Source organism: Canis lupus, chromosome 16 (assembly GCF_048164855.1).
Source record: "Canis lupus baileyi chromosome 16, mCanLup2.hap1, whole genome shotgun sequence".
In the NCBI taxonomy this organism is placed as follows: domain Eukaryota; kingdom Metazoa; phylum Chordata; class Mammalia; order Carnivora; family Canidae; genus Canis; species Canis lupus.
This window is the reverse complement of record NC_132853.1, coordinates 57,325,048-57,385,995: the sequence shown is the minus strand read 5'-3', so window position 1 is coordinate 57,385,995 and position 60,948 is coordinate 57,325,048. Positions and strand designations below refer to the sequence as shown.

Sequence of the window (60,948 nt, the reverse complement as noted above, 5' to 3'; positions counted from 1 at the left end):
GGGGACAAGGCGGCCCAAGTTCCTAAGGTCTACACGTGCCCTCTTTTTTTTTCTGAAGCCATAGGATTCAAGGATCTGTTTTGTTACTGAAGAAACAGTGCCTCGGGCACCAATGCCACAAGTCGTGTCTGACCTCAGAGTCCAAGGCACCTGAGCAGGTCTTCTTGTGGCTGTGAGGGAACCTGTGGGCACCGGGTCTCTGCTGCATGTCAGCCGCTTGCAGCTGCGATGTGTCTGCAGGACAGCCCGTTCCTGCACAGTGGCTCCCAAACTTCTAGAATCCCGGCGCTCGGGCTCCAGATGTGTCTGGCTCCAACTTCTAAAATCTCCTAAGGATGTCAAACTCTCCAAGGGAGGCTGCTGCTCCACATTTCACAGGAAGAAAGAGACGTTCTCTTTTTTAAACAGTTCACATTTATTATTGGTAACAGTAAAAAAATCTTTTAAAGACTATCAGTATTGTATTACCAAGAGTGAGGTAATATGTTTACAAAACATTTACAGAATTTGATATGCAAATAATGAATTTAGGAAGAAAAGTGAGTTAAGACACTAGTAATAGAGGGGAGACCAAAAGAACCCTTAGTGCAGAAGAAAGGCGGAGTGTGAGAAGTCAGGGCATGGACAGTAGGGGCAGAGTCCAGGTCCGTGTGCCCGCGGCCCCTCAAGGAGAACCAGAGAACCAGGCGCCGTGTCACTCAGGAGGAACCCTGCAGGCGTCTGCGCAGTGATGTGCTTTGAACTCTTAGAGACGCGTTCGACTCTCTGGGAACAAGACAGTGCCACTTCTGAGGCAACTTAAAACGAACACGTCTTCAGACTGGGGGAGGGGGGAGTGGCTGCAACTCAAAGAGTTCTACAAACACCCTGGGCTGAGGTGGACTGTGGAGGGAAGCGTTTTCTTGGCAGCTGTCAGCAAAATCGCCATCTGAGACACAGAGAAAGAGAGAAGAAAGAGAAGAAAGGGACCATTTTCAGGTCCTTATAATTTAGAAGCAGGAAGCACTGATCGGAAGCAGCCCAGATGCACTAACCAACCCTACTGAGCTTTCTGGAAACAAGGCTTTAGGGGCCAGTGGTGAGTGTTTCTTTTCAAAGGAGACACAGGGCTGTGCCCCAGGAAGGCGGCAAGCACGGAGAGGCCCAGTCTCCGGTGTGCAGGCAGCCTGGGGGCCTCACTGACCGGGCGTTCCTCCCGAGCCCTCCAGGGCTCGCCCGCGGAGCACACACGCCCTCCACACATTGTCCACTCGGCGGCCACCCACCTCCGGCCTGGAGAGCAGATGGGAAGCCACGTAGCCCCGGGCTTCCGTGCCTCTCTCACATGCCAATAACAGCCACGTGGGTTTTGGCACATATCTGTAAAAACACAGCCTCTTCCAACACACGACATCACACATCACACCCTTATCACAAACGCGAACCCAATGCAACATCCAGACAGATCTGCAAATAACTTGCTTTTCCCATAAAAAGCAGAAAAAACGCGAGCCAATCCAAGAATGCCATGCTTTGTAATTGGGAATCAAAAACAAAAGACAAAAGGCAAACCAAGCTCACATTCTGATTTGCTTCTAAGAAGAATCTCTGACAACTTCATCTCACTTTCTATTTGCCCTGTTTCTCACCAACACCCCACAACCCCCGCAGTGCCTCACTCACCTGCATGTGCCCCCACTGCCACTCACGTATGTGCCCTATGTACTGCCACACACACACTCCCATTTGCTCCCACTGCCACACTCACACACTGCCATACTCACACACTGTGACACACACACGCACCCCCCCCCAACTGCCACATTCACATCCACTGCCACAGCCACCCCACATGCCTGCACAGGCAAACACACCCCCACAATCTGCAATTTCCTTCTATGAAGGAGCGGGACTCCCGTAAGCCTCATGCTCTCCTGGAGTGACCACACGGCAAGAACACTGGTCAGCTCAAATGAACACTGGACAATTTCAAAATGGCAAGTGTGACTGAGTCTTCAAAAGAACCTTCTAGTGACCTCAAGGACCACGTGGGTTCTGATGCTATCAAGCTATGAGGAGGCACCGGGAATATAAGTCTACATTGAGTTTAGAGCTAGCATGTGCAGGTAAGAACATACTAGAAGAAAAAGGGAAAGAATCCTTTCCGCGCAAGTTCACATACAGAAAAATCCTGCTCTGAAAGTATCAAAAAGATATGGAAAGGAGGAAAGAGAAGCTGTTTAATGGTGGCGGTACTCTCCTGGCGCTGTGGGGGATCCTCGAGAGCCCCCGGGCCCACCCGCACCCACTGCAGAACACCCGGTCCACCTGCCAGCAGGGCCCGAGCCGGGTGCCGCAGGCTGCCTCCAAGTCCTCCCCACAGAAGCAGTGCTGCTCAGAGGACACATGCCTAGCAGGTAGCCCCTCAATCCACGGGCCGTGCCGGCTACCAGCAGAGGGTGACACTGTGACGTGGTGTGGGGACGAGCTGGCAGTTCCTGCTCCGTGTAGGAAGGCTGGGTCACCTCTGAAGGATGATGTAGGAATTCATCCGCTAATGGACAGAGTGTGAAGGTTGCTGGAAACATTTTTTGCATCAACGTTTGAGACAAAGTCAACCTCTTGATTGTATATAAACTACTTTTCTTTCAAGAGAGCCCTTGTGCTCTGGTTTGATTTTGTGCACACTGTATACAAAATCTATGGCTATGGAGTTGGAGTTAAAACTACCTGCTGAGATAGTCTGGGATCAAGGACTACGTCTGCCGTCTGGAGAGCTATCTGCTACCTAGAGGGTGAGGAGTCTGCACAGTGTGGCCGCCGAGCGGGTGGTGGAGCGCGGCGGGCTGTCCGAGGAGGCGCGCCGTCCCCTCCACGGCCCAGGCACGGGCGCTGCAGCACTACCTGGAGATCATAGAGCTGGCCTGAGACTGGCTGGAGGAGGTGGTGGCGGCGCTCAGCTGGGAGAACCCGCTGTGGCTGGACTCCAGGCTGGTCATAGAGCCTCTGCGGACAGCACAGGGAGCAAGGAGGTGAGGTGTGAGGACCCCGCTGCGGGCCACCCCCCAGCCCGCATCACCCGCCAGACTTCCTGGCAGCCTCTGCTCCCTGTTGCCCACTCGGTCCACCTGGCACTCACAGAGCAGGCTCTCCCAGAACTGCGGTCCACTACGGCCCTGGCCCATGATGACAGCTGGCAGCAACGAACGGCCCAGAGGCCACCCCCGCCCATACCCAAGCCCACAGCAGTGGTGCTGTGATGGCCCCAGTGGGAGGGGAGCCATACCGGAAATCCTCGGAGCCGATCACTTCGGTGTAGTACATCACTTTGCACTTGTGAGACGACACTTGCAGGGAGGCCAGCACATCGTCCACCCGGGGCAGGTTGGTGGCGGCGCACGCTGGCATGCTGTGGAATCTCCACTGCAGGATGTAGAAGCCCGGCCATCTCGTCACGTGTGAGCCCTAGAATGAGTCAGGCAGTGCCAGCTAAGAACTGACTTCCAAGTCCCTACCCTCCACTGGCCCAGGAGGATGTACCGGCAACCTTCCCCGAGTCCACTCGGATTGGGTGGTGACAGCCAACCGACCATTCCAGTGCGTGGAGGACCTACTACTCGCTACCAGAGCCAGTCCCACACGGGCTCTGCCTGCCTGCCTGCCGGCCCTCACCCAGGGGCTGGGCAGGCCTTGGGGAGGGGCTCTCCCCCTCTGCCCGTCCCTAGGACTTGCAGCCTCAGGAGGAGGCCACAAGAGAAGCAGGTGCCTGGTGGGGTGGGAAGAGCTTGGGGGCCCTTCATTCAGCCTTAGGGGGTCAAAACAGATCCTCTGACCAGGTGGCACCCTCTTGGACACGCTCCCAATGATCTTACTAGAGTACTCTGGTTAAAAGCCTGACAATCTAAAGGAGAATGTCAACCTATGAAAATTACTTTCTCCATTAATTCTGGAGCTTACACTATCCGTTATTTATAAAATTGAATTAAATACTCTCTTTTATTCTGTTTCTCGGATCACCGAACACTGAGAGGCTTATCCCCGAACACTGTAAAGGCAGCAAAACCATACATCTATGATGCCAGCCAGAAGCACCTAAGAACTTCTGTTCTGGGAACAAGCACTCAAAGTAGCTGGCCAGATTTTTAAAAACTGAACCAACAGAGCATTTGTAAATGAATGAGAACGCTCTGTGATGAGAGTCAATGGTTTCCTCAGCACACTTGCTCATCTCCCTGCTATTGAGGGTGACTGTCCTCTCCGTGGAAGTCTGGATCCCAGCTGGTCACGCACACAGAATGCCTTCCCCTTCCTTCCACGTTGCTTTTGTGAAGCTAACTTCTGAAGAAAACTCATGCACTTAGATAAAAGTCATGGATTCAGTCCAAAACCACTGCTCAGGTCTGAGTTCCTTGCCTTCAGAGTCTCACTCGGCTCCCTGGGTCCTTCTGACAGTAACTAAAACTGCACACACCCGCCGACTCTCCTGCAGACAGTGCCAGCCACATAGGACAGCAATGAACCACAGGACCCTTCCTTTTGAAGACAAAATACCCAAGCTGTAGAGGATCAGAGATGGCTCTACCTGCACGCTTTCTCCTTCTTTGCAGATCAGAGGTGACTCCACCATGCTATAGTCACGGCCCAGCTGCCATACTCTGTCTATAAGCTGCACGTTGTTCCCTCCCGGGGAAGTAATGCTGTGCGCCCCCAATGAGTCCTTTTTGGGAGGCTGGGGCGACCTCTTGGAGTGGTAGATGTTGAAGACGATGTCCCCTTTGCACACGTCAAAATCCCAAGTGATCACTGAAGAGGCATCCACAATCTGAATGAGGATCTGGAAAAAGAGATTACACTAAGCAATCATGGTAAGCATGAGTACCCCATCCCTGTGCCAACACTGTGGCAGCTTCGTCCCTGGAAGAGCTTCTGGGCCCAGTCATGCGTGTTTTGGAGGGAGGGAGACATGTCATGTCAGCCGTCTCTTGACCTGCATCCACTGTTCAGCTGCCCAGCTTTTCCTGTCTTCCCTCCTCCCAACCAATGGCTCCTGCTCCGTGTCACGTGCCAAGCTCCGTGCTCTCCCTTAGCTATACCTACAGCCGAGATTCCCCACCGCACCATCCTTAGCATTCTGGCACACTGGGTACTGGCTGTAAAAACGCGTTAACAACACAGAACAGAAGTGACTCAAGGTATAGAAGTGGTTCCGTGGATCACTCTAGGCTGGCAAGCACAAGGAAGGTCCCAGAGAAGGTGTGAGCTAAATAAAGAGCATATGGAGGAATGGAAGGAAGCGTTCCAGGCAAGGGAGGGGACATAGACTCACAAGAACGGTGGCAGCCAACACAAGGTGGGGAGAAAAGAACCAGGGGCTGGGCAGGGCAGGGGCCCCGGGGACTGAGTGCCAACCTCAAACCCAAACTTCCTAACGGCGCCCATATAAAGTTTCCCAGCAGGGAATGATCAAAGTCATATAGTTTAAAACATTACTGTGGGAGGGATGTGAGAATTGAAACCAGCTGTAAAAGGCTGTGTACTCGCTCAGAAATTTCAGCCGAAGCCAGGGCCGGTGCCCCCCTCTTCTCGTAAGACCCATCTGTTTGCTCTTCAGCACTCTGCTTGTCGTCAGGCAGACTCGTTTCAATTCCACCACTGCTGCTTCTCACCACAGAAATACCACTCTGGAATTTCCCTAAAGAGCAGATTCCATGGAGCACAAGAGTCCTGTCTGGGAACAGCAACTATCCCGCAGCAAAATGGCTCCCCAGGGGCTGAGCTGTCCCCAGACGCAGCCCCCCTGTGCTGCGTGACAGGCACCCTGCTTCCTGCACTCACAACAGGGACTCCGACTTCAGCCTTCGTTTCAGGGGCATCATGTCCTTGATTTGTGTTTTACTTAACCCCCAAAGCAAGTTTTAGTGTTCTGACGTAGAAAACTTTCATAAACACCCTGTGACTCACAAAAAACGTCATACACCATGCGGTTCTCTACCAGACAAGAGCGAGTTACCTGAGAGAAATAAGAACTGCATCTCCTCAAGCCTGGTCTCCAAGAAAGGAATTCATACAAATAATCCCCAAGACACAGTCATGAAAATCTGAGCTTTCCCCTACAGAATCTATGAATGAGGCAAAGCAAATCTGTCTCTACTTATTCAAACCCAGCAACAGTACCCACCTGCCCCACAAGCGATGGGCTGGCCATGGGGGGACACACACCAGTAAGGACAAAGGCTATGGCAGTAAGGGGCGGGCTCCAGCCACCACCATCGGCCTGAGCCCCCAGCCCCTAGTGCATTGAACACTGGCTCAGAGCCCAGTGCCACCACCACCCTCAGCGACAGCCCGAGGCACAAACAAGCTGCCCAGAGCTCAGGAAGGGAGACATGGCTGTGAGCCCTCACAGCTCAGACCACTCATGATGTCACAGGACACACAGCGTTTGCAAAACACAGGAATACTCTAGCCTCCACACCAATTGTGACAGAAAGAAGGGAAAACAGAGATGTGCTACTTTTTCCTCACTCCATTTGACTTACAAAAATGGGCAAATTCCTTAAAAATATAATCGAAGCCCACTCATGAAAAAAACCAGAAAATGAACCCAGCCCTATATGATCATTAAATAAACTAAATTTAAAGTCAACACTCAGGCAGCCCCAGGGGCTCAGCGGTTTAGCGTCGCCTTCAGCCCGGAGCAGGATCCTGGAGATCCAGGATCAAGTTCCACGTCAGGTTCCCTGCATGGAGCCTGCTTCTCCCTCTGCCTGTGTCTCTGCCTCTCTCTCTATGTCTCTCATGAATAAATGAATAAAAATCTTAAAAAAAAAAAAAGAATTAAAAAAAAAATAAAGTCAACAGTCTTCCACAGGAAAGACCTTCCACATGCCACTCATCCCTGTGCTCGGGGCTCTCTGGTAAAGCCCAGGGCAGGAGGCCTTATCTCCTTCAATGAAGAATTTTACCTCAACTAAAGATTAAAAAAAAAAAAAAAATCAACAAAAATCTAAATACAGAGACCAGAAAAAGCATTTGATTCTTCTAACGTAAATCCTACTGGGGAGCCCCGTGGGGAGGAGGGTCCCCACCCGCCACCCCGCCGGGCCCTGAGTGCAGACGGCGCAGGCGCACCTCGTGCGGGGCTCCTTTGAAGACGCTGGCCGACTGGTAGATGGTCTCGGTCCAGAGCCTGAGGTCTTCGTTCTCCAGCTCCTCCGCAGTCCTGTACAGAGACTTGGGCACCAGCCCGCCCTCGGGCACTTCACACTGGGAACACAAACACGGCAGTGAAAGCCATGCACACAAGAGGGGCCCTCTGAAAACCAACACCCCGGCAGGCACCGCGCCCCCGGCCACTCGGGGAATGGCACCCACTGGCAATGTCGTCACAGCTTCTGCAGGACTTGGCAATGTACATTTTTAAAACTTCTGAAATATCCATGTCTTTCTTTAACTAAATGACAAAGCTGATTTCCCACAGAATTTACACTACTACGTATGAGGTATGAGGTACTGGACTCCCTCACTACTGCTGCTTCGTGGAAAAACCACAAGCAGTTACTGTGCTGTAGAGAGAAAACATGTTAGGAAAAGTCTGATTCTCAGGCGACTACAGGCATGCGTTTATTGTAAGCAATTACAGTTAATCTATATATAACCAACAAAGAAAGCTTTGTGTCTATGCCGAGTCAGAAGGTCAGTCCACTACACCAGACAAAAAATAACAACGGAGAGCCTCTTCTGAATCGTGAAATGGGCTAGGTCGAATTAGAATCTGAACACTTCATAAATTTCTGAATTGACCCTGACCTAGTGACTCAATCCTGAAGTCCAAAGAATCCCAGCACCCCGTGCACCGTGGGCTCTGGGAGACGGTGGACAGAGCACACATGCACTACCACAGTCTCCAGCTAGCAGTGCAGCACGACGTCCCACTAGAAGACCCCACACTCACACGGTGCATGAACACAGGAGCAAGGAGGGCGGGGAGGAGCCTCAGCGCCGGAGCCTGGACCCGTGTGGACAAGTGAGGAGGACTCTCCCCACGGGGAGCACATAATGGGGGTCAGTGCCTGATAAACGCGGTCCGGTTTGCCACAACTCAGGTCTCCCTCTGCTCCAGCTCACTACTGGGAGGACCAACCACTTGGGACCATTTGTAACATGAGTTTGTGGGTCGCTGCACAGCTGACCTCACAGTTTAACCTCATGGCCTTCGGTAAGGGAGGGTCCCGTGACCCTCACACTGCGTCATGATGACGCCTGCAACAGCAGGATCAAGGCCCTGGAAGCTGAATCCAAATGCCATTCAAAGTCCTCTAACCAACCCAAGAGACCTGAAAGCCCAGTCCGTTAGCTAAATACATGCATTGAATCCAGTGTGGACACATCTCAAAGGACTTTATTACGAGGATGACAGAAGTCCTCTAAGGAGAACCAGACTCCTCTCTGCATTCAGCTGTCACTACAGGAAGCCAGCTGGGCCGCTAGCAGTGTCTGTCTCCTTCACCCTCATGTCAGCCCATCATGTCCCGGGGCCCGTAAGGACCTCAAGGACCCTTCATCACAGCTCAGGGCCCTGATGTGGAGGTGGCTGCCTGATAACCTAGCAACGCCATGGATACAAACCCCAAATTATAGAAGGGAAGTAATTCCCTTAATGTGCCCCTTTCAAGATGTTATCCTTATTTATTGTCAAGGGGGAGATCTTGCAGAATCATTTTAAGTCTTTTAAGTGTTTTCATAAAATGCACAGCTCCTCCAAACAGTTACAAGAACGTGATCCGCACAACACTGAGTGAATAAAGCAAGCTGCAATCCTATCAGGTTCTAAAACAAATTCTCATTAGTATTTAACATCGAAGAAATATGCACATTGTCAACAATTTACCTAACTGGCTCTATGTAGCTTAACTCTGGGTCAGAGAAATGTCAGCCAAATAAAGAAAAACAACAATCCAAACTAAAAGTTCTGAAAATCATTTGTACCAACCATCACCCACCTCTCCTACCCTATAAAGCAGCCAAATGTATAGCTGCTTGCCTAAATACATACCATGCACTCCCCACTCAGGAAATCTGGAATGATCTCTTTATCAATGTAGTCCAGCAGGCCTCCAGGGCCCTGGTAGTCATTTCCTGCATAAATCAGGAATTTCCTTCTGGTGTTGTCATCAATGAATGGACTAACCTGTAAGTAATGAGAAAAGACCACAGAGTCATTTTGCTTTGCTGTCTGATTTCCAAAGATTAAAATTACAATGCGATGGTAAGAGTGGGTGGGGGCAGGGGCAGGGAGTCTGATTCCCTTTTTCCGTGAAGTCTATTTGTGTGACAAAAGGAATCTTGGGAATTCTTTCTGCCCTTAAAGGACCTGAAAAAGTGTATATCTTTCCAGGGTTGTTACTTCCTGACTAGTTAAGACGAATAGTCACAGACTCGTCATAGACTCGTGGATATGAATGCATGTGTACCTGCCTTCTAAATGGCTAATTGTTTCTTCAAAACAGCATCCACACCTACCAGCGTCCAGAGCACAGGGAACACCCGGGGAGCACGAAGAATAAGGAGGCGGCCGAGTGTCTCTGGGTAGTTGGCCTCCACCACCTCTATGATGCGCAGCAGGGCCTTCACGCCAGGTCTCCACAGGTGGCGCATGTTCAGCCCCTCCAGGTCCACCAGGCAGGTCCATGAACTGCAGGGGATGCACACGTGTGAGCTACTCACTAGACAGCACACTTGCAAACCATGTCCTAAGCTATTTTCTCTCTGATATTATGACACAGTCATTTATATCCATTTCCAAAAATATACTAGTTTCTAAAAATTAAAGTGTCACGAATTATATTTCTATCTACTTGTGTGAAGCACACGGGATCAGTGTGGTAGGACCAATCCCTGAGACATCAAAGCCTCAATGGCTGACAATTAATAACAACCTCATTCAGACAGGCTCATGACCCAGCAAACAAGGTGACATGCTGTGCCTGACATGCTGAGCCACCTCTACTGACCCAACAAGACAAGAATCTGGATTTTTAATGCACAGTGTGACTGAACTGCAAGCAGCTTTTCTTCAACAAATACCTACTGAACCCAGCAGTGTCTCAGGAGCTGAGAAACAGCAGGAAACGGAAAACCCTCGAAACTCTCTCCTGTCGCAGTGGAACTTCTGCTCTAGTTAACCTGCTATGTGTCAACCTCTGAACCACTGCACATTTTCCAAATAGTTTACCATAACTCCAGTGTGGTTTAGAAATACAGGATAATTTTCTTGTGCCCCTGCAACTAAAATCAAAACCAAAAACCAAACCAAAATCAACCTGCAGCCCTGTGCTCCCCAGGACGGTGCAGACTAACCACACAGGCCGACCCCCTCAGACTGAGGTGACAGCAATGACTCGCTCAGGATTAGAAATACCCAAATCCAGCACCTCTCCCTACCAACCGACATGGTTATCTATCTTCTACCTTCTGGAACACTGCAGAAAATGGGAAGCTAAAAATCTAAAAGCCTAAAAATCAAACCAGATTTTGATCCTGAAAGTCGATGGGAAATATTTACCTCACGTTCTCAAGAAACTGGAAGGAAAAACAAAATCATCATCTACCTGATAGGTCGACCGAAGACTTTTGTATTTTCTTCACATCGTCTCAGCCCTTCTTCGTTTATGGAGAGAACCTATGTGCAAAAGAGCCATAAAAAGCCCAGGATTAGTCTAAGTAACCCCACTGTGTCAAGTTATGCAACAAAATGACAATCATACAACCCATTTTAGGCAAGCGTCTCAACCAGAGGAGTCATCTGTTTAGATTTTCTGACACATTCATACACACAAAACATATCCCAAAGACTCTTTCTCTGCAGAGAGTGAGCTCTGTCCTTAGGACAAAGGTGACAGCTACATCATGAGAGATCAGAGCTAGGCCCCACCAGATGGGCAGAGAGGGCGTGACCTGCTGACCTGTCTTCAGAAGAAGCATTTGGAACAGCTGGAGGTCACTGGCTGTGATGGGGGAACATTCTAATACTACACGTACTATCCACGAGAAAAGGCAGTTTAAGAGCTGACTTGAAGTACGGCTAAGGGGAACCCTTTGATTTGGATTAACAAGTGCTTCCCCTGGAGACACGGTCCATGCACATCTTTATGTGCTTACAGGTGTACATGGGGTTCTGCGTGTGTAAGCACTCACATGATGGCAGGGGCCAAGAGAATATATAGATGCCAATGGCAGATATTTGAAGATAATGGGATTATAGGAGTTTCTTTTAAAGTTTTTATTTGGGGGACGCCTGGGTGGCTCAGTAGTTGAGAACCTGCCTTTGGCTCAGGTTGTGATCCCATATCCGGGGATTGAGTCCCTCATCGGGTTCCCTGGGAAAAACCTGCTTCTCCCTCTGCCTATGTCTTTGCCTCTCTCTGTCTCTCTTATGAATAAATAAAATCTTAAAAACTAAAAAAAAATTTTTTTAAATAAAGTTTTTGTTTGGTTTTTAATTTAAGAACATTCTTCTCTTCATAACTAGCCTGTGGAGGCTGAAGTGGGAGGGGAACCTAGAGTTCAGCAGGCAGGAAGTATTTATAATTGCCCAGATAAGAGATGTTAGAACCCTCACGTAAGGAAATACTGGGCAAGAATACTATGAATAGGTCTGATCTGAGCTCAAAAGGAGAGAAGAGGTAAGGGGCCAATCCAATGGAACAAGGGGACTCAAAATTGGACCCACGAAGTCACCTTGAGTGGCTACACAGATTTTTGTTGATGCTTCCCTGTGAAAACATTTTTATAACTTCCATGCCCTCTTTTGGAATTTTAAAAATATATTAATAGATCTTCCTTTCTAATTACAAAAGCACTCTATGCTTGCTGTAACGTTAAGTGTAAGACCGCAATCCTGCTGGTAGAGGAAGGGGTGGTGACCTCCCCAAGAAGGCACTTACATAACGCAGCAGAGCCTCCTCCCCGAGGGCTCTCACCAAGCCCTTGGTATCCATCTGCCCCAGCCTGAGCACGTACAGTGGCCGCCCGTCTGCAGGAGGGGAAGGAAAGGTATGATCACCATTCCTGACGAGAAGCTGACAGTACAACCCTAGGAACCTTCCCAGTCAGAAGCTGCTGTTGGCTGTGTGTGCGCACAGGAGATTCCCCCGACTGCCGTCCCCCTGCCCAGGATGAGCAGCATGAAGCGGAACCCAGCCTCTCATCTGGGCCTAACCACCAGGAGTGACCGGGGCCGTCGCTAGGCTCAGCCTCCTCACTGAGACAATCAGGGCCTTGGGCAAAGCCGGCTCTCAACAGCAGGGAGACCTCAGGAGACCTACAGACTTTTTTTTGTGAATGTGGAGTATTTTAAAATTTTATTTTTTAGGGAAAACAAAAAATTTTCCCCCATTTCATGGGTTATCAAAAAGTTAATGTCTACTAGATTTTTTTTTTAAAGGCAGCTTCCCTTGATTCCCACCGGAGCAATCGGGCTACATGAGGGTTTTCAGGAAATGTTTTAATCCGTACCAGCCAGCACATGTTGGCTCTACATGTTTATAGCCTGGAGGTCCAATGGATGGAAACTGAGAGAAACCTCACTCATTACACAAATAATGCACTGTCATCACGAGCCAGCTACATAGAGGGGAAGATGATCTTGGGGGCCACGGTGTCCCCTGCAGTCAGCAGATCCTCTAGAATCTGGATTCCTAATATTTGGTGCCACAGGAGCAGCAGGAAGGACAGCAAGTAAGACTTGTCTCCTGTTGTTAATGGAGGGCTCGTTCTGTATATCTTGAGATATACAGAGGCTGAGATATAAAGAGGCTGAAAGTTCCCTTGTATTCATCACTCGGTGACCTTCACCTCCTAGGGGAATCTGGGTCTATATCTTGTCTTTGCACTCCCAAATCTTGTTGAAAGGAGTATTGATTGATTGATTTTTTGAAAGGAAGATTTATAAAAAGCATCTCCCAACATTTACAAAATACATTTGTTAATGTTTTACTACTTCTGAAGGGCGGAAAAGTAGAATAAGTAGATGTTTATAGTAAGAACTGACAGAGCTACAATTAATCTGGAAGAGTACGAGAGATGCAGTCCAGAACACAGACAAGTCAGAGCTGTTCCGTTCTAGAAGAGTCTGCCTGGAAGGGGCAGGGGTTCCAGGGTCCTCCCTGTCTGCAATTCTGCTCTGTCTACTGTCCAGCACTGAATCAGGAAACAGAGCGCACCTCTGGCAACGCCAGCATTCCCACCCAGCGTGGTACGTAAAGTGACCCAAGCGGACTGTGCTCCCCCACACCGCCCTTCGTCTGAGGACCATCGCTTCCTTGGCTTCTGTGTTGCTTCCTGTCCAAAATGGAACGGAAATTCTTCACTGTTGTGAGGGAGAAAACCTGGCTACATATTTTTACAGATATTGTAGGGGTTGAAGTTATAAAAGTTCTTTTACTAACACTGTGTTCCTGAAAACACTGCCCTCAAAGTTGCAGGCTTTTTAAATCAATCAAAACAAAGTCCTCGGGACTAAGAAAGGAGGTGAAGAAACCTGGCAGCCAAGAGACCATGCACGGAGAGAAAGAGCACACAGCCGTGCTGCTCCATGGGGGACACCGGGGACTCCCTGAGTGTTGGAGGGCCGGGTGGGGTTGGCCATGATGAATGGGAGCCACTTTGTTCAGGTGGGGGTGGGGTGTGTGCCCGATGCCTTCACGGGCCCCTCAGACTCCATGTAACAAGGCCTGGAAGCACGTCCGCAATGCCCAGCTCACCTTTATCATGATGGTGCCAGCCTCCTGCATAGTAGTCCTGGAGGACCTGGGGAGGGCTCCAGGTGTCAAGAATGTAGTCCACCTGGTGTTGCTTTCGCCAAGTCAAGGACTGACACATGATCTCTCTGGCTTTGTCTATATTGAAGTCGCGGGCACGTAAAAACCGAAGAATATGCTCATCTTTCGGGATCTAGTAAGAGAAAAAAAGGTTTCTAAGCAATGTTAAAAGTTGCTAAGGGAAAAAAACCCAAGTTACTAAGGGAATAAAACTCCTAAAACTGTCACTTCTCATCCAGAGTGAGCTGCATTATTGCACTATTTAAAATTAGCGATTACTAAAAAAAAAACCTTCCTCAATGCTTTAGCAAATTGGTATCATTAATCTGAATAATCTTTATAGTACCCCATTTTAGTTTCAGCCAAGTAGAGCGAAGGCATAAATCTGTTAAACATCAGACGCTTCAATTCACTGAACTGATTTACGATTATGATCTGTGTGCACTTTTTTTTTTTAAGATTTTATTTATTTATTCTTGAGAGACACAGAGAGAGAGAGGCAGAGACACAGGCAGAGGGAGAAGCAGGCTCCATGCAGGGAGCCTGAAGTGGAACTCGATCTCGGGACTCCAGGATCACGCCCTGGGCCGAAAGCAGGTGCTAAACCGCTGAGCCACCCAGGGATCCCCGTGTGCACTTTTCCACACTTAACAGTACACTAGTGCAAAACTTAGAATACAGAAGTGTTGTTGATTTTGGCAGCGGTGGTGGCATTCCTAACACACACCTTTTCTAAAGTCTGTTATTGGATAAGCTGACTTCTCTGAGTGAAAAACATGCCCAAAACTGCGTCCGTGTGTCATCCGGCCTGGCCATCTTCCTCTGCAGCCACAAGATCACTGACGCACGCAGCTGGTCCACAGGGGACGGGAAGGTGGTACGAGGGGAGCCTGCCAACTAACCCCTCACTGAGAGAGCAACTCATGGCACAGAGATGGGGTCGAAAGGACCACCATCAAACGTGGTGAAGAATGTGGTTCTGGAACCAAAGGGCCTGGCTTGCTGGAAGGCCTCGGGCAAGGTACTTGTGCTCTGTGCCTGTTTCCTCACAGGATAAAAATATCACCACCTCAGAGAGCTGCTGGGAGGACTTCTCTTTTTTTAAACATTTTATTTATTTATTCGTGATAGACACACAGAGAGAGTCAGAGACACAGGCAGAGGGAGAAGCAGACTCCATGCAGGGAGCCTGATGTGGGACTCGATCCCAGAACTCCAGAATCACGCCCTGGGCCAAAGGCAGGCATGGTACTGCTGAGCCACCCTGATGTCCCTGGGAGGACTTCTTAAAGATCGCAAGTGTCTAGGACACAGTGAGTGCCCAACAAATGACCACCATCATTACCATGGTTGTGCTCTTGACAAGCAACACTTAACAGTCCTCAGGATGTGGCTCCAGTGACCCAGGCGGACAGAACAGAGAGTGGGCCGACTCCATACAATCCCAGCTTTCCTTTACTAAATGATGCCAGTACCAAGTGGACATGCCAGTCTGCCTGCACTACTAGCCCCCATTAGCATGAGGATTATTAGAAAAACCTGATTCCTTAACGAGGCTAAAGTTCTACCAAAAACCTCAAAATGAAAGTTCAAACATTTCTGGTCTTGGAATAACCTATGAACTCCTTCCAAAGCTTCTGAAAATTAAAATATCTGAATACTTGGGGTCGCCCAGGTGGCTTGGTTGGTTGAGCATCTGACTCTTGGTTTTGGCTCAGGTCATGACGTTGGACACATGAGATGGAGCCACACATCCGTCTCCAAACTCAGCGGGGAGCATGCTGGATATTCTCTTTTTTTCTCTCTCTACCCCTCCCCCTGCTCTTTCTAAATAAAAAAATCTCTGAAAAAATGTCTGAATACTTGGAATATAATATTGCTTTGTAATTTGGCATGTAACTGGTTTTTTGTTTGTTTGTTTGTTTTTTTATTTTTATGATAGTCACAGAGAGAGAGAGAGGCAGAGACACAGGCAGAGGGAGAAGCAGGCTCCATGCACCGGGAGCCCGATGTGGGATTCGATCCCGGGTCTCCAGGATCGCGCCCTGGGCCAAAGGCAGGCGCCAAACCGCTGCACCACCCAGGGATCCCCACATGTAACTGTTTTTAAGTGAGACCCTCCTCTGGTAAACCTAGAACAACACAGCTAATTATATGTGGAAGGGCATCCCAACTTGCCATGAGGGACTCAGATGCCACACACACAAATACAGATGCAGTGACTCTGGGACTGGGAGGGACGTCCCCAGCTATGACAACTGGGGACATTTACTCTGAGTAACTACGAACGGGACCAGGGTCCAGAGTTCCACAGACAACACCAATGCACACGGGGTGCCGGTCCTCACTTTGCCCTTGTGGGTTTCCTGGAGCCACTGGCGAAGCCGGATCAAGCAGCTCTCCTGTAGTGGGGTCAAGTCGCCCAGGTACCTCTTGATGTAGTCCGCATCTAGTTTGTCTGGAATACAAGTTACACGACGACATTTACAACAAAGAACACTAGAACATGAGGGCTTCCAAAGTCATCCCGCTCAGTGAAGTGAAGTATGGTCCCTGAGTTGCAGAACTCAACAATACCACAGGGATGGCAGAGCTAAGCCAGCCCCCTCGAGACCCTCCCTCAGTGATAGTTTGTGAGATCAAATCACTGAGCAAACCCCAGGTCAAGCTACTGATTCAAGTATATTCACTGACCACCCTGTGGTCAACTCTATTTGCAAAATCTCAACACTATTCATGTAGAAAAAAATCTGTAACAGCTATTTTAGTGGCTATTTTAATTCAATCTTATATAAAGAGGACCTACGTGACATAAAACTAGGAAATAAAACAAGCATGTGGATTTAAACCTACTCTGAATAGAGCTACTGTGCTCCAGAACACAAGAAATCTTCATGATAGGTACCATAAATACAGCAACATCCATAAGGTGGAAAAATAAAATGTGTCCCCAAACCAATTAAAATATCTGCCACCTGCTATCTACTGGATGGCTAACAAATGGCACAGTTTAGCTACAGAGAGGAAAGCATGGAAGAAGTAGCAGCAATACTTTAACAAAACTTATGGGTGATAGAATTTTCTTGTGCGGTTTACAACAGGCATCGCTCAGAGAAATAAGAGGTGTGTGTGTGTGTTTAACACACATGAAAGGCAGCACAGCACAAGCTAAAAGCAGACCCTGGAGCCAATTGCCTCAGCTCAATCCCAGCACCACGACTTGCCAGCTGTGAGACTCTGCAAGTTAACTCAGTTCCTCTGGGCCCCAGTTAACTCACATATAGAATGAGGGCAATAAGCACTTCGTACCTAAAAGGAACCACTGTTAAGTGAATAAATATTCATAAAGTGCTTACAACAGGGCCTAGCACATACTAAGCATAAAGTGATGGCGATACAATTGTGTTAAGAGGGTTAGTTGCCACCTTTCATTCACTAAAGATGTCTCAATTAAAATAAATGAAACACATCTCCTGGTTTCAAGAATAGAATAACTTGATGTAACCCTTGCTGCCCATTAAAATAATTAAACGTTTCTTCATTTTAAGAAAAAAATAAAATATGTTCTATAAGGCAGAGGAAAAGAGACCGTAACAAAATGATCTCTATATGTCCTCAGGAAACAAGAATGGGCAGAGGAGGCAGGGGAGAAAGGACTCCATGTAATGCCCCAGCCTTGCTCACAGGACAGACAAGTCACTTTCCGACCCACCATCAGGGGTCCCTGCCACAGGCTCGGGCGGCCCGGTGGGGGTGCCAAGGGCCTCACTGGCCAGCCCCTCTGCCTGGGCAGTGTCTGGAACCACAACAGCCAAGGACGCGGCTTGTTTCTTGCATGATGAGGAGGTCTCTGAGGAGGGAGCAATGGAAGGTGGAGTCCAGCGGGGCACGAATGTTATGCCTTCTTCTTCCAACTGACGAAGGTAGTATTCAATTATTTCTTTTCCCTTTAAAACAAAACCGATTTTAAAGTCAGTATATATTCAACATTCAAATTATTCATCACTCACAGGTTTTAAAACACTAATAAAAACTTAATTGCTATAGCATAAATCTACAAAAAGAAAACTGAATTGCCTTTGTCTTTTTGTTTTTCATATTTTACTTCGTCTTCTCCAAACATTTAGCAAATATCTAAAAAGACAAATTTTTATGACTAATTAAAAGCACCAATTTATCACACTTGTACTTAATATGTGTTTTGTGTCTCAATCCAAATTCTTTACAACATCCTGAAAATAAAACAAGCCTTCAAAAAGCACTCAAAAATCCCACATGGATACATTTCACAACCAAATTCCACACCAACACTGAGCAGCAGTATAAAAACGAGAAGGAAAGTGGGGTGGGTGCCTGGGTGGCTCTGTCAGTTGAGCAGCTGACTCTTGATTTCAGCTCAGGTCATGATCTCAGGGTCATGAGATCGAGTCCCTCATCAGGCCCCACACTCAACAGAGAGTCTGCTTGAGATTTTCTCTCTTCTCCTTCTGTACGTCCCCCACATACTCACACATGCTCTCTCTCTCCCTTCTCCTCTCCCCACCTCCCAAATAAATAATAAATCTTTTTTTAAAAAATGAGAAGGAAAGTTTTTCCATGGAAGGTGAACTTAATAATCCAAGGCCTGGGGAACCCCAAAGAGATCCCCAGCAATTGCCTCCTCATGAAGTACCTCCTGCCCACAGACCCTGAGGTGGCAGCAGGGGGTGCTATCAACTGGCTGTTCCCGCCTAAGCCACCCCACCCCAATTTCCCAGCGATTTTAAGCAGAGAGTACCACGGCCAGTGGCTACATGCTCCTCCTTACCTCCACTGGCCACCAGCATCATCTGAACACCCATCCACCCCTACAACTCCCTGGAACACGAGGCCTGGGGAAAAACCAAAGCATTTCCTTGTCTTGAAATGGCCGGTATCCCTGACTAGTCCATTTCTGAGAACACTGCCAGCTCGGAGCATCTCAGAGGCTACTGCCTCCCCTTCTCCATAAAATCCCAAGCTGGACTCACTTTTTTAATGTTGCTGGTATATTGTTTCATTGCAATTTTTTCAACTGTACTTTCAAAACCAAAGAAAGATTTAATATCTAAACTTGCAGACTGTTCAAAACAGGTCCAATCTTCATTTTCAGGGTGAACCTGCAGATAAATCAGAAATCATTCCCATTAACTATGCTGACAACTGATAAGGTCATTTGTTTGCTCCTCAATCAACTCGTAACTGAAGAAAACATGTTATTTTACTAACAATGTTATTATCGTGAAAGCACCAGATGGAAAAATTATACAGAGAGGTATTATCATAAAAAGACCTAAATAATATTTCTAAGATACTCTAAAAAAAATTCTAAAAATGACTGTTAAAAGGAGAGCTTCTTTTTCATTCTTGATTCGTTTGTTTACCGCATTTATTGAGCAGTGTTCTCTATCATAAACGCAACGAAGATCCCTGCCCTATGAAGCTTACAGTCTGCAGGGGGAGAATGGCAGTTAGCCATAAACATAAGCGGTATAAATTCTGCCATTGTTGGAAGACAAGCACCGCGGGAAAAGGAAAGATGGAGCAGCTTCAAAGGACTGGGATGGGGGTGGGGGGCAGCGGAATTAAATAGGGTGTTCAGGCTGGCTTCATCCAGAAGGGCAGATGTGAGCACAGACTGGAGGAGGGGAGGGCGGGAGTCAAGCAGAGATCCGGAGGCACAGCGTTCCCGGCAGAGGGCACACTTGGAGCGGAGGTCCTTCGGGGAAGCGCGCCTCCGCACCCAATCAGGAAAAGCAAGATGGTGTGCAGGCTTGTGCACGAGGAAGCCAGGACAGCAGATGTGTGATTAAGAGAAAACACAGGGCCTTGTAAACCACTGGAAGGCCTCTGGGCTCCTCCTCTGAGTGAAATGCAGTAGTGCTGTAGAAAGTAGGACATGATCTGATACCTTTAAGAGGACCACTTTGGATTCAGTGCTGAGGACAGGTCGTAGGAAGCTAAAGGAGAAGCAGAGAGACCCTACGAGATTCTTCTAATAATCTGGTAATAGAAGTTATTGAAGATGGTGTGGCACATAAGCAGCCTGATCTTAGAGGTACACATTACAGGCATTACCCCTTCCCAACGTCTGCATTCCACAACTTTGCTTTTACAAAAGATCTATATTTGTACCTGGCTTTGCTAGCCAAAAGAAATCCAAAGAGGATTTCTGCTTTTAGGAAAAAGGGCAAAAGGGAAAACAGCATTCACTATTTGCTTGCAAAAGCCGTTACAGAGGCAGCTCGTAAGCTCCACAAGCCTTGAGAGTAGCACCAGCGCCCTCTGGCAGAGCCACACTCAGCATCTCAACATCAGGACTTCGGAGTTTAGAACTGTGTCTGTGCATCTGAGCTTTATCTCATTTTGTTCATCTGTTAGCAAGATGTGTCCTAAGGTCTCAGAAAAGCCTAAAGAGATTATTTTTTTGAGGCTACAAATGCTTAAAAAAATTCCACATAAATTCATGGTAATTTGCTGCTTTGCTTTGTCCCATTTCAGTGTATGCCAAGGGTTCAGAGGAACGCTCTACTTTCAGACAGTGGAGGAAAACGGTATCTTGGGTCCTTCCATAAATACTTCTCAAGTGTTAGAGTGGCACCAGAGAGGAAAGGACATATTAAGGTAACATTTAATGACAAATCAAAGCATCACTAGGCTCCCTTAACTGCTATGACAACGTAATCCATTCTGCAGTAAACCACACCTGCCACACTGCTAATCCCACCAACAAGAAATGAGTGACAATATATGATGGAGAGTTGCCATCTGAGACAAGGCAGTGCACTGGGTAAAGTGGTGGCCAAGCAACTCCCTGGAGCACATGCTGGCCCACGCCTGCATCTCTCCCACAAATGCCAGTTACTCACAGTGTAGCAGCAGTGCTCATTGATGATGACGCGATTAGAAAAGGTCTCATTATGGGCCTCAATGTGCAAGGTACGTTCCCGAGAATTCAATGAGTTCTTCTGGACAAAATAAACATAATCAACTCCTGCAATCTTTAAAAAACAAAATAAAGAGGAAAAAAAGGGCTTGTTATTAACAAGTACAAGAGAGGCTATGAACGTTAAGTTTGTCTAGTTTGGGGATGGTCTTTCTAAGGTGTCCCTGCAGGTACCTTTTTCAGCAGCCGTGGTGCATCTATGTCCAGCTTACAGCGCCTTTCTATAACGTGAATAGCCCCATCTTCACTCTTGAACTCATTCACAGTGTCACTGTCCACAAACATTGGAATCAAAGGACATGTAGGAAACCTCCTTTCATAGGCCTACGAATAAATTTTTTTATAAAGAAATTGAACAAAGATGCAATCTGACAGTTTGCATTTGATATTCTCCCTGGAATGAAAGCATCTCTTAATATATGTCAACATGTTACATCAGAGCCATCTCTGTCTTTACATTGCAAGCTTTCAAAAGAAAGAAAAAAGACATTCTATGCTCATGGATTGGAAGACTCAATGCAGTAAAGATGTCAACTCTCTCCATATGGATATAGAGGTTTAACATAATTCCTGCAAAATCCCAGCAATGCTTATTTTTTTTAAGCTACACAAAAGATTATTTTAAAATTGGTATGGAAAGGTGGAAGAACTAAAATAGCTACAACAATTTTGAAAAAGAGACACCTGGGTGGCTCAGTGGTTGAGTGTCTACCTTTGGCTCAGGGCGTGACCCCGGTCCAGGGATCGAGTCCCACATCGGGCTCCCTGCAGGGAGTGTGCTTCTCCCTCTGAGTCTCTGCCTCTCTCTCTCTAGGTCTCTCATGAATAAATAAATACAATCTTCAAAAAAAATCTTTTTGAAAAAGACTAAATTGGGAAGAATTACTCTATGTGGTATGGTGGTGATCCAGGCTACTGGTACTGGCAGAGAGAGATACACAGAGATCAATAGGACAGAGTAGAGAGCCATAAATGGACTCTAACAAATATGCCCAACTGATTTTTGACAGAAGGTGCAAAAGTAATTCAATGGAAGATGTACAGCCATTTTTTCCAACAAATATTACTGGAGAAATTGCACAATGACAGGGGGAAAAAAAGGACCTCAACCTGAGCCACACACCTTATACACAAATTAACTCAAAATGGACCAAGGACTTAACCATTTTTGTAACATTCTTGAAATGACACCACTACAGGGGCACCTGGGTGGCTGTTGGTTGAGCATCCAGCTCTTGGTTTCCATTCAGGTCATCTCAGGGTCATGGAATTGAGCCCTCTGTTGGGCTCCAAGCTCAGCACTGAGTCTGCTTGAGATTCATTCTCATTTTCTTTCTTTCTCTCTCTCTCTCTCTCACCCCCCACCCCCACTGCCCCTCTGCTCAAATAAATGAATAAAATCTTTCTTTAAAAAAAGATTTTATTTATTTATTCATGAGAGAGACAGAGAGAGAGAGAGAGACGCAGAGACACAGGCAGAGGGAGAAGCAGGCTCCATGCAGGGAACCCGACGTGGGAGTCAATCCTGGGTCTCCAGGATCACGCCCTGGGCTGAAGGTGGCACTAAACCGCTGAGTCACCCAGGCTGCCCTAAATGAATAAAATCTTAAAAAAAAAAAAAAAAAAAAAAAGACACCACTATAGAAATGCAGAATAGGTCAGTGGCTGCTGGGGGGAAAGACAAGGCAGGGATGTAAGAGTGTAAAGAAAGATACTTGGGAAATGTTCTGTATCTTCACTGTATCAACATCAGTATCCTGGTTCCAAATATGTACTACAGTTTCCCAAAATGCTGCCACTGGGGGAAAATGGTTAAAGAGCACATGGCATCTCTCCATATGATTCCTTGTGAATAATGTATTATTAATATATTGTCAATCTTCAATTATCTCAAAATAAAAAAAACAATTAAAAAAAGAAAGTTTCACTTGCTATATAATTCATCCAAACTTTTAGAAAAATGCACTCAGGCACTTGACTGAGTCACTGTATAGTGTGTGGTGTGATCTGGGAAGACAACTTCGCTAAAGACCCTATTAAATTCACACTAAAACCTAAGCCACCCAGCAGCTCACAGGAATGTGTGAGCAGGAAAACATGGAACCCAGAATGACAAGTCCTGGGCTATAAGAAAGAGCATAAAAAAGAAGCTTGGGGCTGGGCTCAGCAGTTCATGGAGCTGATGCTCCTATTAAAGTGACAGACAGGGGATCCCTGGGTGGCGCAGCGGTTTGGCGCCTGCCTTTGGCCCAGGGCGCCATCCTGGAGACCCGGGATCGAATCCCACGTCGGGCTCCCTGTGCATGGGAGCCTGCTTCTCCCTCTGCCTGTGTCTCTGCCTCTCTCTCTCTCTCTTTATGACTATCATAAATAAATAAAAAAATTTAAAAAAATATAAAATAAAGTGACAGACATCACTCCTCCATCAAATCCTAAAAATGGGGGGAAGGGGCTGACTTTCCATCTTAATCACAACCAAGCACAGATTTAAGAAGAAATGTATGCTGTTAAAAAGATTAATGAAAATCTGAAAGCAACACAGATTGCTCTGCTTTTACCTCTAACAAGGAGCCAGGAGTTCTGGGGCACCACCATACTAGAAAATACTGCCTATCATGGAGAAGTTTCCTGATGTTCCCTGTGAACAGGCTTGAAGTCTCAACAGAATACTCAGATCACAAGAGCTGCACTGAAGATCCCATAAAGCACCAGAGCAACCTATTAATCCCTCCACCTGGTTTTCACTAATCCCACTCCAAGTGATCGTAGATTCTCTGGTCCATAGCTCATCTCCCCTCCATAACATTGCAGGGTTATACCACTCTGAAAACCGTGGGCTGTGCTCTGGCTATCTATACATCTATACAAGATATCACACTAGGTAACACGGCAGGGAGGGGGAAATGAAGCAGACAGTTCAGGAAAGGGAGTCAGGGGAATACAAAAGCATGCCCTAAGAATAAGCAAGTGCATAAAGGCTTGAGGAGAAAGAGAACACCCTCAGCTTTGAAGAGTTGGTTTGGGAAGGCTTCATGGAAGAGGAAGCATTTACACCGGGCCTCAAAGCATGGGAAGGTCTGTTTATAGTCAGCAAGGAGGGGAGGGATTTCCAGGAAAGAGAACCAGGGCGCACAGCCTCACGGGAATGTCGGGGTGTGAACAGGGACCCAAAGCTGGTGGAAGAGAGAATGGTGGCCTGCAGTGGCACTGTGACATGGCATGTCCCTACTGAGCAGTGACCACATGGCCATGCGCTGAGGGTACAGTGCTGGCAGTCCTGGAGCTGACCTCCTCCACAGGGGATGGAGAAGGAGGAAACTCTACCATGGGACTAGGGTCGCCTTTTCAGGAAACTAATGACAGTCACACATAGGGCAGGCTGGAAGGGAGGCAAAATTTACGTGGTCACCAGGTGTATTTGATTTTTTTTTTTTTTTTTGTATTTGATTTTTTAAATGTTTTTGCTTTGGGAATTGAAAATATATTCTTCGTATTTATCTACTCCCCTCTTCCCCTCAAATGTATTCTGAATCCCATTACTGCTATAATCTTGATAAATCACACAGTATCTGTCTCTCAATGCATTTTAAATAAACAACATTTAAGAAGTTTATCCAACCACTCAGACGTTTAATACCACAGATAAGTCTCAAGGAGGACCTGAAATTTGTATTAAGCACTGTGCACATGAACAGTTCTAGAAAAAAATTTGCTATAATTTGTTCTACAGACACTGAAAACCATCTAAACTGATTTTTAAATTGTAATACATTAAAAAAATAAAGATAAAAAAATTGTAACACATTAAAAAACAAACAAACCTGGCTTTGTACATTCCAGCACTATGACATACCAAAAAACTGAGAACACTGCGGCTTCAAACAAAACAATTCTTTTTAGGTTACGTAAAGGGTAAAGCAAGCACTCACCAAGAAACAACCTAAGCTAGGGTCTCTCCTATTGAAGGACCTATTGAAACGGGGAAGCTGTTTCTCCCTCTGCCTGTGTCTCTGCCTCTTTCTGTCTCTCATGAATAAATAAATAAATAAAACCTTTACAAAAATAAAAATAAACCAACAAATTCAACTTTTTGTTTCTGTGCTCACTTCCCTGGGCCAATCTTTCAGAGATACATAAAGTCAATTAATTCTGCATACTGTTGGCATAGAAAACTCTTACTTTCCAGGGGTTTGGGGAAAAGGAAGACTGCAGAAAGCTGACATAATTTTAGTCTCTGAAACTGCTTACAGATACCAGACCCCAGGTTTTCAACACAAACTACAACCAATACAGTATTGCTACAGCCTCTGAAAAATAGAGACATTCCAATTGTATTAAAAACATTAATATATGTTCTAGTTTTATCCTTAGGAAAGGCCTAGAAGCAATGACCTCTCACAAGAAACCTGACATCTAGACCCTGGTTTCCTTTTAAGATTTTATTTATTTATTTGATAGACAGCTCACAAGCAGGGGGAACCGCAGGCAGAGGGAGAAGCAGGCTCCTCCCTCAGCCAGGAGCCCCACGCAGGACTCAATCCCAGGACCTTGAGATCATGACCTGAGCTAATGGCAGACACTTGACCGACTGAACCACCCAGGCGCCATGACCCTGGTTTCTAAATACCACTCCCTATCACAAACGAACATATGCATTGTGAAGAAGTGGCTGATTACAGGTCTAAAGGAAGAAGAGGTCGAGATAAATCTGAAGTACTTATCAAAAATTGAGGATGTGCTCAGTGACTGATGGGGACATGTCAAAAAGACACAGAAACCTGTCCAGAGAGGTTCCCTCCCCAACCCTGGGGTCATTTGAGAAAAAAAAGAGAAAGAGAAAAGATAGTAAAGCTTTCTAAACCACAGAGTGATACTCAAAAATGGGCAGGGGAGGAAATCTTACAGGCAAATGTCACTTAACCACAAGAGCAAATGACACAATTAGGAGAATCACAACTGTGCTAGTACCAATCCAGTCACCGGTTCAGACAAGGACCACCAAAGGGCACTGCAGGGCGTGGCTGTTGGAGGAGGTTATCACAGTCTCACATATCATCCTGCAGGTTACTAGTTACAAAGGGACAAAAGTGCCTTTACAATGGAAAGATCTAGTAGACATCACCTTGATCAAACAATTCAACTCAGGACGAACAATGGGACAGCCTGACAAGCTGATGTGACACAGTGGAAGCACACACAACCTATGCAGTCCTCACAACAAAATGGTGAACCCGAAGCTCATGAGGAAGCAATCTGACTAATCCAAGTTACAGAATATTATACAGAACCACCAGCCTGGACTCTTAAAAATAATTGAAAAATGCTGGTGCTTTGAAAGATGAACAGAGAACTATCTAGAATAAAGGCAATTAAAGAGACGGAGCCATCAACTGCTGCACTGGCTCTCTGATTGGAATAAGAATAGCTATACAGAATATTTAAGGAAATGTGACCATGCCTCACACATTAAATAATATCATTCTGTCAGTGTTAAGTTTCTCGGGTGTGATAATGATGACCGTTAAGGAGAATTTCTCTTAGACAATATACACATTATACTTAGGGCAGAAGTGTTTTGATAGACACAGCTTATTTTCAAATGGTTCTGCAAAATATATGTCGCATATGTGTATGTTTAGAAATAAAGCAAATGTGCTAATCTATCTAAGTGGAAATGTATACAGGTATTTACTATACTTCCTTGATTTTTTTAAAAATGGGATTTTCTCAAAAAAGAAGTTGCGGAAAGTATTTTTTTTGGGAGGGGGAGTATTAATAGGAGATGGTAACTTTAGGGGGAAGGGCCATATGGAAGCTAGCAGTGCTTTTGCATGTAACTGATTGAATATGACACTATCACATTTTATACATGAAAAGGTAGAAACCTGAGGTTTCCCCAGGCCTCAGCCCAAGGTGGAAGGCCGGATGTGGAGTCTACCAGAAACCTGGGCCTCTGCAGGTACAGGGGCCCCCTGCCCAGGCCTGACGCCGCAACTCTGAGGACATGTAGGCCCAGAGAGCGCTAGCTCCTGGCTGTTTAACAGAAGACAGCAATCTGGATTTCTATGTGAAGCTTCCCTATTTTTAAAACCTTGTTTGGGCCAATGAGCCCACATAAGCAGAACTTTGAGCCTTCCCTCTAAGAAGTCTCTCCAAGAGAAGTGAGCAAGAATCCAGGCTTCAGCTCACATGGAGTTCAAATGACCGCCTCAGGAGAACCGCAGGAATTTCTAAATGTCTTCTTTTTCGTGAACTATTGGCAATATTATCAAATCACTTCCTAATCACGTTCAGCATTTATCAAACACAAAAATCAAGAAAAGCTGAACAAAATTAACTGTTCTAGAAGGAAATCTCCAGAGAGGGAGAAGCATTCTTCTAGGTCTCTTCTTAAAAGTTTTATTTTAGCAAGAGAAAATAACTTTATAATCATTTGCTCACTCTTTTTGTTTAACATAGCAATTGTTTCAATAATAAAAACAAAACCAGGCCCTTATCCATTTGCCCCTGGGAGGAAAGCTGCCTTCTGGGTAACTTAGCTTCCTCCTACCTTCCTACACCCACTCTTCCTCTTTCAAAAAGGAGTTCTGAGCCTGTAATTTGGGAGCCTGGCAACAGTACTTTCAGTTTTTAACCAACCTTTAAGATGTCAGAAGCCTGTACTGTGCTAAAGAAAAACCATATTTTAGTGAAGACATTTCAACTTGAGAATTAATGAGCTTAACATTCTGCCAGGAAAACCCATTTAAAAGAAATTCCATTTAAAGAATCTACCTTTAAATTGAACTATGTTCATACACAATTTAGCCAACAAACCAAGCCAGCAGCTTTCCATACAACCACCTGGGTATCCTGTGGCACTGAACGTGACCATCAGACTCACTTAGAAACAGATCTGGTTTCACCCCAGAGAGAATCCATAAGTGAAAAAACTAAACATGACTTAAGTGTGTCTCAGAAGTTGCCAGTGCTCAAGGAAGTAAGTATAAAACTGATCAAGACCATATGGCAAACTGACCAACGTCCTTCAGAGTCAGGATTCCGTAATTCGGGGACTGCACAGTGACAGGTACATACAGAGGGCCTGCCACATACGGCAGTCCATTAAGATCCCAGAGAATGCAACAGTGCAAGGCACAGGGATGTGGCTTCAGAGGCAAGACATAAAAACATGTACTGTATTCAACAACAGAGGAGAGGACAGGGAGGAGGTGACAAGCGTCAAGGAACTGTACTGACCCTAAAACTGCCTGAGAGAGTCAGGGGGAAAGGGCTTCAGGATGGACAGTGAACGGCTTTACCCAGAAGTGCATCTGCCGAAGGGAACGTTCCTGGCGGGAGGAACAGCAGCGAGACGGAGAGGGAGCACAGCACGGACACACTGCAGGCCTGTTTACACCAGGCAGTGCTCTCAGAAGCTGGCCCAACGCAGGCGGGGGCTGCAGGCGGGGGCTCCATGCGGAGCTTCGGGCGCCTGGTCTGTGGCTGAAACTCAACAGCATGTGAACAGCTCAGCTGACCGTAGAGGTTAACAGTGTCACCCACCAGGGAACCCGAGGGCCCGGACACTGCACGTACTCACTAGTCGGCCCTTTGTGGGCTTCTGGAGTCTACCTCCACTACTACTTCCGTCTAGTCCACTAGCAAAGCGAGGTTCCAAATTACACACTGCTTGTGAATGCAAGTGTTCAGACTTCACGTATTTATAAAAACGTCCATTTTTTTAAAAAAATGTGAGCCCTTCTAAAGAAAAGTTATAAATCAGTTATTTCATTCATCCAAACACTTAATGACAACCCGACCAGATGAGCAATTTTCAAATGAGCACGAGACCAGGAGCAAGTGAGCGAGGGTAGCACAGTGCACACGACCGTGGGAGGAAGTGGTGCCTTGTCCTCAACCACCATCCTCAGTGAGACCCACGAGTCAAGCCACAGCAGACTGGAACACTCGCTGGGAAGATCAAACAGGAACATACAATGGCTCTACTAAAGCGGAAAAGAAATCTGTAAAAATCTGATGGATCCCAAGCCATCTCCCTCTGAGATCAAACACACTTGAAGTTTAAATTATGAATTTCATCTTAGAAAACCTCAAATCCCATGGTTCTGATCACACATTCTTTCCAGGTGCTACTTAGTGTGGAGAAGGCAGTTCAGCCCATGGTGCCCTGAGCTCCAAGGACAAGGAGGGCATCGTGATCAATGCCACAGTGATCTGGCAAAAGAGCTTGGATTCTCTCCTAGGACCTCCTCGTTCGAGTAGGAGTGCGCTGCGCTGCTGAAGGCACAGCTATAGCGGAAGAACAGATGGCAGACATGCTGCTCACACCACGCACCGACACGTTCCCATCTGCAAACATTGGAGACAGTTCTCACCAGGATTACCTTCTTTTTGCCATCCATCTCTCCAGCACCCGCCCTCACAGCCACCCCACCATGACGGAAACCAGCCGTATTTATTGTGATAAGGCAGGCGCCACTTGGCGCTCCAGAGAGGGAGCGGACAAATACTGGGAGGGAATGCGTATTGGTGTCATCGCTGCCCTCGCTCTCATGTCCCTGGCCCCAGCTCACACTGGACTCCAACTGCCTGCCCTTTCACTGGCCGTCAGACAACTGGTAGCTGGCAACAGTGGCACAGTTCTACACGGCCTGGTAAAAATTATCCAGGATATTAAAAAACTTCACACATAAGAAGTTATCATCTCAGAGAGGTTGTTAATCTTGTTTACCCATACTATGATCATTTTAAATAGTGTCCCCAAAACACATAATAATAGGGTTTTTTCTGACCTCTTAAAATAATTCAGGTCAGTGAGACCCAAACTGTGCTTGGCTCTACTCCAAAAGACAGGACAAGAAGGCCCTTAACCCAAGTGCCTGGCAAAGGTCTCTCCTGAAGAGGAACACAAATTAGCACTAAATGAAGTTCTATCCATTTTAAGATTTTCTAGCACAAATTTTCCTAACCCTTCAGGTCCTAGAAATAAATGCTAGTCTATGACCCCCTCCCCAAATAGTGAGCAAAGGAGTAAGGAGCAGGAGCAAGGAGCAGCAGACAAATCCCAGCAAAAGAGCAGGGCACCCCTACCAAGTGCCCCTGCCCTGCACCTCCCTCTCCCACAAAAGCCAGTGAGCCTGAGGCTCGATTTTATCCTGCACATATGGCAGCATGGGGCCAGCTAACAAACTGTTCCTGGTTCACAGCAGAGAAATGACTGGAAGTCACTATTACACAACACGCAGCAGAGTCCCAGGACTTCTCAGCATTTGAACCATTACTATAAGAACAAAACAAGCAGGAAAACGAAGAACTGTCCTCAGAAGATAAATAATCATCTAAATCTTTTTTTTTTTTTTTTTGGTAAGATTTTATTCATTCACTTGACAGAGCGAACGAGCACAAGCAGGGGGAGCAGCAGGCAGAGGGAGAAGAAGAAGCGGGACTCCCCGCAGAGTAGGGAGCCGGATGCGGGGCTTGATCCCAGGATTCTGGGATCATGACCAGAGCCAAAGGCAGACACTTTACTGACAGAGCCACTCAGGTGCCCCCATAATCATCTAATAAAAATTTTACTGAGCATGTTTGGGACATCTGGCTGGCTCAGAAGGTATAGTGGATGACTCTTGATCTCAAGGTTGGGCGTTCAAGCTCTACATTCAATGTAGAACTTAATTAAAAATAAAATAATAAAAATAAATAAATAAAATAAAATAATAAATCAGGCAGACACTGGCTTGCTCAGTTGGTTAAACGTCTGCCTTCAGCTCAGGTCATGATCCCGTGGTCCTGGGATGGAGCCCCACAGGCTCCCTGCTCGGTGAGGAGTCGGCTTCTCCCTCTCTCTCTGCTGCTCCCGCTAGTGCTCTCTCACACACGCGCACTCTCTCACTCTCTCAAATAAATAAATAAAATCTTAAAATAAAAAATAGCATGTTTACATTTGGCTAAAGCAAAGCTACCAACTCATAACAGCAGCGTAGTTTCAGTTGTTAAAGACAAACATCAAACAAACCATTCCTTCTCTCTTGGCAGTGTGCAACCAACTGTATAGCTAAAGCCTTGATTTAGAAAGGTCTTCTAGAGTACTCTTACAGTACTTGTAATGTATTCCTTTCCAAGAATCTCCAGGCAAGACTACCTAGAAACTTCTGTTAACACAATTTAATCGATTGACACAGAGCTCTTGAGCTTTCAAATAAAATTCCAAGTACGATCTAGCATGCCTGATTAACGGCATCTTCTCCTTTTTAGCCTAGATTAGAAAGCTGGGGCCTGCACTGCTTCAATTGTGTCCCATTTCTGAAAAGAGCTCAAAACTGACATCTCACACAACAGCCTGAGGGTGGTTTCACAGTGTGTTTACTGTCTTAAAGATAATCACTGATGACATTTCTGACTATTCGTCCTTAGGCACAGTCACGTGGAGCTCTACGTCAAAGGTTTTTCCAAATTTCCTTTCAAAATACCCTTGATATCTCAGTAACTTTACTATGGTGCCCCAAAGCCAAAAGAAATGCCATTTGTTATTAGGTCTAAACAACTTAAAAAGCGTCAGTAACCATCTAAAACAATAACACATTTAAGTTGAGAGAAAACATGTTTTCGTTTCCTTCCTAAACACCCAGTATTACTTGTGAACGTGTATATGTGGGTACACGTGTGGGGGCTTGGAATCACACTGGACACTCCTACTCTGGTTTCCTGTTGCTCACTGATTCTCATGCGGCACTCGCTTTTTAGCATAGCAACCAGTGAAAACCCAGCTCCACAAAGATGTGACACCATTAAAAGAAACGCAAGTGTGATCTAATCTTAAAATGTGAGCTACCGTGGGCTGGGAGTTTGCACAGTGTCCAAGAAATGTTGACTATCACTGTGTTTCCTTGAAAATTAAAAATACCCTACAGCACTGTGGTGCCTCAGAACAGTGAGGGAACTGTGGCTCCAAGTGCTTTAAATCGTATTCATTTGTTCACAAATTCTGCCTATATAAAGAGGCAGTATTCAAAATCTAAACAAAGGACGCCTGGGTGGTTCAGCATTTGGGCGTCTGCCTTTGGCTCAGGGCGTGATCTCAGGGTCCCAGGATCAAGTCCCACATCGGGCTTCCTGCAGGGAGCCTGCTTCTCCCTCTGCCTATGTCTCTGCCCGTCTCTGTGTGTCTCTCATGAATAAATAAAATCTTAAAAAAAAAAATTTAAACAAATGAATTTCAACACAATCAATCATCCTCTACCATCAAACTTTGTATCAAAAACAAAGAGTCCAGTGTTCTAGTAAGTTTCCAAAGTCTACATAGAGACCTTTAGAAATGGAAGAGCTGGGCGAGCAAATTCCTCCTGTAAGTAAAGGGCCAGATATCAAATGCTTTCAGCTTTACGGGCCAGACATCCTCTGTCACAAATAGTCAGCGCTGCCACCGACAGCATGTGAACAAACGAGTACAGCTGTGCTCCGATAAAACTATTTACAGACACCGAGAAATGAATTTCATACACTTTTCACGTCATGAAATATTATTCCTTGGGATTTTTCCTAACCATTAAAAAATTTAAAACTGTTTTTAGCTTGCATATGAAAACAGGCTGCAGAACATCGTTTGCCCACTCCTGATCTAAGAGATTAACTGTGACAGGTTCCATTTAATTACTTTCTCACAAAAATTCAAGAGTTATTTAAAATGCCAACCAGTCAAAACTGTGATGGACAAAAAACTTTAAATAAAATAGAAAGAACTGCAAAGCCAATGGATTGCCACTTCCTGTATCTGTATTTACATTCACCTAAACTGTTCGCCATTAGAACGGCAGAGTTCCAACAAATACACATCTAACTTACGCACGCAAATTTGACTACATACATTTTACCCAAAAAAGGAGTGGAGAGCAGGGGAGAAGAGGGAATGAATTTGAATAGTGAGGAAAACACCCACCATTCCACTCACTGAACAGATGACTCCGGAATGGTTCCATAAACCAGCAGCCACCGACCACACGACCACACGTGGCGATTCACAAAATCAAGTAACATTAAAATTCAGTTCCTCACTCTCACAAGCCACATTTCAAGTTCAAGAAGTTGCTCTGATATTCCTGACTTAACAATCAATAACTAAATCTTGTAACAAACGTATTGACCTGACAACTCCACACCTTTGTCCTAAAGTCCCTAATTAGAACGTCTGCGAGGCTGTGCTGGCGGACAGACGCTGGAAATCATAAGTCCTCTGATAAATTTCTTCTCCCCATGAAACCCAGAGAGTCATTCATACTTATTGATAAGCTAATTATGTTAGTCTGAGTTTCAAATCTGTTTTATTAATTAGGCTTTGTTATTTAAAGTCTTTTGTCCAGGAGCAGAAGACTATATTCTCCATCTAAAAACTTCTGGCATCAGATGGAATTTTTTTTTTAGAAAACTGGTGACCTCTGAACTCACACACCAATCACTAAGCTAACTTAAGGGTAAACATCAATTCATTCCTTCAAGGACAGCTTACTGAAGCAGCTCAAAGCTCTCTTCAGCTCCTCTGGAGGCTGCACCTCCCCACCCCCGCCCGTGGACCCCCTTCCTGCCTCACCCTCCCCCAACCTGATCCCTGCTATTCCTTCTCTGTCTCTCCTTGCCAAGAATCTTAGATCAGGTTTTGTTTTCTGCCTAGAATATAACTTGAGTAACTGCTTTTCTTCTTTTTGCTGACAGCCTGAAAAGCATCTCTTTTCTAGTTTACAAACATTAACCCAGCATTTTTTTTTATTTTTATTTTTTAAGATTTATTTATTTATTTATTCAGAGAGAGCGAGAGAGGCAGAGACACAGGCAGAGGGAGAAGCAGGCTCCATGCAGGGAGCCCAACGCGGAACTCGATCCCGGGACTCCAGGATCACACCCCGGGCTTCAGGCGGCGCTAAACCGCTGCGCCACCGGGGCTGCCCTTAACCCACCATTTTAAAATAAATTATAGGAAAAATAAAAAATAAAATAATATAAAAAATAAAATAAGTAGGGGCGCCTGAGTGGCTCAGTCTGCCTTCAGCTCAGGTCATGATCTCAGGGTCCTGGTCAGGCTCCTTGCTCAGCAGAGAGCCTGCTTCTCCCCTCTGCCTCTGCCTGCCCTTCTGCCCACTTGTACACGCACACGCGCTCTCTCTCTCTCTATCAAATAAATAAATAAAATCTTTAAATAAAATAAATTACAGGTTTTACTCTTGAGTCTAACAAATTCAAAATTTTAGAAAAGCACTATAGAGGGATGCTGGGTGGCTCAGCGGTTAAAGCATCTGCCTTTGGCTCAAGTCATGATCCTGGAGACCTGGGATCGAGTCCCACGTCGGGCTCCCTGCATGGAGCCCGCTTCTCCCTCTGCCTGTGTCTCTGTCTGTCTCTCTCTGTGTGTCTCTCATGAATAAATAAATAAAATCTTAAAAAAAAAAAACACTATAGAATCAAAAGGTATTCTCTTTTTTTAATGCCAATGTTTCCTGCTGCAATATATATTAATAAATTGTGGTATACCCACCCAATGAAACACTCTTCAGCAATACAAAGTAACGAATTATTTATTTATGCAGACATGAATAAACCCAAAATAATTATGCTGGATCAAAGTAAACAGGTAAAAAAAAAAGTACATGTGATTCTATTTCTGTCAAATTCTAGGAAATACAAACCAATTTATACTAAGAGAAAGCAAATCAATGGTGGCCTGGTCATGGGAAAGAGGAGAAACTACAAGGGGCATAAAGAACTTCTAGGGTGAAGGATATGTTCATTATCTTAATTACAGTGATGGTTTCAAAGGTATATACACATGACAAAACTTATCCATCTATACATCCTTAAAATGCAGTTTATTTTTCATCATTTAGATCTCAGTAAAGCTAAAAAAAAGTAAAAATACAAGTACATATAGTTTTAATTAACAAGCCAACTCAGGGAAGCATTTCTAGCAGTGACCAGGATTTCCTGACAAAGGAACCCGATTCTCCATCATCCAGCATGGAGCAGGCAAGGGTCAAGGGCATTTGAAAAGGAACATAGCAAAAAAAGAAAAAGAAAAGGAACACAGCAATCGTCAAACACTGGAAGCAGCCAAGATGTCCCACAAAAGATGAATAAACAGGCTGAGGCACATCCATACAACGGAATATTATTCAGCAAAAAAGAAAAATCAGCTATCAACCCACAAAAATACCTAGAAGAAACTTCAAAGACTATTGTTTAATGAAAGGAGGCTGCGTGAAAAGACCGTGTCCCATATGATTCTAACCACATAAAGCTCTGGTAAAGGACAACTACGGATGCAGCCACTCAGTGGCTCCTGGAGGAGAGGGAGGGAGGGACAGGTAGACACGGTTTTGAGGGCAGTGAAACTACCCTGTATGACACTGTAATGTGGACACATGATATTCCACACGTGTCCACACCCAGAGAATGTACAACACAAAGAGTGAATCCTAATGTAAAACACAGACTTCAGTGAATAATATATTAATATTGGTTCATCAATCAAAACAAACACACCACACAGGATGTCAGTAACAGAGGAAGGGGCGCCTGGGAGGCTCTGGCTATTCAGTGTCCGACTCTTAATTTCAGCTCAGGTCCTTATCTCAGGGTCATGAGGTCAAGCCTAGCATGGGGTTCCAGGCTCAGTGGGGAGTTGGCCTGCAATTCTCTCTCTCTCTCTCTCTCTCTCTCTCTCTCACTCCCACTCTCTCTCCCTCCCTCCCTCCCCAGCTCCCGTGAGGGTGCGCACTGGCCCTTTCTCTCAAATAAATAAGTGGAGAAATTATAAAGGGGTATTTAGAAATTCTCTGTACTATCTGCTTAATTTTCTATAAACCTCAATCTATTCTAAATATATATATATATATATCCATTAAATACCAAAAAAAGGCAAAAACCTAACCTATTAACTATGCTATAAGAAAGCAAAGTTCTTTTCCAAAGAACTTAGAAAATTCAGAGCATCACATACTCCATAATCACTCCCTCCCTTCTCCCATGACAGGCACTGCAGGGCATGTGTGGAGGGGCACCAACAGAAGGCAAGGAGCATGTGCGAAGACCGGAGGAAGCAGGCCCCAGAACAGACTCCCAAACCACCGCCTACTTACTGAATCCTACGTGTGTAGCCTCATGGCTTTCACAGAGATTAATGCAATTACCATGCAAGTTCTTTCTATGAAATGAGTTTTTCTATGAAACGAATTTCTCTCTACTTTGAAATGAGGAAATGGAGGCTGAGGGAGCAAATGTCCCAGATGTGACCCCAGGTCTGCCCCACTCCTGATGCAGATGGCCTTGGATCTCAGAGCCGAGCCTGGGAGAAAGAGACAGGCTTCAGATCCCAGCTCTGCCCTCAGCCAGAAGACAGCTTGAGGGGTTACCGAATTTCCTCATCTTTTTTTACTGTACAGAATTGTAGAAGATTACAGAAGAAAACGTTTAGCAGATCCTGACTCAGAATAAATAGTCAAAACACATGGCTACCGTTCCCCACTTGTATGTGAACTTCCCAAAGAGGAAGGGACTGACGAACCCTGGGTAAGGCCGCAGCCACCCAACAGTCCCAAGGAGCCAACTAGACCACGCAAAAAGAGGAAGGACGCCTTTCTAATGCAAACAGCTTTAAAAACTAAACTAAACTAAACATTTTTTTACATTTATCTTCTCTACTATACTTCAAAAATGCACCCCTCAAAAAAATCTATGTGTTCACTAGACTAAAATGATAATTATGTCCCCAATGGCCCTAGAAACACAAAGATGCAAATCTCATGAGGCTCTAGTGGAAACCAACTGTTAAGTTTATAAAATAGCCAGTGGTGGAAAAAAAATTTGGTATAAATAACATCATACAGGTCTCCTTTCTATAAGAAAAAAGAAAAGCCAAACAAGATAAAAACAGGCATCATCTTTATTTCAATTTAGGCATTGTGGATAAAATATTCCCTCCGTAATATAAAATAAATACAAGAAATAGATGGCTTTAGCAGGTTAAATAACTGATTAATTAGCTGAATATACTATACCCAGTTACTGGAAGGAGAAAATAGGGCCCTGAAGATACGCGTAACTGGAGCTGGGAAGAGAACTTTCATAAAATACAGGAGGGCAGCCGGGAGGGTGCCGGCTCCCAAGATGTTCTCTGAAAAGATTCCAGTTACAGGCAGCCCTGAATCAGGCCTGATGTTAATGGTATTAACATTTTCCACAGAATGAGGAAATACAATATACCTGGAAGGGAAAGAACTCACGTCAGGAAACTAATCGCTCAGCTCCCGCTGTGGCCTGAATAAATGTAAACATTAGCCTGCTGTTCCCACAGTCTCAGGAGAGCCATCCGCTGTTCTGCAGACAGAGCCCTGCCCGGGTCACCTCGTACAACTCTTGACCAAAGACATGATGCTGCACCAGCACTTACAGCCTCACATGGATTCTTTATTTAGTTTTTCAGATGGACTATTTTTTTAAAGATTTTATTTATTTATTTGAGAGAACTAACGATAAAGAGAGCAAAGGCAGGGGGAGGGCAGAAGGAGAGGGAGAAGCAGACTCCCCAATGAGCAGGGAGCCTGAAGCGACTGGGGCTCCATCCCAGGACCCCAGGATCAGGACCTGAGCCGAAGGCTGATGCTTAACCGACTGAGCGCCCCAGGTGCCCTCAAATGGACTAGTTTAAACTCAGAGCACCAGCAGCGTTCCTTCCACCCCACAGCCTCACCTCACCAAGTATCAGGAATCTGACTCGGCGGCGCAGCAGTGTCCCTTCCCTCCACTCCTGTGGCACTGTCACCTTAGGACCAAGACACAAACCAGAGAGGCACACCAGAGCTTTAGTTCTGGAGTTAATAAGCCCTGATCAGAAAGCCAGCAGCACCCACCTATGAGCAAGAGCCTGCTGTTAAAGAGAAAAGACTGAGAGACCGGGCACTAGAGAAGTCTGACTGCCCAGCAGGGAACCAGGTCAGAGACACAGACTGATGGGAGGCAGAACAAGGAGAAAGGGAGAGGAATTTTAAAGCAAAGACCACAAAGCAGCCCTGGGCAGAATCAGGAGAGGCAAGGGTGGAGTGTTACCTGCTAGCTGGTAAGATCTGGGTCTGTCTGGAGGCAAGCCAGCTGCAGGAGGCCACCCTCACCTGCTGGCTGGCTGGCTCAGGACTACGGTCTGTGCCATGGTCACTGGGTGAGGTGGCCAGTTCAGAACTGCCATGGGGTGAGCAATTTCAACCTCAGTTTTCCCACCTGCATAGTAGAGTAAGAAAAGACCTACTCCCCAAAGTACACACTTTCAGTTATAAGTCAGTAAGCCCAGGGGCACCTGGCTGGCTCTGTCAGTGGAGCATGCAACTCCTGACCTCGGGTCCTGAGTTAAAGTCCCATACTGGACTATAAAAAAGGTAAGGGAGGGCATCTGGGTGGCTCAGTCAGCCAGTCGGTGAAGTGTCCAGCTCTTGATTTCGGCTCAGGTCATGATCTCAGGGTCATGAGATCAAGCCCCAAGTTGGGCTCTGCACTCAGTGGGAAGTCTCCTGGGGGATTCTCTCTCTCTCTTCCCACCTGCTCACAGGTGCACACACAAACACACTCTCTAAAGCAAACCTTAAAAAAAAAAAAAAAAGTCCTGGGGATGTAATCACAGCAGAGTGATTATAATTAATAATACAGTACTGCATATTTGAAAGCTACTAAAAGAGTACATCTTGGAGGTGCCTGAGTTGCTCAGTAGGTTAAGCGTCTGCCCAGGTCACGATCTGCTTCTCCCTCTCCCCCTGTGTTCGTGCTCTCACTCTCTCGCTCTCTCAAATAAATAAAATCTTTTTTAAAAAAGGGGGCACCTGGGTGACTCAGTGGTTGAGTGTCTGCCTTTAGCTCAGGTCATGATCCCAGGGTCCTGGGATTGAGTCCTGCATCAGGGCTCCCTGCAGGAAGCCTACTCCCTCTGCCTATGCCTCTGCCTCTGTGTCCCTAAATGAATAAATAAATAAAAATAAAATCTTTAGGGACGCCTGGGTGGCTTAGTGGTTAAGCATCTGCCTTTGCCTTAGGAAATGATCCCAATTTAGGGATCAAGTCCCACATATCAGGCTCCCCGTGGGGAGCTTCTCCCTCTGCCTATGTCTCTGCCTGTCTCTCTGCGTCTCTCCTAATAAAATCTTAAAAAAAATAAACTAAAATCTTGAAAAATATAAAGAGTACATCTTAAAAATTATCACAAGAAAAAAAATGTGTAACTAGGTGAGGTGATGAACGTTCAATAAACTTATTGTGATGATCATATCACAAATATGTACATATATCAAAGCACTATTATGCACCTTAAACTAATACAATGTTAAATGTCAATGACACCCAAATAAAGCTGGTAAGGACCTTACCCACAAAGGAAGTGTAAGCAATAGAAGAGATACTAGCAATATCCTTAACTTCTGGGTCTAACTTAGGTCAGTGGAAATGAACACAGTGTACACATTTTTTAAGATTTTATTTTTAAGTAATCTCTACTCCTACCGTGCGGCTTGAATTTACAACCCTGGGACCAAGAGTCACGTGCCCTTCCAACCAAGCTGATCAGATGCCCCAAAAGTTTTAAACTTTCTGAGACAGGATATAGTTGTAATTGAGGACCATTTACAAGAGACTCTAAAATTCCTTTCATGAAAAAGAAACATGACTTTAAGAATCATAAACATAAAAGGACCCCCACACACACCTTTCCACTTTAAGGTGACAGAATCAAAATGTGGATGTATCACAAAATGTGATTTTCTGCAGCTCTAAGTCAGACCGAGAAGCAGAGGACATTACCACTGGTCTTCACCATTCTTGATTTCACCAATCAATGCTCAAAGGACAGTCAAACAAACAACCTACTACTATGTTTTCATTGTATAGGAAGGTCCCCCATTGTTAGTTAGACCAGTTGGGCCAGGACACCTGGGTGATTCGGCAGTTGAGCTTCTGCCTTCTACTCAAGGCTTGATCCCAGGATCCGGAATCGAATCCTACATCGGGCTCCCTGTGAGGAGCCTGCTTCTCCCTCTGCCTGTGTCTCTGCCTCTCTCTCTGTGTGTGTCTTTCATGAATAAATAAATAAATCTTTAAAAATAAATAAATAAAAATAAAAAAAAAACAGTTGGGCCAATAAGCCATCAAGTGAAGCACCCTATCCCCACAACCTCCGGTTGTTTTCAACCTCAGGTTGAGTTGCAAACAAACGTGGTTCATAGGGATTTATGCAAGTACAGAAAAATCTAATGCCAAGTTACTGGGTACCAAGCTTGAATAATGTACAAACCTCTTTTAAAAGAGAAAAGTTTCTTTGGACCTTTGACGTTGACCAGTTATTTTTATTATTATGTTACTTAAATACGTACAAGGTACATAAAAACTCATAGAATTAAAAAACCCATGACATACATTTACTAGGAAGGGTGACAACTTGTTGGAGCCGATTTCTCCTTCAGCACAGGCACAAACCGGTGGCCAGGGCACAGGTTTCAGACCTGAAGGCCTGTGGGGAGACACTGAGGGTGACCCGCCATCCCCACTGCTGTCTTTAGTTAGGCCTATATTTGTAAGTTCCCTGTCTGTGAGGTACCTTAGCCTATCTTGGCTCAAACACATCATCCATGTATTAATTTCACCTCAATTTTTTTTGTATTTGCTTTCAATCATTAAAATAGTATACTGGCACCCCCAAATAAACCTAACAGCAAACTGCGTACCATCTGATAACACTTAGCTATAAATATGTCCGGCATCCAGATGACCTCAATGTGTTCATACATATTTTTGGACTGTCAAAATAAAAAGCATATTAACCAATCCCTACTAGAGAATTAAAGGACACTACAGTTGACCCTGAACATGAGTTTGAACTGTACAGGTCCACATGTATGCAGATTTTTTTTTTATAAATACAGTATGGTAAATGTATTTTTCTTATGATCTTAACATTTTTCTTTACCTTATTTGATTATAGGAATACAGTATATGATACATATACAAAATATGTGTTAACTGCTTATGTGATCAATAAGGCTTTGATCAACAGTGGGCTACTTACTAGTAGTTAAGTTTTTGGACAATCAAAAGTTATAGATTTTTTTTTTAAGATTTCATTATTTATTCATGAGAGACATTGAGAACAGGCAGAGACAGAGGCAGAGGGAGAAGCAGGCTCCCTGGGATCAAACCCTGAGCCAAAGGCAGATGCTCAACCAGAGCCATGGAGGCGTCCCTATATGCAGATTTTTAACGGCATGCGGGGGGAGGAGCATCTGTGCCGCTAAACCCTGTGTTAGAGGGTCAACTGTGGTTAGAAAAAAAGAGGTATATAAATCTTTCAAGTAGGTCTTTACACTATATCTCTGTCAATAAATCTTGAAGGTCAAATATTTCACAAGCCACAATTACTTAAGCTCCAGGCAAACAAGAGTGTCTAGAGTGCTATGAAAGGTTTCTCTTCTCTCTGGTTTTCATGTGCAATCATATGACTGACCCATGCATGATCTAATGGCATCCAAAACACACCATAATTTGCCAAAACCATTCCTAATCCATAAATTGTTTTGTCTAATAAATAGCAAACAGAGTATAGGTAGCAACAAAAATAGCAGTTTTGCATATTCCTGTTCAAATCAAGTTAGATTTGGCAGAGTACTATTTTACTTTCCAGAGTGTAAAAAATAAATCCATGGACTTCAGAAAAGCATCTGGTGTTCCAGGGAATCGCAGCTGTCAGCTTTGAAAGATGCCATGTGTTTGCCCACATAAAAGAATGTAATGAGCTATGGAAATATTATCCGGTTTCACAAACCAGAATAAAAACTTCATCATCAGTAGGCTGAAAGCAGGAGCTGTTTCAATCCATCAGGAACATATCTGTTGTGCACTATTTATTACCTCCCTAGACCTTCCAGCACCTGCTCCCCTATATTCTCTGCCACTTCTCTTCCCCTAAGCAGGACCCCACTGCTGTATTTCCGTGGCACTACACCTGCTGTAGATGCTGCTCTTTCTTCAGAAACCAACAATAGCAACCATGAGATGTAAATTACAGATATACTTTGAATAGACGGAACCAAATTCAGTGATGGAATTTTTCAAGGAACCTGTCTTTTGGATCTAGAATCTATTAACATAAAGGACACACACACACAAAAATAAACCGAGAGAGATATGCAATTTTGGGGGCTGATGCTATAGTAAAAAACTAGATCTTAAAAACATACAGTAAACACAATAGCTGAAAAGTGGAAGCAACCCAACTGTCCACTGATGGATGAATGGACAAACAAAATGTGGTATAAATTATTATTCAGCCTTAAAAAGGAAAGAAATTCTTTTCTTTTTTTTAAGATTTTATTTACTTATTCATGAGAGACAGAGAGAGAGAGAGAGGCAGAGACACAGGTAGAGGGAGAAGCAGGCTCCATGCAGGGAGCCTGATACGGGATCTGATCCTGGGACTCCAGGATCATGCCCTGTGCTGAAGGCAGACGCTCAACCGCTGAGCCACCCAGGCATCCCAAAAGGAAAGAAACTCTGACACTTGCTACAACATGGATGACCCATGAAGACATGATGCTGAGTAAAATACTCAAATCATGAAAGGACAAATGTTTTATGATTCCATTTATGTCAAGGAACAGTCATAGTTCTATTCAGAAACAGAAAGTGAAAAGGGGGCAGGGTGTTTGCCAGTGGAGTTGGTGCTTAATGGGTACAAAGTTTCTGTTTGGAAAGGTGAACAATTCTGAGGATGAAAGCCAGTGGCTGCCCAACAACATGAATACCCTTAAGCCCACCGAATTATACACTTAGAAATAGTTAAAATGGTAGATCTTGTATTACTGTATATTTACCACAATAATACAGTACAAATCTACTCTACCTGAAAATTAGTAAACAAAGCCATACAAATAATTAAATTAAGGCAAGTTCAGAGAAACATACACTTGTAACTTTGGTATTATTAAATAACAAGAACAACCTTCTGGAGGAGCATATAAAGCAGACAAATAGTCTCCCTCTTGGCATGTTAAATCCTTCAAAAGAAAATATAATGTAAGAAGAGTCTCTGACATAGCCTATTAAAGAATCTATTCCTTTAAAAAAATTTAAAAGTTACAATTAAAATCAACTTCCCTTTCTCCAATCGCATCTCCTGTAAATTCTAATGAAGGAGATCTACCCCAGTGGTTCTCAAACCTGGGCAGGTGTCAGAATCACCTGCAGAGCTGTGAAGCCACACTGCTGAGCCCACTCTCAGAACTTCTGATTCCATAAAGAATCAGAACTTAGAATTGCTAGAATTTGCATTCCAAACCAACTTTGTGTTAAACATAAAATGAAGATAAGAGGTATTTGGGGAAGAGTTCTGATTATTAACAGCATAAATCCTGCAATAAATCAATGATCTCTTAAATGAATTTACTTCTTAAAATCTGTACCTTGCAGCTTTTAGGTCTGGACTTGGTTTTTAAGACATACACAAAGATAAAACTAGGAAAAAGAAAACACACACATTTATGACTAGGACTACCTGATGGTACAGAATAACTTATTCACTAAGGAGAAAAGAGTCATATAATAACCAATCTTTCAGATTTAAACCTAAAGGTATCTCAAAAAAAGGGGAGGGGGGACACCTGGGTGGCTCAGTGGTTGAGGGTCTGTCTACCTTTGGCTCAGGCTGTGATCCCGGGGTCCTGATATCAAGTCCCACATCGGGCTCCTGCTTCTTTTTTTTTTTTTTTTTTTTTTAAAGATTTTATTTATTTATTCATGATAGACACAGAGAGAGAGAGGCAGAGACACAGGCAGAGAGAGAAGCAGGCTCCGTGCACCGGGAGCCTGACGTGGGATTCGATCCCGGGTCTCCAGGATCGCGCCCTGGGTCAAAGGCAGGCGCTAAACCGCTGCGCCACCCAGGGATCCCAGGGAGCCTGCTTCTTCCTCTGCCTGTGTCTCTGCCCCTCTCTTTGTGTCATAAATAAATAAATATATATATATATATTTTTTTTAATAACCAGTTTATTTTTATTTATTTATTTTTTTAATTTATGATAGTCACACACAGAGAGAGAGAGAGAGACAGAGACGTAGGCAGAGGGAGAAGCAGGCTCCATGCACCAGGAGCCCCACGTGGGATTCGACCCCAGGTCTCCAGGATCGCACCCTGAGCCAAAGGCAGGCGCTAAACCGTTGCGCCACCCAGGGATCCCATAAATAAATATCTTAAAAAAAAAAAAAAAAAGAATACCATACTATTGGTCAACAATTTTTAAATGAATTTTATGTTCTATAAGGGAACTACAGAAATGAAATTCTTTTATATTCCATATTCATCACTATGGGAGACAAGCCACTCAAAACACCAAATGATACATAAAACCAGGACACATTTTTTTAGTCAACTATAGTGATTATAAGCTTCAGTTTACTGAATATAGACTTTATTTTACTCACAAAACATGATTTGAGTCAGTTCCTTCAAAACATGATTTAAGTAGTAAATACCTCCAACCAAAAGAATATGATCTGATGTGACCTTTTGTCAAAATTTTCATTACCAGAAGCAGAAGTATCAAGGAACACAAGCATATATTCCAAGATTCACTTATTCTTTAGACAAATCTATTTCTGAGAGCTTACTATATGCTCAGGTTACAAGCCCGAAGGCAGAGAGCACAGAGAGGGAATTTCACCTAGGAAAAGTGAGTCTGACCAGTTAAGAGTCAGCCAGGTGAGAAAGAGGGAGGAAGGTATTTGAAGCAGTCTGCAGAAAGGCAGAGGCCATTGGAAATAACAGCATACTGAGGAAACTCCAACTAGTCCAATATAACTGGATGCGCAGCAAACATGGGGGCTCATGCGGGGAGATGAGGCTGGAGGTGCAGGAGCAGATGGGGAAGGGCTCCAGGTACCAAGCTGGGTACCAATTTGAGCCTCACTCTGAGGTGCGGGAAGACACTTAAGAACTCTAAACTAACACGGAGCATGTTCAGCTTTACCGTCAAGAGCTCCTGGGAGCAGCCCTGAGCAAGAGCAGGTTGGGTGAGGTGGGGTCAGGAGTCCGAGTCCAGAGGCCCCGAACAGGACACCAGGAACTCTCATCAGAGAGAAGCCAACATGATCAGAGACTGGCAGATTCAGAAGCGGTCTGGGTGGGGCGCCTGGCTGGCTCGGTCAAAAGACCACATACGTGACTCTTGATCCCACATCAGGTCTAGAGGTGACTTAAACAAAAGTTTAAAAAAAGATACAAACAAGCGGTTCAGGAGACATCCTGGACATCCAGGAGGGTCTGGTCATCCCTGAGCCTGGGGGGTGAACAGGGAAGGCAACGAGGGATGCCGAGGCGCCTGGTCTGAGGGCAGGGCACATGGTGGTGGCACGCGTCAGATGCAGGAGTTCACAGGAAAAGGCAGAGCTTCTGAGTGGCATTTTATTGAGGGCTTTTTTGGTTTGTTTTTTGTGTATTTGTTTTGTTAGGCTATGTTCTTTGTGCAGGCAGGAGGAGGGAGTAGATTCTGTTTCAGACACACTAAATTTGTATATAGTCAAATGGAGATGTTCTAGCAGGCAGCTGGCTAGGACTCTGGAAGCTGAGTGGGAGTCTAAGCAGAAGATAAACTTTGAGATCTTCTGTTTATAAAGTTAACAGTTGAAGCCATGAGTTTAAATGAGGCTGCCCAGGAAGAGATGTCAAGTGAGAGGGAACCAGATAGTTCTCAAATACCATTAACTACCAATTAAAACACCATGATGTTTATGAGGGCCAGAAAAAACAAAATATACAACTGGGCCCCCAAAATAGCAAAACAAGTATCATCAGAGGAGGAGCCCATCTGTCCCTGGAAAGGCATGGAAGTGGAGAGAGGCCAGATCAGTCAAAAGGGCAGGCCAGAGAGTTCCACATGCAGCCTCTAATCAAATATGCAAGACACTTACACACTGGATGCTTATCAATAACTCAAAGTGCGCTCTGAATACTCTAGTGCGAAAACACGCAGGAGAGCCATGGAACAGATGGCAAGATTTCTGAATGGAAAAGCACTCAGCCCATATCAAGATGCATAAAGCAGTTACCTTATATAGAGTGATAATGGTATATACATACATTTTTCATTAAAAAAAAAAAAGGCTAGTTCTCCTAACATCAAATTGTATCTTGCAAAAGAATTTGAATGCAGTTATGTGCTCTCCGTTTCAACACGTAAAATCATTCCCCTAGAAATACACAAAACTGTTTCCCGCTTGTACAGGTTAAAATCAAGAAAGAAGAATCAGTTATGACACCAGGCAATCCAAGTCCTCTCTTGAGTTGAAAGTCTCTGTGTTTGCTTCTCCAACCAGCCTGATATCCCTACCCAGGGCTGAAATGGAAGAAGCACCCATAGCCAGACCCTCAGACCACTGCCCCCGACCTCACTGGCCCCAGCCAGACCTCCACCAGCACCTGCTGCTCGTGCTACTCACAAACCCTCTCAATCAGACTCGCCAACAGATTAACTCCTTTCTATCGCTTTCTATGTGACACAGTAGGACCAACGAAGTGGGTTAAAAAGTAACCATAAATAGAAAGACCCAGTTTAATTTGGGAAAGAATATTTTGCATCTTATTTGTAATTCAACATTCCTGAGGAGGGTCTCAGGGACCAAAGGGGAAGACAGGGTTTTCACCACTGGCTCCAATCTCTACCATCAAGCGTTTCAAGAGAGCTGCTACGAGTCACTGAACCGATTTGAGGCTGCATCTGCTCCTATCTGCTACCATGAACAATTAAGTCAGCCAAAGGTTAGGGGGACGGGACTGGATGATGACCCAGTTTCTCTAACAAAGGGAGGGAATGAAAGGAAACAAAGGAAAGGGAGAATGTGGGAGAAGTACAGAGACTGAAGATACAAAAACCGAGAGCAACGGCTGATCTGGAGCAGGAACCAAACAATTTCCAAAAAGACATTGTTCCTGATAGTCGAGAAAAGTCTAAACATGGGCTCAATGTTTTTGTTAAATGGGATAATGACATGGCGACCGTGTTTCAAAAGGAAAAGGTCCTCACTGGTTAGAGATGCATCCTGAAGGAGTTATGGATGAATTCACAAGATGCTGAAATCTGCTCTAAATACACCAGGAAGGGACGCCTGGGTGGCTCAGTGGTTGAGCATCTGACTTTGGCTCAGGGCATGATCCCGGAGTCCTGGGATCGAGTCCGGCATCGGGTTCCCCACAGGGAGCCTGCTTCTCCCTCTGCCTATGTCTCTGCCTCTCTCTGTCTCTCATGAATAAATAAAATCTTTAAAATAAACAAATACACCAGGAAAAGAAAAGGGGGAGGTGGCAGATGACACAATAGTTAGTGGCACAGCGCTGCTCCTAACTTAAGGGGGGGTGGCCGGGTGATGGGCCTGTGCATTTACTTCGTTCTCTCTACTCGGATATGGTTGAAAATGTCCCTAATACAAGGTCGGGGGTCTTGTCTTGTATTTTGTGTTTTCACAAAAACAGGTAAGTCAAAAAAGCAAGGGGCTGAGTCAGATCCTGCTTTATTTCGCCTTCAGATAGTTCCTACTGAACCACAACTGTCCTCACCCTAGCACATTAAAAATAATTCAGGATGCATAACATGTTGGTGAGTGGGTGTAAGAGAAGGGAAAATGCCTGGTTCCATCCCAAGCAGCGTGTAATCAAAGTGTACTATAATTGTCCATTTCCAAAACTAAGTAAGTCTGACTAATCACACCCCACTTGTATTAAATGCAGTAGGACTCACACTATGGCACTCAAACACCCTATAAACGAGAAGACTACAACGTCCCCCTACTGAAAATTGACCAGCATCTTATTAATATACCATCAGAGAAACTGGATCATTTCCCTCCACTCCTACACTTAAACAAGTTGTTTAAAGTCAGCTACCCAAAACACATGAACACTGCCCATTTACTTCTGAGTAAAATCAAATCCTACTGCCTGTCAGGCTACCTGAAGACCTAATGCCACCTCAATCAACTAGAAAGATGTATTTCCATTCACCATGAGGAGCTGGGAAGCCAAAGTCAGGGATGCCAAAGGCCCTAGGATGAGATCTAGGATGAGAGGAAGATGTGCTTCGAGAAGAGCAACGAGAGACACTAGCTAGCCCCCAGCAATGACAACACTTCAAACTAAAATGCTGCTCAATGGGACGCCTGGGCAGCTCAGTGGTTGAGCGTCTGCCTTTGGCTCAGGGCGTGATCCTGGAGTCCCGGGATCGAGTCTGCACCAGGCTCCCTGCATGGAGCCTGCTTCTCCCTCTGCCTCTGCCTATGTCTCTGCCTCTCTGTGTCTCTCATGAATAAATAAATAAAATATTTTTAAAAATAAATAAATAAAATGCTGCTCAAAACCCATCATACACATGACTCAGGCCAGAGGGGAAAAAAAGCAAAAGCGGGACAGGTGGCTCAATATTTTTTCAGGAGAATGAACAGGGCTTCAGGAGGCAGCTGGCTGCCAGACAGAGTGAGCAAGGGCAAAGCAAGAATGTGTTCCAGCAGGACTTGTGCCCCACTGCCCCAATCAACCCAAGGAACAATCTGGAAGCAGGGTGACTTGTGTGCCAGGCCATCTCGTGAAGAAGCACTCTACTTCTCAGATTTCTACTACACACCTCACTCTCACCCCAAAAAGACCAGATTCGGTTTAACTCAACATGGAGCTCTTCTCACACTACAGTTACACATACAAATTTACCTGGGGTCCCTACAGGTGTCCCCAGTTGTTTTGATACAGGAAATTTGAATGGATGGAATAAAGCCTAATAAATGTAAGTACAAATGCCTGTTTAATCTAAAAGAAATCTTAAAAATAAAAGAAATACACCCAATCAGAGAAGTCATTTACTTACTGATTCATTTCACCTCATATTTGGAGGTAGGCAAAGGCTGGATGAAACAAAGAGGGGAGGGCGTAGGTATCGCCAGGCCCTGTCCTCCCCGCCCTCCTATCTGCAGGCTAATTCTAGCACCTCTCACCACAGCCTTCCACTAGGTACTGGCCTAGTCACTGGGTCACCCAGCTGGTTTGTGGCAGGGACCAGATGTGTACCCAGGTCACAGCAAAGCTCTCCCTCTTGCCTTCATCATCTGGTCTTAGCGGGAACCCAAGAGACCCCCAAGGAAAGGAAAAGGGGGCTAAAAACAGAGAACAAAATAAGCAAAAACAAAACAGAGAAAGAGCAAAAGCAAATTTGGTGGTGGTGGGCCATTTAATCAACAACTGTACACTGGCAAATAGCTTTTCTGTTCGTTCCACCTATAAAAGCCATCACTTAAACAATTAGTAAGGTGCTTGTCAACACAGCTTTATATAATTTATGAAGATGTTAAAAAAAAAAAGCCAAATTCATCACAAAGGGCTCTGGTCCTAAAGGAGGTATCGGTTAACTGAAGGATATAGTGCGTTACTTCTTTTCCATAGAGAAAACTGTCTGAAAACAGACCACAACTACATTTTAGATCTGAGCTTGCATCAAACCCACTTCCAAGTCCTCACACTCCAAGTTCCTGTGCACAGACAACAGCTGACCAAGTGCAATCCAAGAGCCTACTACGTGCTCAGTGCCAACACTTGAGAGAATAAGGGAAATAATACGCCAAGTCACTGCCCCTGAGGAACATACAAAACAGCTGTACAGAACCCTGAGAATAAAAGAACCTCAATTAGCAGGGGAAGCAGCTAACACCAACCACCCTGATAAAAAGGAATCAGAGGAAAGGGAGAGACACAGGCGATCCCCCAGAGGCCCAGGGGAGTGGGCCAGGTCGGCAGGAGCGAGATTCAAAGAAACCGATGGGAAAGCAAGCAGCTAAGGCAAGGAAGGAAGTGTCAAAAGGGTGTAAGGGCCGGAAAAACACTGTGTGGCAACCCAGGACAGCACAGAATAGATTTAAAAGTTCATGTTTGTGAAGTAAGGGTAAACAGATGGGGGAGGACAGGAAGGGCCTCGAGGGAGGGCACAGGAGTCTAGAGTGGGAGAGACAGATAGGCAGAGGTCACTCACACGGGACGGCCGAGTGGGCACAGTGTCTGGCAACAGAACATGGGGTGACCTGAAGGCATAAAAGATGGGATGAGAAAACAACTAACTCGGGTGGTGCCAGGAGAGAAAGGGACAAAAACGTGAGACCAGAGGGCACCATCAGGCTGTCTGCTGGGACACAGATGGTCGGGGGCTCTGGAAGAAGGCCGGTGCTCCCGAGCAAGGGAAAGCAGCCAGAGCAGAGCCCCGGGCCCAGCGTGTGGGTGGCGGGCGGCAGGGCAGGGGCAGGCACGGTGGTGGCCTGCATGCAGCACGGCACACACCACGTGTGTCAACGGCTCAGGGGGCAGCTGTCCTGGGGCCAGGAGGACACAGGCCAGTCGTCGCTCCCCGTGCCTACAGAGGACAGCCGTTGCACCCGCTCCTTAGTTCCACCATCCCTCGTCACCCCTCCTCGGGTCGGTGGTAAGGGGCCCATGATGTCAAGGAGGCAGAAAGCTGTGCTTGAAAAATGTTTCTTTTTAAAATTGTGTTTTCCCCCAGAAATGTCAACATGAAACACTCCCCCACAAGCACATCAAAGTCCTCCCGCCCATACCAAGCTCCTGCTTTGTGGGATCCCCTCACTCCACCCAGGCAAGACCCCAAACCTTTTAAATGTCCTTCAGGGATTCAATCTGCCTCCCCGCAGCCCGGCGGAGGAGCCCCAGGAAACGTGCTTGGATGACACTGGACAGGTCAGAGGCATCCTGCGGACCAAGAACACTGGGAAGCCCCTGCAGGTGCCCACGGGGCAGAAGGCCACGCGGGACGCAGAGAACAGTCAGGAAGCAGATTTCTGCCACTAAGTGTCCCTCGGGCTCCTCACCCTCCAAGGTGAGGTAGGTGCTCTCAGGCCATTTCTCAGCTGAGGCTCTAACCTGCTGTTCTTGGGCAAACATCTCAAAAGCAGGCCCTCAATGCCACAAGGGCCTGCTGGAAGACTCCACTGCCATCTTGCTCGTTTGCCATTTAATTCAAATGAGTCAATGAGAGCACTAACACATGATTTCTTCATGCTACGGGTATACTGATTCCAACACAAATGATAATTCTCATTAAATCAATCAAATGCAATTAACATGTTTGATGCCCACCGTGTCACTACTTACACTAGGCAATTTCCACCTGAGCCATTTTCTGGCACTACTAAGCTCAGTCACACCCATGGTTGGCAGACAAGGGCATGTGTTCCCTGCATGGCATTTCCCCCAACAGTCTCCTCCCAGCAGGGACCCCTCTTGAAGTAGGACTTGGAGCCCCCCCTTTGATTCCCCAGGCCCACCACCTGCTCAGTGCTCTCACCACTACTAGGCACTTGCTGTGGTGCTCTCTCAAAACCCTTTCCCTTGAGGAGTGCCTGGCTGGCTCAGAAGGTAGAGTGTAGGACTCTTGGTTTCCAGGTTGTGGGTTCAAGGCCCACACTGCGTGTGGAGCATACTTAAAAATAAAATCTTTAAAAATAAAAAAAGACGGAGGGGAACTCCTTGGGTGGCTCAGCAGTTGAGCATCTGCCTTCGGCTCAGGGTGTGATCCCAGAGTCTCAGGATCGAGTCCTGCATCGGGCTCCCTGCATGGAGCCTGCTTCTCCCTCTGCTTATGGCTCTGCCTCTCTATGTTTCTCATAAATAAATAAATAAAATCTTAAAAAAAAAATTTTTCCCTTGAAGCTACAGTTCTGTTCTTGCTTTAATTCCTTGCTGTCCTCAAAACTCTCTTTCTCCTTGCTCTAAAGAACTGCAAAGAATAGTTCCAGACTAAGTCTATTATACTACTGTTTCTCAATGAAAAATAATAATAATAAAGAAGATAATAATGAGGATTTTATGACGTACCAAATTTCAGTCTGCAAAGTGGCCAATGGCACTGCACAAAAGTCACTAACGACTTAAAACATTCTAGTTTCTATCTAATTCTGGAAGGAGAGCATATTTCATTTTTTCGTTTTCAGATTAAAAAATATTTTCTACAACTCAAAAGAAAAGACGCCTTGCCTCAAAACAAAGCAATTTAAAAATGAGTTAATTTTGGGACGCCTGGGTGGCTGAATGGTGGAGCGTCTGCCTTCAGCTCAGGGCGTGATCCTGGGGTCCTCAGATCGAGTCCCGCATCGGGCTCCTTGCAGGGATCCTGCTTCTCCCTCTGCCTGTGTCTCTGCCTCTCTCTCTGTGTGTCCCTCATGAATAAATAAAAAATCTTAAAAAAAAAAAAGAGTTAATTTTAAAAGCCTAGGGGAGATGGTTGAGAACTTGAATTTCAAATTCTCCTGTAAATCCACACATAAAATGGGCAGAACAAACTTCACCATTTTGAAAATTGTCAAGTAAGGAAAATAAAGTTGACCATTAGATGTCAAAACTTCTCTTTATTAATCTAGTGTCTGCAGAACACATCAAAAAACCTTTGCCTCACACAATCAGTTTTGCACTGCGCTTTTAAAACCGTACTTAACGTTTTAAAAAACAGAACATACCACTCCTGTCTCCCATGCCCCCCGCACCTACCTGGCCTGACCCAGCCCCTAGAGCAGTTCTCTGTTTCAAACGGGGCCACTGAGCTCCACGGCTCCCCACACCTCTCCCCCAACCCCACCAGCCTCTGCCAACTGGAAAGGGTTGGACAAATAAGCTGGAGGCTGGCCAATAACCTACATACTTGCTCCAGGAGAAAGATGACCAGATCGAGTCTCTCTAGAATCTGAACTGGGAAACATGACAAGACTGGGTCACTTAGAAACTGAAAGAATGCAACAAGAAATGCCACAAAGCTGAACTGGGGCCTGACAGGCTTTGAATAGCTAAAACAGCCAGAGGGCTGAAGCCACAGGGGAGGGAAGACCAGGAGTGAGCAAAGCAGCCGGCCAGCAGGAGAAGGGGAAGAGATGCTCCCCCATATGGAGCAAGGCAGAGTCCCACAGGGTGAAGTTCCAGGGACAACTGCAGCCGAGGTTCCCCGGAGCTGCCGGGAACCACCTTCCAATGCCAGGTTCTTGGAACTCAGCCCAGCCAGCTCTCATTCCTGCATTCACATCACCACATCACGCCACATGTGTTCCCATGAACAATACCCCTTCTCCAGCTCTCTGGAGTGGGTCTTTGCTGCAAACAACCAAAAGCCAAAGCAGCACACATAACATGCAAACAGGAAACAAGCCTTTCTGATAAACCATCAACATAAAATACTGAACAGTCCTTGTACTTAAGGGAAACACCGGGGCGCCTGGCTGGCTCCACCGATCAAGCACGGGACTCTTGATCTCGGGGTTGTGGTTCAAGCCCCACACTGGGCGTAAAGATTACTTAAAAATAAAATCTTCAAAAAAAAAAAAAAAAAAAGGAAATACAGAACTAAAACCACCACCCCCGTGCCAAAAGAAAAACCCCCAAAACCTCACATTGACCAAGAAGAGGCACAAGGGAACTTTCTGCGGTAATAGATGGAAAGGCTGAAATCCTGACAGCATCTTGATAGAGGTGTGGGTCCCTTTCATCAAAAATGATCAAACTGTACACCTAACGTGGCCATTTCACTCTATATAAATTATGTCTCAATTTTTAAAAACTCCCTATATCTAAATTTTTTCCTTGAGAGGACTTGTGTTTGGGGGGTTATTTTTCAAAACTCTACTGCTCTGAATAAATCTCACAAACAAGGTTGAGCAGAAGCAGCCAGATGTGAAAACACCTGAGTTTCTAGTTAAATATAGAACAGAAACAGCCAACACTCATCAATGGTGTTGGAAGTCAGAGCACTGGCTAACTTTGAGGTGGGAGGGAGGGGGCAAGTGGGACTTCTTGCTGGGCTGGTGTGTCCTGGGTCTTGCTCTTGGTCCAGCTTTGCATTTTCACCAGGTTATGTTCATGACAAAAGCATTTCCGGGATGTATGTTATATACACCTTATATACACCTTAACAGTAACACAAACGAGAAAGGAGATGGAATACCCAAGAATATTCTATAAGTGATTGGGAAAGATTTGTTTCCTTTTGCATCTAGTGAAATGCTTATTTTCAGGCAAACTCTTCAGATAAATAACAAAGAAAATTAAGACTTTAGTCACCCCATTTGTGAAATTCTACTATGCCTCACGAATTTGATGTTGGGGAGAAACTCATTCAGTAGTCGTTAGAATAATCTAAACTCCATCCCATAGTGCTCAGTGCTACGTTAAGTGCATTCACTGACAACCAGAGCATGCTTCCGAACAAGCAGCAGAGGGGAAAAAAACCACTCTCCATATTCCTTTTCTACTTTAAACCAAAACAGCAAAATCCAGAAGTATTTCGTCAGAATTCCACTTCTGTGTTTTCAAAGAGAGAATTAACTCAAATTCACCTATTAGCCTGAGTTGTATTTTTAAAAAACAAATATGCAGGTTTGGATTTTCAGAGATTTACGGTTTAAAAACATTTCACGAACTCTAGATCTGGATCATAAGCATAGAAACAGAGTAAGTAAAGGTGAAGCAATGGAGACAAATTATGAAATAAATATCCATTTACAAGTCATCAAATCTGAATACTTAAAAAAAAAAAAAAAAGCCAAACACTAAATTAAAATGTAAAGTACTTACAGCCATAATTAATTCAAAGGGGTGTTTATACACCCTCACCGGTGACTGGTATTTCTGCACCATGATTGTAACACAATAGCAATCCTCTCACACCTGCAAAACACAAATATAGGATTTTTTTTTAACATGATTAAGTCTGGAAAAAATTAAGTCTGCATTTACTCATCACACCACAGTCTAAGTGTAGAAAGGGACCTCAGTAGGTCACATACTTCTCTACGCACAAAAACCCAAAGATGACACTTGGACTATATAAGGAGAAGGAGAAGGTAAGAAGGCAGCAAGAAAAGGTGAAGAAAGTCCCAGCGTCATGAGGGAAGCAGCTCTGGTCTGCCTCCCAGGGCCTGTGCTGGGGTCTTTCCAGCACTGAAATGTTATGATCTGATTATTCTCGAATCATTTTCTCTTCTACAGCTTCTACAAGAGGCCAAATAAAAAGGATGGCACTTCAAGGTATTAAGTCTGGAGACACACAAAAATAAAAATGGAAAAAAATGCCATTGTATCTCAAATTGTGGTACACTCCTCAAAAGCTGGCTCCAAAGTAAACTTGTCAATCCGTGTTTTCTAACTGCGTAGACTACTATGTCAGAGGCCTGTCTTCAAATGACAGCAACACCAAGCACTCTGGCTACAGGGAACCTCCAGCCTCAAACAGCTGTGATACTTGTCAATAATCCATTAAATGCTGGAGCCTACTTCCTAGAGGAAGGAATCTTCCTTATACCTGTACCTCTAGGTACATATTCCCACTCCAGCACCAGCCTACATGCATTTTTCTGGAAAACACACTTTATCTGGAGTCCTCTGAGTGACTTAACTTCCCTATTTAAAAGTGAGGAAGAGGGATCCCTGGGTGGCTCAGGGCGTGATCCTGGAGACCTAGGATCCAGTCCCACATTGAGCTCCCTGCATGGAGCCTGCTTCTCTCTTTGCCTGCGTCTCTGCCTCTCTGCCTCTCGTGAATAAATAAATAGAATCTTTTTTCTTTTTAAGATTTTATTTATTTATTCACAAGAGACACAGAGAGAGAGAGGAAGATGGAGACACAGGCAGAGGGAGAAGCAGGCTCCATGCAGGGAGCCCCGCGTGGGACTCGATCCTGGGTCTCCAGGATCAGGCCCCGGGCTGAAGGCAGTGCTAAACCGCTGAGCCACCTGGGCTGCCCCAATAAATAGAATCTTTAAAAAAAAAAAAAAAAGTGAGGAAGAGGGGCACCTGAGTGGCTCAATTAATTAAGCGTCTGCCTTGGGCCCAGGTCATGGTCTCAGGGTCCTGGGGCTGAGCCCGACGTAGGGCTCCCTGCTCAGTCGGGAGTCTGCCTCTCCCTGCACCCCCCCCCAACACCACCCCCACCTCCCTGCTTGTGCTCTCACACTCACAAAGGATTAAATAAAAATCTTTAAAAAAAAAAAAAAAAAAGAAGTAGAAGAGAAATAAACCCAAAGAGCCTACCTGTCCTGCTGAGAATAATCATTAAAAATGTTACTTCATGCTGAATATGGTCAGAGGATATTCAAAAGCACAAAATGGAATATCCTCAAGGAGCCCAAAGGCTAGCTGTAACCAAAAAAAAAAAAAAAAAAAAAAGATTAGGGAGATATATTTTATTTCAGAAGATTCTTATCTACGTTATTACACTTAAGTCTAGGACTCTCTCTGGTATGTTTGTTTAGCATATCTCTCCCAAGGAACAGGTTCTGTCGGACAGCAGCAGCACCAGCAGCCTGAACCCTGCTACAGAACTACTCCCCTGTGACCTCGACCCAGTCGTTTGGCTTCCCTCGGACTCAGTTTCCCCTCTGCAAAAAAGAAAAATTAGAGGGGTTTTTTTTGGGGGGGGGGGAGGTGGAGGGGTGAGAGATAATCTTGAAGGGCTTCCAGCTCTAAAGTCATGCCACTGGGAGCCCAACTCCGCGGGAGGGACCGCGCGAGCCTCCATCCCGGGCCGGCAGGTCCCGATGCGCCGGCACCACGTTGGTCTCTTGCAAACCTGACGACGCGGGTGCGCGACTTGAAAACTAGGAAAATGAACTCCGGAGTTAATCTCCCAGCGGAGGGGAGAGGGCTGGTTACAGGGTCTTAAAAAAAAAAAAAAAAAAAGGGATGCGGGGGTTGGGGGTGGGGTGGGGTGGGGGTGGAGGGGAGACTTAAAGAGCAGCAGGAGGCTCGGCGAAGCTCCTCCAGCACCCAGCGGGATTCCGCCGCCCGCGCAGCCCCAGGGACCGGGCTGGGGGACCTGCCGGCTCCCGAGCTTCGGGTGCTCCGGTCCAGGAGGCGTCCTCCGTGGGCACCCGGGGCCACACCGGCCGGGGCGCAGCCTGGACCCGGGCAGCCTCTATTGCATGACAATTGGGCGCTTAGAAGTCAGCCACAGGCCAGACCCCGGGAGGCCGCGCGCGCCGCGGAGGGGCGGCCGGGCCCGCGGGCCCCAAGCGCTGGCTCCCGGGGTCGCGGGGGTCGCGGGGGTCGCGGCGGGGACGCGGAGGAAGCCGCGGGGCCGGGCCGGGGGCGCCTACCTCTTGTCAGAAAGGCCGGGCCCGGGCCGCGGGGCGGCGCGGGGCGCTCATGCCGGCGGCTCCGTGGGGCCGCCGCCGTTCCACTGCCGCCGGCCGCAGGTCCGCCGCCGGTTCCGGGGAGGGGACGGGGGGGCGGGCGCGGGAGGGGCGCGGCGCGGCTCGAGTGGTTGTTACGGGTGACGGGGGGCGGGGCCGGGCGGCCGGAAGCAGCGCGCGTGCGCGAGCGCGGCCGAAGGACGGAGGCGGGCGCGACGACGGTTGCTAGGCGAGGGGGCGGGGCCCAAGCCGGCCGGAGCGGCTCTGCGCAGGCGCCACCTCGGGGGCCGGCGGGCGTGGGCGGAGCTCGGAGCTGGCGCCGGCCCTGTCGTCCGGGCGGGTCTCGCTGGAGGCCGCTGGCCCCGCCCTGCTTGCGTCACGGGGCGGGGCGGGGGCGGGGCGAGGGGCGGGGCTCTAGGGGCTGCGCGGCCAGCGGGGAGCTCCGCTGAGCTGGAGCAGGCGGGTCCTCGCGGGCCTTCGGGTGTCGCGGCTGCCTGGGGCCGGAGCAGGCCGCTGCCCCGGGAGGTCCGGTGCCTCCTCATTTTTTGTGCACTGCTCCGGAGCAGCCGGAGCAGCCGGAGCAGCCGGAGCAGCAGGCCTCCCCTGCAGCGCCCTGACCACACCCTCGCCGAGTAGTGCAGCCGAGGCGAGCGCCAGGGCCCGCGAGGGGCTGGGTGGAACCGAGCATCGAGCATCGTCCTGTCGACACGTCCGGGCCCCGCGATGGAGCTGACGCGGGGCCGGGGGCCGGGAGCGCCGTGTTGCAGCGGGACCGCGCAGCTCCAGCGCCAGCCCTGAAGCACGAGTGTGATGCGCGCTGAGACGTGGGGCCTTCAAGGCCCGGAGGGGGCCACCCATACGGCGTCACGACCCACGCGCGCGATGTCTCTGGCGGTGTCCCAGCCGTGCCCTGTGCATTAGTCACCCCGGGTGGCTGCACTCTGGATGCTGCCGCCGCACAGCGCATTTCCGGAGCTGCTGTGGAATTTCCTTCAGGACCAGTTTAGCAGCCACACGACAGCATCATTTATAGCTTGATCACACTTTGTTTTTCTCAAACCATCATTTTCGCACTTGAGCACCCACGTTGCTCACTAGACTCGGCTCCGACAGGCTTTGGCCTGTTTGTAAAAAGCACGTCGACCTCCAAAAGATGCTTTCAAGAAGAGACATCCCAGGAATGATGAGCCTCCCACTAGGAGTAAACAAGCAACACCTATGAAATGGTCTTGGCAAAAGCTGACCTGATCTGATAAGCCTGTAGGTGTAACCACCAATTTACAGGAAACGGAGAACAGAGGAACATGCCAAATGATACCATGGGGAAACAATTGCCCAAGCATCAACTATGGGAAACCCTGCATGACAGTCTTTATCAGATAAATTCCAAAGGGAAAAAGGGGGAAGGGGCTAAAAGAGATTGGGTGATCACTGAGTCATAACAGTTAAGATTCAGGCACTTTTGTCTGTATATAGTACACTTCAATTAAAACTTTTCAAGAGAAAAAGACCTGAGACATCGACCAATTGCAGCATATGTACTTGATTTCCATCTTCATTTTCACAAATTGTTATGAAACCAAGGAGCTTAAACTCTTCAAACATGCAATGATACTAAAAAAATGACTGATTTTTTAGGCAGGATAATGGTATCACAGCTAACATTTTTCAAAGAAGCCCTGTCTTTTGGATTAAGGGGAAGGTCATTGCAGGAGAGACACTGGGAGGCAAGTGACAGCCTTACCTCAAACTTCATTAAGGGCTTAGATGAAATAAGATTGGTCCTAAGTTGATAATTGTTCATTGTATGATTGTGTCCACTTTTGTATAGGTTTGAAATTGCCAATAATAAAATGTTTTTCATTTAAAAAAAAAAGATGGTCTATGACCACTGAGGCTGGCAAATCAAGACATAATTACAAAAGAGGGATCCCTGGGTGGCTCAGCGGTTTAGCACCTGCCTTCAGCCCAGTGTGTGATCCTGGAGACCCGGGATCAAGTCCCACATCAGGCGCCCTGCATGGAGCCTGCTTCTCCCTCTGCCTATGTCTCTGCCTCTCTCTCTCTCTCTCTGTCTCTCATGAATAAATAAATAAAATCTTCAAAAAAAAAAAGAGGTATTTGAAAATGTCTCAAGCAATAGTAGTATCATTGAAATACAAGAAGAGACTCACAAGGAATCTAATTTGGAGGAAACAACACTTGTTTAAAGTATAAATTATGGTATGTTTGACTGGGTTTTTAAAAGATTTTATTTATTTATTCATGAGAGACACACAGAGACATAGGCAGAAGCAGTCTCCTCCGAGGAGCCCAATGTGGGACTCGACCCTAGAACCCCAGGATCACGATCTGAGCCAAAGGCAGACAGTCAACCACTGAGCCACCCAGGTGCCCCTTGAAGATTCTAGTCTTGAGGAGTAAACAGTTGTCTAATAAATAAGCTGTTTGCCCAGGTGAGCAATCTATCCTCCTGAGAGGGGGTTGTTTGCCAAGATGAGCCAGCTTTTGTTAGAAGACATTATTTTTCATGAGTTTCCTGAAGCAAACAGTAATGCTATTTATTGGTTTACAGTCTTATCTTCCGGGGGGAAGAATTCTCTAGATAAACAGTAAGCCATATTGACACAGGAGTCCTGACAGTTAAATGATTTGGATATGGGTGGTCTCATTTTTCATCAGGGCCATGGGTTCGTTCTGTCTTGCTGCCTTGCCCTTATCTCAATGTCACCTCGACCCCTAGCCAGCAAGGAGAAGGAGAGGGCAAAGAGGATCACTCTTCCTTGAACGACACGTCGGGAATGCAACGTGTGTGTGCACGCAGTAGTGTGTGCATAACAGGCAGAGCAAAGGGCAGGGCTGGTGAGACAGCTGAGCACTAGTGGAGATGACATGGTGTGGCCTCCCTCGTCTGCAACAGCATCCCTGCTCTCTTCCTCAGACTCTTGAGAGTACTCCAAGACATCCTGAGTGAGGCCTCAGCTTGATGAACATTTTTATCAGTAAGCTCCTCACTTGTCTGTGGTCACCTCTCATTTGGTGGATGGAAGGCTTGATGGGTGCCCTGGGATGGTGATGAAGATTCCCAAGTTCTGGCATCCATAGAGAGATCCTCTGGCTCCTTAGGATTGCTCAGCTGAGTTACCACTAGGAGCCGGAATCTGAAGCTGCTGTTTCCCTGTGGCTACCTCTGGCTGACTTGGTCAGGATATGGGATCAGTGGCCTGCTCACACCTGCCTGGGCCCCGACGCTGTGGCTGTTCCATCTTCCCCAACAGGATTAACCTGAGCTGGGGACACTGTCCCTGGTCCCTACAGCCACATCTTCTCCATTGTTCTTAGTACACTATCAGGACTCATCCCCAAGGGATCCCTGGGTGGCGCAGCGGTTTGGCGCCTGCCTTTGGCCCGGGGCGTGATCCTGGAGACCCGGGATCGAATCCCACGTCAGGCTCCCTGCATGGAGCCTGCTTCTCCCTCTACCTGTGTCTCTGCCTCTCTGTCTCTCTCTGTGTGACTATCATGAATAAATAAATAAAATCTTTAAAAAAAAAAAAAAAAAAAAGGACTCATCCCCAAGAAAGCATCGGGAAGTTGGTGACACCACTAGGATTGGGGGTATGGATTAAAGGGAGGGCCGTGGCTGGAGAGACACTGGGAGGCAAGTGACAGCCTTAGCTCAAATTTCAGCCTGCAGTGCCCAACGTCTTCCCCATAACAGCCAAAGAAACAGGAAGTAAGGTCTGAATGATCCCTTTGAATGTAACTAAGGGAGTCAAGTAAGTGTTTAGGCTGTGTGGGAAGCCCAGTGGCATTTATTCGTAGTCTCCGGTGGCCCAACCCACCCTGGCATCTGCCCCTTACACATTTGGTCACAGGGACATGTCCACTCTCTTCCATGTCTGGAAGAGATTACTTTCTCATTTGATGGTAAAAGACAGCCTCGCAAAACACGGCAGATTCTCCTGA

At 46.0% G+C, this 60,948-nt stretch overlaps 1 protein-coding gene across 4 annotated transcripts; it reads right to left on the bottom strand.

Moving 5' to 3' along the window:
* Nucleotides 1–391: 391 nt before the first annotated feature.
* Nucleotides 392–57,076, bottom strand: SEC14L1 (SEC14 like lipid binding 1). 4 transcript variants are annotated; one of them, XM_072781751.1, is made up of 19 exons: nt 56,944–57,076; nt 55,880–55,984; nt 54,425–54,517; nt 40,198–40,291; nt 20,938–21,087; nt 20,687–20,818; nt 18,809–18,937; nt 17,512–17,746; nt 16,148–16,257; nt 13,743–13,932; nt 11,925–12,013; nt 10,590–10,660; nt 9,502–9,673; nt 9,035–9,169; nt 7,111–7,245; nt 4,562–4,813; nt 3,266–3,444; nt 2,884–2,985; nt 392–928 (listed from the first exon to the last, which is right to left on the bottom strand). In XM_072781751.1, exons 5-19 carry the CDS (start codon nt 21,046–21,048, stop codon nt 913–915), a joined length of 2,058 nt encoding a protein of 685 aa, XP_072637852.1. In that variant the 5' UTR covers nt 21,049–21,087; nt 40,198–40,291; nt 54,425–54,517; nt 55,880–55,984; nt 56,944–57,076; the 3' UTR covers nt 392–912. The 4 variants fall into 4 exon arrangements, with proteins under 4 accessions (XP_072637852.1, XP_072637849.1, XP_072637850.1 ...); XM_072781748.1 differs by lacking the exon at nt 40,198–40,291; XM_072781749.1 differs by lacking the exons at nt 40,198–40,291; nt 55,880–55,984 and having other exon boundaries at nt 56,944–57,073.
* Nucleotides 57,077–60,948: the final 3,872 nt, after the last annotated feature.

Bases quoted from the DNA above. Each gene is read 5' to 3' on its own strand.
- SEC14L1 (XM_072781748.1), bottom strand. From the start codon at position 54,487: ATGGTGCAGAAATACCAGTCACCGGTGAGGGTGTATAAACACCCCTTT. The intron at 20,819-20,937 runs GTACCTGCAGGG...TGTTTTTTAAAG, and splicing joins CACCACGGCTGCTGAAAAAG to ATTGCAGGAGTTGATTATGT. The intron at 9,674-10,589 runs GTAGATGATGAT...CATCCCCTGCAG, and splicing joins GTCTTCGGTCGACCTATCAG to TTCATGGACCTGCCTGGTGG.